Genomic DNA, 61524 nt, shown 5'->3' with positions numbered 1-61524 from the left:
GGTGAGGGTGCACAAATTTATTGCAATTTAATGGAATTTCCTGCAAATTTCAGCATGTCTAACCATTTCTGTTTTATTTTACGCTTGTTTGTACATACAACAGAGCTGCAGTAATCATGTCTTTGTAACCTATGGAGACAATGAGCGTAAACAACTTCACGAAGAGACTGAATCTGGAGAAGAGTTTCAAGAACAATGTGAATATGAAGAATGGCTACAATCAAATGAATACCCACAGAAGCTATTCAAACCAGAAGTGTCTGCAAAACTAGTACCAGCCTTTGAATGTGTACCCACAAACACAGAGAGTATGTATGTGTGTATATAAGAGGTTAAGGCTGTTGCTGTTTCCTTGTTACTTTATCAGAGCTGATCATAAATTTCCAGTAGACATGACATTTTATTTAAACATAGAACTGCAACTATTAGCATTGTTAGTTCTGATTGTTAATTATTAGAAGAAGAGCATTGTGTTTTTGTTTAATTCTTTGTTTATTCTTTAGGCGTGGAGCTCTGCTGGTACTGCATTAAATCCCTTCCTTCAGAGGAGCTGAATATATCACAGGTAAAAATGCTTTTGGAGTATAGCTGACCTCATTATCTCAGATAACTGATATGTGTTGTCTGTCTATTTTGGAACTAGTTAATCATTCAGGATTGGACTTCAATGTCCTACTATGACATCAGTATCTCCTTTCAACCATTTCATCTGCCTGTAAATAATGTATCTAAGCTTGCAGTACAAAATACCAAGTGTTACTTCTGATATGCCCCCTAGATGGTGCTCTCTTCTTTATATTCTGTTGCAGCTCATGCTGGAGAATGAGGACTTAACAAAACTCTACAACAGCGAGCGCTTGAACTACCAGCAGGACCCCAGGCCTCACTTTGGAGTGGCACGCTCCTCTCACTCCATACCTTTCCCCTTATGGGACAGGGAGGGTCCCAAAGAGCTGAAGTGGGATGCAGATAAGGAGGATACAGAATGTGTTACCAGTTGCCCACACTGCCATTTGGCCCTTCCACGTGATACACTACGCTGGCATGAGGTAAATAACATATACACAGCTAATACATACAAAGCCCTGAGGAAAGGAAAGAGTAACTGTACTGATGTAGTCTACAATTACAAGTTAATGAGTCATTTCGTTAATGTATTATCCATTCACTACCATAGGCTTTTATCACTTAATGTGCTATCCTGATTTATTCATATGGGTGTTTGATTTTTCTTTTATCCCTCTTCTTTCTCAGGAAAAATGCCTGTTATTTGAAGGCATAAGAACGGATGCGTAAAATTAAATGTCAAGGGGAGAGAGGTCAGTTTTATTATTTGCTAAATGGTTAGATCAGAAGCAAGACTGTCAGAAGCTTGCAATTTGGGTAGACATTAGCAGGTAATTTATTTTACTGCTGTTTAAGAATTTTACATTCTGCATTGTACAGATTTGTACAGATATACAATGTATATTAATAGATTTGTAAAGGTGTACTGTGGCCTGGATTTGCCACATTTGATGCTATATATTATTCTTGGTGATCAAACTGCTTTTGAATAAAATCTTTGTGTGTGTGCATGTGTCTGTGAATCAGGGATGACATTTTTTCAATTTTAACCCATTGTATGTTTTAAGCAGTGTTGTAACATCTTATATTCAGTATGAGTAAATAATTTAAGTGTAATCCATAATGTGTCATAATGTTTTAATATACGTTTTCAGTTTCATAAATTATGTCATAATGATAACAGAAAGGGTGTACATATTAAATGAATTCTTCATTATCCTAATTACAGGTCTGTTCTTGATAGGAGTCACTGAGGACCAGGGAGCCTAAGCTCTGGGATTTATGGGGAGTACGTGTTAAAATTAAGTAATCTTAAACATTTAAAAACCCTGATCCTCAATGAGGAGACACAAAATCTAAACATTTACCATAACACAACAATCATACACACACACACACACACACACACTCACAAACACACACATGCACGCACAGGAAAATGTCCACCCTACCTGGGACCTTGAATCCAAGGGTAAAATCAAGCTCTAATTATAAGGTGCAAGCTACACACAAAAGCTACAAGACGAACCCATCTGACCTTATGAGATGGAGAACCCTGGCTCTGGTGTGGAGGGCATCTCTGAAGAGCACCTAATCAGTTGAACAGGGGACTGTTGAGACCATTGAGGTGGATTTGAAGAGGGATACAGAGAATAAGAACAATAAAAAATGAAACAAATGAGGAGAGAACTGCACTGGAGCAGACCAGATCTTAAGGACAGCTGTAGAGTTGGGCCTAACTTATTGACGTGTGTTTGAGGCAGTTGGGTGACAATTCTGTGATTGTCTGAACAGAATCACTGTCACGTCTCACTGAAGTGCCACAACAGTTACAGGGTGATGTGCTCAACAAGGTATCAGTACTTATTCTGCTTCTACGTTATTAAATACATTACAGAGGCATAGAGGCCTAAACAAGCAGGTGCTCTCAGTTATGTCCACTGTCTGGGCTCCTTGTAGTTTGGTGGTCTGCTGCATTCAAGTAACCCACAGAACCCCACTGGAGGAGCTGAGCTGGCAAAGACAGCCTTCATTATAAGTCACTTGAGATGATCCATAGCAATGAATGTGGCATTTGGGCACAGTGTGGAGACCTTTATTCCATTCCACTTGTTTATGAGGTCTCATATCTGTCTCTGTCTATTAGAGGAATTCAACAAAAGCTTTGCAAACATAGACCCTTTTTTCTAAAGCAGAGGTAAGACTAATAAATCAATGGAATAAGTGATGTGTTTACCTTAACAATTTTATCAGATACTCATAGGGTCCTGGAATCAAGATGCAACTTGGAAACTGGAAACTAGGTGCAAATTCATCAAAGCAGACATCAGCCATTTTGGGGCTTAGAGGGTGTGAGGCTCAGTTCCAGCTGAGTGATGGACTATTGGAAGGTCTATAATCATCCTCTGGGGCTGCAGCCTAGGCTAGGCAAAAAGCTGTTAGGGTTTGAGATTGGTATTAACATTCATTCATTTATTATCTGTTAACCGCTTATCCAGTTCAGGGTCGCGGTGGGTCCAGAGACTACCTGGAATCAATGGGCGCAAGGCTGGAATACACCCTGGAGGGGGTGCCAGTCCTTTACAGGGCAACACACACACATTCACTCACACCTACTGACATTTTTTAATCACCAATCCACCTACCAACATGTGTTTTTGGACTGTGGGAGGAAACCGGAGCACCCGGAGGAAACCCACGCGGACACAGGGAGAACACACCAACTCATCACAGACAGTCACCCGGAGCGGGACTCGAACCCACAACCTCCAGGTCCGTGGAACTGTATGACACTACCTGCTGCACCACCGTGCCACCCTGGTATTAACATGTCATGTTTATATTAAGTTAATGGTGTATTTCTAGATTAAAAATGGATAGTTGAACTTTGTAAAAACAAAATTCTGCTGGCTATTTGAAGATGTTAAACTCAACACTGAAATAAGAGTATTAATAAAATACTTGCTTAAATACAACAAACTCTAGAATTCTCGTCTGACACTTAGATACTTGGAAAAAGAGCTGTACAATCTGGTGATACAGGTAAATTGGTGAAATAGTAAAATTAAAATGGGTTAGGTTGTTTAGTATATGGGCGGCACGGTGGTGCAGCAGGTAGTGTCGCAGTCACACAGCTCCAGGGGCCTGGAGGTTGTGAGTTCGGTTTCCACTCCAGGTGACTGTTTGTGAGGAGTTTGGTGTGTTCTCCCTGTGTCCGTGTGGGTTTCCTCTGGGTGCTCCGGTTTCCTCCCACAGTCCAAAAACACACGTTGGTAGGTGGATTGGCGACTCAAAAAGTGTCCGTAGGTGTGAGTGTGTGAGTGAATGTGTGTGTGTGTGTGTCTGTGTTGCCCTGTGAAGGACTGGTGCCCCCTCCAGGGTGTATTCCCGCCTTGTGCCCAATGATTCCAGGAAGACTCTGGACCCACCGCGACCCTGAAATAGATAAGCGGTTACAGATAATGAATGAATGAATGAATGTTTAGTATATGAAGTACAGGTGGTGTCATTATCACACAGATCCAGCATCCTGTGCCTGTGGCTTCGAGTTTTGTGTGTTCTCCCTGTATCTGTGTGAGTTACCTCCCATGGTCCAAAAACACACATTGGTAGGTGGTTTGGCTACTCAAAACTGTTCTTAGGTGTGAGTGTGTGCGCATGTGTCGTCTTGCGTAGGGTTAGCGCCCTCTCACCTTATGCCCAGTGATTTTGGGGAGACTCCGGAACCTGAGCTGGATAAGTGGTTACAGAAGGTTACAATGAATGAATTTAAAAGTTCATTACAGTAGTCTGATTTAAAAGTAATGTCATAGACCTGTTTTCCTGTGGGCCAGATTTAAATCTACACCTATGACTTGGAAACATGAAGAGCAGGAGCAGAAGGAAGTACTCAAAATGTACAGAGACCTCACTGAGGCACATCTAAAGTGCTTTGTCCTCATTTATTCCATTCCATGACTCCATGACAACTGACAAGACTGACATCCAGACATAAGTCAATAAAGATGTCAAAATAAACGGTAAATCCATCTATCCTTTGTCAGTCAATCATCGCCTGTTATATTATTGCAGGGGTGCACAACACCAGTCCTGGAGGGCCGGTGTCCAGTAAAGTTTGGTGATTCCTCTGCTAAAACACAACCCTTAAACCTGTCAATTAACATGTACATTACAACAATTAACAGAGTTGAATCAGGTGTGTGTGAGCAAAGGAATCACCAAACTTTACTGGATACTGGCCCTCCAGGACTGGAGTTATGCAACCCTGTATTATTGTAATCCTTGAGAGCTTTTAGTTAAGAAATAAAAAAAAATAACATAACAATTGAAAAATAAATAAATATTTACAATTTGCAACACATTCCAAAAAATGTTGGGACAGGGAAACAAAGACTGGTTTTGATAACAGGATACTGACATGACTGGGTTTAAAAAAAGAGCATCTCAGAGAAGCTGAGTGTTTCAGATTTAAAGAGGGGAGGGACCACTCTGTAAAAATATTCAACAGTGACATTTTACAACTTAAAATAATAACATAATTGGTGATTTAATCACTTATGGTATGCAATATCCCTAAAAGATCCAGAAAATCAGGTGAAATTTCTATATGCAAGGCCCTCAGGTGTCACTGCTTTAAAAAGATATGAGTCTGTTGTGGAATTCACTGCATGCGCTCAGGATGGAAAAGGGAAGGCAAAACAAAATGTCGGGGGAGCCAAAGTTTCCAAAGCACAGGACTTAAGTCCATACCTTATCAGAACAGTTATAAAAAAAGGAACAGAGAACAACACACACAGAGGGTGTTCTTCATTCTCTGCATAAGACACTTTTACCTATCGTTACTTTGAATTGACCTGTTTGCTTTAATATGAATGTTTTAAATAGCAGGTATTGTACCGTAATTTGACATATTAAATAATTAATTATTTATTAGTTTGTTCATACTGCTCAATCAGTTTAGGTTTGAACTGTATGGAGAGAGACTAGTCTCAAAATACTTTAAAAAAGCCTGCTGGCCACGTTTGTGGATCAGGTTGCATTTGTATTTGGATCGGGTGAAATGCGAAAGGAGGAAATGAACAAATACACAAATGCAGATTCTACAATTTACAAATACATTTTAAATTCGAGACTTCGACTTTACAAATATATGCAATGTAAATGTAAACAAATGTTTTTATTTTCACATAAAATTATGATAGTTATGAAAACCAAAAACATTTATGAATGTAACTGTATTTATACAAATTGCAGACAGTGAGACACATGTATTATGTATTCATTTGTGAATAGTGAAACATATTTGTGACTTGTGTTTAATTTGTGGATTAACATTTACGCATTTGTAAACGAGTCCGTATCACTGGGTGCAAGACAGGAACAGGTCAGGGCGCCATTAGAGGGCACAGAAAATACATATTTCATGGACTGTGCAAAGATGACTTTGCAAAGATGGATTCATCTGCCCCAATCTCCCAATAAAGAAAATAAATAAACAGACAAAAACCCTCCAAACATTGATTATTTACGCAAGATTGGATGCAGGGATAAAACTACAAAACTGCACAAGTTGGAAAGTTCAAATAAGAACTACACTATATACGTTGCTGAACCTGTTCTGAAGTGTGCAAGAAATAATTACATTCCTTAGAATCTTCTCTAACTTTACTCTGTAACCCTGCTGTAACATTACTTGTTTCTTTCAGATATTAAGATTTTATTTCTTTCCGTCGCTGCTTGTTTACATTATCCCCCCCTGCTCTCGCGTGAGCGCGGATGCCCTACATTTTATTTACGCTCATTTAATTTTCCTTATATTGACCAATCATGTGTTTCCTAGCAAACATCGTGCCAGCTCGTGACCTGCAGCCATACTCTAAAGCCATTGGTGGAGAGGACCTCTTAATATTAAGCAGGTGGAATAGATGAATAAATAAACCAAATCACGCAGCTCGACCAATAGTGAGGCCGGTCGTATGAGACGTGATTAATATTCATGAGGATCACAGCACCACGCCACAGAGTGGCCTGCCAGTGATTGTGTTGTCTCTGCTTCATTGGACGGGCTCTGTATCGGCTGGTGAAAGCATTAGTGTTTACTTATTTGTTCGGTTGCGCTGAGAAACTGCTGGAAATGTCGTCTCTGTACCAACCGTTCTCTGTGTCGGACGGGCCCTGTAAAGATGCGGGTTTGAGGCAGGGATGCAGATCTCAGCAGCAGCAGCATCCTGCGGCGCTGACCCCCTTTCTGCAGCCGTCCAGCTTAAGGGGCAGCGTCTGTGGAGTCGCGGCGGACAGATTCACACCAATTCACCACATCTGTGCAGGACAGAGGAGTTTGGCGGCTGCGGCTGTGGGAGGGAGAAAAGTCACCCACCCGGGGAAGGCTATTCTCGCAGGTAAACGCTCAGTGTGGCGGTTTTAGCCGAACTACAGCTAACGTTAACGTTATTTCTGTGGATCACCGCACAACAACACTGGCGCATGTGAGGCGCAACACTGGGTCAAACGTCTGTTTTCACCCTGAACAACGGTGTTGAGGAAACCTATTCGAGCATCTTCTGTAACTCAACGTTTTTCTATCTTTTGTCTGTTTTGGCATTGACTAACGAGCTAACAACATTAGCGGCAGCCAGCCTTTACTCTTGATAGTGACCTCCCCCATTGCCCTAAAGCTAGCTACCGTTAGCCCACTGTCATCTTTAGAGCCATCATGGCGGGACAGTCCCCCTTTGGAGAGAGGACAATGACGCTGTAAAAAAACAAACCAACAATTTCAACAAAAGATATTACATTGCACACGCCAAAACTGAATAATTCAATTTCCCTTGGTTATGAACCTGAATGTTAACTGTACAATCCAGATTTGTCCAGTTGGTCTTAAACAGACTGGCTTCAAAATAAGACAGTAGTTACTTGTCTGCCAAGTTTTCTAGAATGTTCTTTAATTTTTTTACAGTAAGACTAGCTTAAGTCCTCACACAGCTTAATTATGGGTTTTGTTACATCTACTAGGACATACTTTTTACTGCCAATATATTTTTTTTGGCAAAATCCTACAGCCAGATCCCCATAATATTTTTACACATTCTAAGTAATTCATACACATATATTGACTTCTAAATAATACAGTGTATCTTCTGAAACATTTCCTAACAGTTTTAAATGGTCGGCACACATAATGTGCTGAAAAGTAAACCATAAAAGATCTTTTAAGCAAGTCTTTAGTTCTAAAACAAGCAGGTGGGATTTGTATTACTCATTGTGTTTGATTTTTAAACTGCCTTTTTGCTTAATCTTTGATAATTGATCTTTTATGTCATACAGGTGGTATTGCAGGTGCTATTGAGATCTGCATCACCTTCCCAACAGAGTATGTGAAGACCCAGCTGCAGCTGGATGAACGGGCCAACCCCCCTAGATACAGAGGGATAGGTGCGGAGAATCCCAACCCTGTGCATTTCTGCACCACACTTGCACAACTAATTTGAGTTTGTTTAAGCAGTCCTACTACTCACAGATATGCTGACATTGATTTAATTAAGACCCAGTATAAAATACAGCTCAGTAGGGATAGATGATTCTGGTCTTAAATGCTCAGTCTGTCAGACAGATGCTGAAAACATTGTGAATTGTAAATGTGTGCCTAGGGGATTGTGTGAAGCTGACTGTTCAGGATCATGGACTGAGAGGGCTGTACAGAGGCCTTAGCTCGCTGCTTTATGGCTCCATCCCCAAGTCTGCTGTTAGGTAAGAAAATCCATTTGAAATGTTTTAAAATACTGTGATTGTAAAACGGTTATTCCCATATTTGATTTATAAACATACAAACGTTGTTTAGAGATTAGAAAACTAGAACAAATATTTAGTTTTTCCCCATTTAATTCAATTTCAACATATAGAACTTCAGTTTGTCATTATGTGCACCAGCTTGTCAGAATAATAGTGTAATATTACAAATAACTGTACCCTCAAATATAGATTGGATGTCCACATTATTGTCATTTTTATATTAGTTTTAAAGGTACATTACATTTAATGCATATTTGTCTTTTAATAACTACAGGTTTTATTAAATCATAATTACATGACAGCAAAATACATTAGTAACAATTATCAGCAATATTCTTTGTCTTTATAGAATTCTGTACTGGTTAAAAATATACAACTTGTGGCATCTCCTATCCTCATTAAACATCATTACCTCCTTTACCCCCTTTTATGTGTCGGTGCTAGGTTTGGCACATTTGAGGTTCTGAGCAACCCAATGCGAGATGATAATGGTCGGCTTGATAACACGCGAAGCTTGCTGTGTGGGCTGGGCGCAGGCGTCACTGAAGCTGTAGTAGTGGTCTGTCCAATGGAAACGCTAAAGGTTAGACAATTTGCACATTGCACCAGTACATCAGCACTTTATCCAAATGTGCTTTGTTTAAATGTACTTAAAGTATACAAAAATAAGCCTTTTTTCCCCTCCCTGAATTTGCTTCAGGTGAAGTTAATCCATGACCAGTGCTCCCTTCAGCCACGGTACAGGGGCTTCTTCCATGGTGTACGCGAAATCATTCGTGATCAAGGTATAAAGAAGACACAGTGTACTGTCTTTTAATATAGGAATTGAATTTTAGAGTAAAGCTAACTTACCTGTGTGATATTTGTTTCACTTATTCAACACTTGTGTTTAGTTACATAATAAAACGTATTTTTTAAAACCGTGCTCAGAATGTTTCCAGTGGTAAGAGAGGTAGCAATTTGGAGTCACCAGAAACTACTGGACTAACACAGTTAGCTGGCAACTTTTTATTAACAAATATTTAAGATAATATTTAAAAAATTTAGAACTATGCCAGAAAAATAGCTTGTTTCATCTATCCACAAATATATGCTTGAGTTTTGCTAGATGCTGCCTGACTGGAACTAGGATTCCTTGGTTTGTGTTTACAGTTTCATTTATAGATTTTATAATTCATTGCTAGAAAAGTGAGGCTGCAGAAGAATCAAACCAAACTAATGTTTTTCAGTACATTTTCTAATCATCTCAGCTAAGGTTGCTGTTAAGTGTGGAACTGACAGGACATAAAAAATGAAAAAGCTTTCCTTCTTTTATATGTAGCATTACATTTCACATTCTTATATTTAAATAAATGTCATTGGCAGGAGTTCGTGGGACATATCAAGGGCTGACTGCTACTGTGCTGAAACAAGGAACCAATCAAGCTATACGCTTTTATGTCATGAACCTTCTTCGCAACTGGTACAAAGGTGAGAGACAGATGCAGCATAAAAAACGACCACCTTCTTGCCACAAAACACCAAATAGCGTTTCGCCCTTTGTGTAGCATTTGGTTAAACGTGTGTAGATATGAGCATGTGAGTAAGTTAAAAGCCGGTTCCATAATGTCTTTGGTGTCTAAAATAGCATGACTCTCTTGCTGTGTCTCTAGGTGATGACCCTAGTCGTGATATGCATCCACTAGTCACAGCCATTTTTGGTGCAACTGCGGGTGCAGCAAGCGTATTTGGTAACACTCCCCTGGATGTAGTGAAGACTAGGATGCAGGTACACCTCTATGCTGTTCAACATTTTCCTAACAGGCATTTTAATGTTCCATCAGTAAGTTGTTCATTTATTTTATCTTAGGGTTTGGAAGCCCATCGTTACAAGAACACCCTAGATTGTGCTTTTCAGATACTGAAGAATGAGGGCCCTCAAGCGTAAGAATTTGCTATGTACTCTTATGTCTAAATTTTCTCAACAGGTTTTCATTACCAATTCGTTTTCTAACTTATACTTGCTATAGGTTCTACAAAGGTACTGTCCCACGGCTAGGTCGGGTGTGTCTGGACGTAGCCATCGTCTTTGTCTTGTATGAGGAGGTTGTGAAGCTGCTGAACCAAGTTTGGAGGACAGACTGAAGTGGGTTAACAGCTGACACTGTAGAGAAGCATACGCAGTTGGCTGTGTCACTCAAGTGAAGAGCATGAGTCTTACACTGACCCCTGGCTCAGAGCAATGGATTTTGCAGCCATCTGTGTCTGCACGCTCTACAAAAGAGCGAGGGCATGAGGAAGAAAGACGTAAAAAAAAAAAAGCTATGTGGGTTTTGATTCACAGTATATTGCTGATGTTTCTGCCTAGCATACCGTATCATACAGTAGCACTTTCACTTAATGTAAAACCATGCAAGTGTCTTCACCACCATGCTCTTACTCATACTAACCCACTTATGTGGTAAAACCAAAAGATTAAAACAAGTCCCGCCCCTCCTCCCCAATGTACATGTACGCACACAGCTTACAATTTTATATCCGTTGCACTAAAATATATTTAAAACGTGGAAATGGTTTAAACGTGTATATGATGGTTTTGTATGATGTTACCTGTCATTTCTCAAGTTGGATTTGATGTGGACTTGTAATTTTTTTTAAATGCTTTTTATTCATGGTGAGCTAAACCTTTGTCCAATACACAATGGAATATTAAACAAATTCAATATATAATAAAGTGGAAATGACAGTACTTGTTGGAACTGGTAAGTAACCCCATGCTAAATTAGACAAGACAGCCTGTGTTCTAAAGTCTTCCACTAAAGACTTTAGAAAGCCTGTAAGGACAAATTGCAGACTCCCAGTCAAAGCACATGACGCCATGTAAGGACAGTGGAATAAATCGTTTTTCCTAGCTTCAGCTGAATTTACTTTTTGGCACATTATCTGATTATTGACAGTTTTATTGTGATAACATGAGACCAAAAAAAATGTATTTATTCAGATATTAACTATTGTTCTTAATTGGATTTGTAATGTTTGTTCTGTGGAGGACATCTGGTTAACAGTCAAAAATGGTGGGTCAAAGGAGTTTGTTCTTACAAAAGAAAATGCAGTCAAATCATGGCTGTCATTAAGTATGTTTGTCTCTATGAATGGAGTAATCTCTGAAGGGTAGAACAGATGCCGAAAGCCTTGTTTGGGATTAAACAATTACAAGCAGGGTGGGTGGGGATTACAGAGATTGAGTCATGTCTGCTGGGTGCTTATTTAAATGATTTAGCTCAGAACAATTTCATTCAGAAAAGTCAACATGTCTGAGCTCTTTCTTCTGTCAGCCATGGCATAAGATTGCCAGGTCCATAAGCATAGCGCGTGTCCTGTTCATTTTCACAGTGCATGTGAGGGCACTGGGTGATTAGGTTAAGGCTCCTCAAAATGATACAGCTCTCCATCTTCCTGATGGGTGGACCATTGGGTGATGAAGACGGGCAGTGAGTCACCTGATTGGCTGATAAACGCAAGACAGAAGGGGACACGCTCCACTACCTTCTCCATCTGTAGGAAGAAAACAACAGACGTACCAGGTGTTAAAAGCAGGAGGTGTAACATACTTGAGTGTATCCGTCCAAGTTTAAAACAACATGACAGCACTTACATGCGTAGACACTTGTCTTTCCCACCGCTGGCCACTCTCTGACCATCAGGACTCCAGTCTACTGCGAAAACCTGCCACCACACATATTTAACATGGCTTTGATAAAAGCAAGGCAAATATTTAATATAAAATTGAAAGATACGTCTAAACTCTGGTCATGAGCTCTGGGATAATCAATATACTTTAACAAATGGCTGCTATAATCCCCTGTAAACATCATCTGCCTGAATTGCAAGATTGTTAAATCCCCTAACACAAATAACACTAGAGGCAAGCAAACAGTGCTACACACTGAACTAATACGAGAACAGCAACCTCACCAAACAAACACACAAACCTTTTCCATATTGTATTGAAACACCTCCTCCAGTGAATTTGTAAAATCGTTAACATGTCTTGTTTATACACTAGTAGACGTATCACAAGTGAAAAAAAGCAGTAAAATGCTGTGTGCGCATTTTCACTTTCAAATGACAATGCTCCAAAATGGCCTCACACAGGCGACTTCAGGCAGCCAAGGTTTCTTACATCACAAACCTAAGGAATTAATCCCATAAGTTTGCTTGAGCCACTTCTAAATCATTGAGGTTTGTTTTTCCTTGGAAATAACTTCAAAATATGTAATACTGATGAAAGGTTTTAAGTGGTATAATCCATGTCCAGATGGGCAATTTAAGGTGCTTTCCCTTGATACATTACTGCTGACATTTTTAGTACAACTTCTTACATGTCATTTATGTGAACACAAGTGTTAGCTTGCTGTTAGTATGTACGTAACCTTATACGTATTTAGGCGAAACAACATTTTCATTTTGAAGGGACAATGTAGACACATATACAATAGATCTTCTCACATTCCCAGTTTGGGCATGTGCTGGCCACAGGCTGACTCATGACTATACAAGTAAACACGTATAAAATGGTGTGTGATGTTCCTCTACACTGATGATCAGTCCTCAATCCTCTCACCTCATCAGCATGGCCTGGCAGATCCACGTTCAGTTTGCCTGTCTTCACGTCCCAGACCTTCAGAGTGCTGTCACTGCTTCCACTCACAAGCAGGCGGCTGTCTGCTGACCAGGCCACTTGGTACACAGCCCCCACATGGCCCCGAAGTGATGTCAGATACCTGCAGGTAAAACGGCACTGATATTTTTTACTGCTGAACCATTTAAAGGCTAGACAGCATAATGGGAAATGCAGTATACATTAAAGAGAATTTTCTAGTTTCCATTGTTTCACAACAGGCCATACTGAAATTATGCTCCCAATGAATATTAATGGATCTTGAGCACCCTCTGCTGTACTCTACTGGTAATGCCTACACCTCTCTATATTTGTCAGTCAAGTTATAATTCTCCTGGTGCCCAATTCTGAGAATCACTACCAATAATATTTCCCTGCTTTTATTTAAAAAAGTGGTTATTACCCTAACCCTAACTTCTCTGTATCAGAGAAAAACAAAAATCTATAATGGTAGATTAATTGCAATAATAGTATATATAATCAATGTTATCAAAATAATTATAACAGTTAACAGGAGTTATTCACATTTCATCAAATATAACGTTCTAGAAGATAAACTATAAAAAATGCTTTTCTCATTTTCTGACCAGCTGTAACACAGTAATGCATCTCTGGATTTAGTTTCTTGTATTGGCTCGTGATAGAAAAAGCAATAGATGCATTTTCTTGGATAAAATGTATGCACATTTGCTTGTTTTTACTGTCCATCAACTGTAGCTTTCCACATTTTTATCATTATTAAGTGCCTTAAGTCTCGCCACTATTATTGACAAATCTGACATATTAACCATAGTTCATTCATTCATTCATTCATTCATTATCTGTAACCCTTATCCAGTTCAGGGTCACGGTGGGTCCAGAGCCTACCTGGAATCATTTGGCGCAAGGCGGGAATACACCCTGGAGGGGGCGCCAGTCCTTCACAGGGCAACACAGACACACACACGGACACTTTTGAGTCGCCAATCCACCTGCCAACGTATGTTTTTGGACTGTGGGAGGAAACCGGAGCACCCGGAGGAAACCCACGCAGACACAGGGAGAACACACCAACTCCTCACAGACAGTCACCCGGAGCAGGAATCGAACCCACAACCTCCAGGTCCCTGGAGCTGTGTGACTGCGACACTACCTGCTGCACCACCATGTGCACTTATTAACCATAGTGAACAACAAAAATATTGTGCAAATGGATCGACATATGGTTTTTGTCTACACTGAAGGATCTTCAGCATTGCTTTACCAGCATGGTGTCTTCCTACATTATAACATACAAAAGAAGCTGTAAAATATGCAATGTTTAACTATTCCAATGCTTTTTTAAAATATTTCAAACATTTATTTTTGAAATTCTTTGTGCAAAATATCTCTCAGAAGGAAATATGCCTTACTTTCCAGTTCTGCCATCCCAAATTTTGATAGATTTATCGAAAGAAGCACTAGCGAGTAGCCGTGTGTCAGGAGAGAAAAGCACTTCATTGACCAGCGCCTGGTGACCAGTCAAGCGGGCAACAGGCTTCTTCTCCTCTGCTGGGTTCCATAGAAACAATGTGAAGTCATCAGAACCAGACACCAACCGCTCAGTCCCCTCACCCTAAGGATCAGAAAGAACAGTCACTTAAATCAAAAAGTGAACTCCCAACACGTTATGAAATTTAAATCACTTCGTTCACTTACTCTAACTTTGTTATATCGCTTCAATGCCCTTTCCTTGATCTCTTCCACTGTGAAATATAAATAAAACCCCATTAATAAAACAAACATTTACACGAATCCAGTACTAATAGGAACCCTAAATGAAGGTGTTTTTGACTTCTTACATGAGCCAGCAATGTCCTGAGGGTTGATGGTGGCAGTTGCTGGCTCAAAGGCTCCTGTGCGAAGGACATAGTCAGTACTGAGGGCTAACGTATTCACCCAGTGAGCATGACCCTGCAAGGTCCGACACTGAACCCCCTGAAGAGAGAAGACATTCATTCAGAAAATGATGGTACTTTTACTTTTAAACCTTTTTTTTCTTTAGAAAAGACATTTTGAAAAAAACTGGTCACACTAAAGTTAAGTTCAGCATTATGGGTCATTTGGTGTCAAATATTTCACTGCAGTATATTCTGTTGGACCAGTCAAACTTTAAACTGACAGGGCTAAGTTAAGCAACAGCCTTAGTGGATGTAATACATAACAGTACATGGATCAATCAATTATAGGACCCACAAAACACCCACACAATATTAAGCTCTTTGTTCTTACATCTTTTGCCCTCCAGACTTTAATAGTCCTGTCTTGGGAAGAAGTGTACAAGAGGCTGTCCCCTCCCCATTTAACACAGGTGACTGAATGGGTGTGGCCTGTTAGGATCTTATCGCAGCGGCCCAGCACTGTGTCCCAAATGCGAATAGTGCAATCTTTTGAGGAACTGGCCAAATATCTGCATTCAGGGTTTCTATGACAGAAAAGAGTAAATGCGGCAAGTTATAATCCATGATATAAAAAAAAAAATATTTGACAGATGAATACATACATACACTATATGTCCATAAGTACATGCAAAAGTTCAAATGTACATGCACAGCTTGTATAATCTCCATAGGGATGCTGGTTCTAATCAATGCTCAATGCCATGTTTGGCCTAGAGGGGTATAAATACCTCATGCTTTGGCCAAGGACCAACAGAGCTTTGATCTCTGGAATGATGGGGCTACTTCTAATATCTTGATGATAAGTTGGAGAGGTACCTTCCAGCACTTATCCTCCAACAACAGTACTTTACCTTCCTATTCTATTTTTGAAACATTCCAACATCTCTGAAAATGTTTGAAGCTGCTACTGCTAAAATTCAGGGCAAACTACCTATAAATACTCTGTTTTAGAAGAACGTATCCACTGTGTTTAAGGAAAAATAGTGTATGTAATGCAGCACATTCTCTTGTGAAAATTAATACACTGAAGAGTATTAAACACTCAGAGAACAATATATATAAGCATTAATAGGCACAACTTACAAATGCAGCGGCTCCCAACAAAGCCATGTGATCCATTTAGTGTGTCCAGTCAGTGTCTTCCCCATCTGCTGACCAGTGACTGGGTCCCAGATGCAAATCTATACAGATGATATACAGAAATTTAACGATGACAGCAAATCAGCCCAGGAAGCTAAAAGTGTATTCATTACTACAAACCTGACTATTCTTGCACCCTGATGCTAACTTCTTGCCATCTGAAGACCAGGCTATAGACAAAACCCAGTGTGTGTGTCCTTAAAGACATAACAATTAGATACAATTAAACACAGCAATAGGTTAGTATCAAAGTTTAGAGTAATATAAATTATGCATTTGAAAGCAATGTGTTTTTCACAGTGATTCTGACCTCTAGCAGTGTGATGTGGAGTCTCTGTAGTTAGATCCCAGAATCTCACAGTTGTATCTCCAGACCCACTGGCCAAGAATCTAAGCCATAACATTCACACAGACAAAAGTTTATTTAAAAGAAGGATTTTTTTTTAAAAAAAAGCACACTTTCCTGTTCTGCAAAAAAAACCAATGAATAACTGTTTGCATTCCTAGTAAACATGGTGCGTTACAAAGTCAGATATAAGCTCATTTTGCTTTCGGATGCGCCCTCAAATATTCTCCTTACTAGTTGTTTAACCTGCCATACTGCCTGAAGATGTGTGGTTGACTTGCAGTGTGACACCACCTGTCATGACACTCCACCGCCAGATATTACCTACTGTTAAGCTACAAATGAACGTGTTTTTATATGCTTGTTTTTATGTATTTGTAAGCTAAACTAAAACTGGTACCCTTATTTAAACTAGGAAATATTATTGAGTGGCAATGTAGAAAGATGTTTAACCAACCCTGCAACAGCTGCTACCTAAGAATGCATTTCTCAAAACAGAATGGACAGGTTAATGAAGGCTGCTGTACTCACTTGCCCGTGGGACTAAATGCCACTGAGATAACAGCCTCCGTGTGTCCCTGCAGAGAGCTAGTGCAGCGAGCCACTGCCCTTACACGGAACACAGCTTGTGGCTGGTAGACCACAGGCAGCACCTGCTCTGTCTCCAAACCCAGAGCCTGCACACATACACCCAGAGACGAAACCACCTCTGCATCTCGCACAAAGAAAAGCAGTGGGACTTGCTCCTCCTGAATCATAAGACAGAAAGGGAACAAAGTGAGGAACCTCAAACAGTACAAATCAGAATTCCATTAAATCTGATCCCAAAAGGAAAACCTGAAAAAGGCCAACGTACATAGATATTACAAAAGATGAATGGCATAAACTACTCAGTAGAGTAGGGTGAAATTTGCAAGGTTCAATAATTAATAGTACTGATCTTTTTATTGTAATGACATTAGTATCTTTTATTTCTTTCTGACTGGAAGCAGTTTTCTCTATTTGACATGGTGCATTCTAAAATCCCATACTGTTTCAAGTAGTTCCCAGGCACAGATCTAGATTTCATTACCAAACAATACTGTTAACCTAACTGACACAAGCTACCCTAATGATAAATGTGAAGGCTGATTTTGTAGTTTAATTTCTTCAAGTTTACACACTACTATTCTGGTTGCTCTTGAACCATGACAAATTTTGAAATATGGGAGAGCCATATTTCAAATCACATTTTTTCTTTTGCTTCATATGGCCATATATTGTCACTGTCTGATTAAAAACACACATCTCCATTCTTAGCGGTTTTCATCCAATTCCTTTAACCAAAAATCACCCAGTTCCTTTAACCAGTATCTCCATTGGCTGCTAGACCTGTCCATCAAAACCGCGAATCTCCCCCGTTCTCCTGACGTTTAACGTTTACTCAGGTGAATCATTAGACCGGCGTGAGTATAATTAATCACGATAAGGATTACATATGTGGATTTCGGTCTAGTAATGATAGACTCTGCTTTTTCTAAAACATGGATTCATAGCAGCAGTGTTTTAGGAGAACATGCTGCAGGCTGTGCTTACACGGAGGTGAATGTGGCTCATTGGAATTCATTAAAATGAAATCTGTAATATTTGCTGTCTACAATACAGTCCATTTTACATATAAAACTTTTGGACATGCATCCCAATAGAGATATTTGTACATTTCTGAGCTGTAACAGGGCAGCACGGTGGAGCAGCAGGTAGTGTTGCAGTCACACAGCTTCAGGGACCTGGAGGTTGTGGGTTTGATTCCCGCTCCGGGTGACGGTCTGTGAGGAGTTGGTGGGTTCTCCCTGTGTCCGCATGGGTTTCCTCCGGGTGCTCCGGTTTCCTCCCACAGTCCAAAAAAATAACCCACCACATGTTGGTAGGTGGATTGGCGACTCAAAAGTGTCCGTAGGTGTGTGTTGCCCTGTGAAGAACTGGCGCCCCTTCCATGGTGTGTTGCGCCCAATGATTCCAGGTAGGCTGTGGACCCACTGTGACCCTGAACTAGATAAGCAGTTACAGATAATGAATGTATGAGCTGTAACAGGTAAAAATGGCATTATCTGTGGTTCATTTTTACTGTTATGTGTTAACAAGAATCATTCCGTTTTTCTGGTACTGGCATCAAATATGAAGATTCTTGTACCATTGCATCTGCACTTGAATGTGCGTTCAGTTTACCTTCTGAAGTAATGCGTTGCAAACCAGCTGCAATTTATCTGGTGTTATGTCCAAGGGAACGTCAAAGGGGGATCCAAGAGCCTCTCCCCCTTCATCCTGAAACTGGATCAACAAGCGCTCAGTGCCCTCACTCATTTCCTACAGAAACACACAGGAAACGAATTATACACAACCTTTAAAACAAACATAAAATAAAATGAAGAGGGAAAATCATTTTCAACAAACATTTCTATGTTGCCAGCTACTGTTGTGGGTTGACCACTGCTTTGATTATTATTAAAATATTTAGTAAAATGAAGCCTGCCTCTATCAATCACTAGTTTATATTAGTATAATAAAAGTACTCTTCTAGTAATCCATTAGACCTAAAACCTGAACATTTAGAGGATAATGCCAAGATAAGAAAATCAACCAAAACCTAAAAACTGGTCCTCTGACTGCCCCATCAAAGAGTTCTATTTATATAATACACAATATAATGAATACTTTCTGATTTACTTTATTACTGTATAAAATATTGGGCTGTTTCATTATGATGACAAGCATTTTTATTCAAGTTAAACAATGTTTCTAGGTCAAGACCTTATGATTACACTATAGTTTAACATCATCATCATCATAAATTTGTAATCTATATGCAGTATTTTTTTTTAAATGGTAGATAAATGTAATGTAAATGAAAGCTGCTCTGCTAAACACTAGATTTAGTTACAGACAGCATATCTTTGCTGTTAATTACTGTATTATCGCCGTCCTCCAGTAAATATTTTAAGCAAATCCTGCCCCAATACATTGGGAAAAGGCCTGTCAAAAGACTCGGATAAAAGTTTATAGTTTCAGGTCACAGGTAAACACAATTAAATTGTAAACATGATCGTTGAATTAGGATAGTTTTGTGAATGTATCTCTTTGTGATTGTGTTTGGAACAACACTGTCTTTGCCGTTTCAATGTAGAAATGCTCAGCCATTTTGCTGACTTCTTCTTATTTCGTGCTCGGTAGCTCTTAGCAAATAATAACAATAATAATGATAGTAAAAAACACGACAGAGAACTGTTAATTTGGTTGAAAACTTGATTTTCACTGGAGACAGTCATAAACTTAGAAAGCTCAGGGCGTTTTTCAAGGAAGAGTTTTTTAAGCGCTTTAAGAAACGCTTTCCACCTTTTAGACGAATCTGAAGTTAAATGCTTTTTTAATTTACTGTTCCACATTAAATGAACCGGTTACAGCACAAAACATGTATCCTCAGTACAGAATGTAACTGTAATTAAACATGAAATCTATAACAAGTGAATTAAGTCTACATTGCATTTAACAAGCCTGAAATGTACTTCAAACATCATTACCTTATTAACAGCTTTAGTTTACCTTCCACACGTGCAGAAGTCAGCTCCGTCGGCGCACAAAAATGACGCGACTTTTAGTAACGTGTCGTTAGTGAACGAATCGATTCTTATACAGATTCTTTAAGGTGAACTTCGTGAGCCGACAACATTTAAGAGTTGATTCATCGTTTGTGGATTTGGCTGTTCATTTTCTGTCCGCTCAGACATTTTGCCCATTTTACCATTTGCATGTACATATTGTTGTCCCTGAAATCTCACCAAGTCTATGACTTTATTGGCTCCTGCTTCCCTGTAATACAAATGTCTTCTCCATTACCAGATCTTAGTACACTGACAGTCACAGCAAAACGTTAAGGTTCCTTCCAGTGAGATACACATATCTGAATTTGTTGACTTGTCTGTGATGTTGTTCATATGCTATAAGTGTATCAGCTCAAGGGCTGAGCTTTTCTGCTTCGAAAATTTAGAATGTTCATTAGAAGGTAGACTCAGGGGCTGTGAGAAATTAAATATCCGACAACATTGCTTCCTATAGCATTTTGGTGAAATAAACTAGAAAATCATTTGAGAGCCAAAAGGGCCGACTCTTACTGGTGAACTGAGTCCGAAAAAGCTCACACTTACGGGTAATATGATCCGACTTACAGAAAAGAGCCGACTCAAATAGGTGAACTGAGTCATATGATCCGACTCACCGAAAATAACCTACTCTTATAGGTTAACGGAGTCACACGATACGACTCACAGAAAAGAGCCGAAGTGCCAGAGTGTCTTTACGTCATGTGTGTACATCACTCAGGGGCGACTGTGTAAAGTGCAGTGTGTTAAAGTCGGCTGATGTTGTTCTTTACGGACAAACAGCCAAATAAAATAACATGGGGGGCAAAAATAAACAGAGGACCAAAGGCAATGTCAGGGTAAGACAACCTCAGCATGTTTATTCCTCTCTCGGGTCTCAGGAGTTGAATGTAGTTGTGTATCTGTTTGTCTTATGGTTGTGGTTAGATCTCGTCACACTGTGTTAATATTACCAGGTTAATACGGCATTTGAGCATTTATATAGTGATGATATAGTCTAACGAATGTTAAAAATGTAACAAATATAATTAAAGTTAAATAAATACAAAAGGCGATGTAAACATATTGTTTTGGCTCCAAGAATTTTGAAGAAACAAGTCCAGGGGACGTCACGCCACTAGCAGCAGTTATTAGAGCCCAGTAGATAATCGTCTACCTTTGTGTCAGCGTTTCTTTATCCTATAAGGATTGTATTAGTTGAGAAAGGGTTATTGATTTCTAAATTATTTCTCTAACTACACACCGTTTAAGGGGATTTGTTAATGTAACTTTTTAAAGATTTCGGAGACATAAACGTTGTTTATTATTGATTATGTGGATAACGTAAACTATGCAGATGTTATTTACATAAGACGCGCTTATTCATTGGTGGAAAAATATTTGGATCTAAGTGAAAATTCAAGGGTCATTTCTCAGGTACTGAATTTCAGTAATATGTAACCATGTAAAGGAAAAGTAAATATGATCAAGATGGTTTTAAATCTATCTTTATTCCCGAATGAAGAAAAAGATTTTCTTTATAATAATCCATTAATTGTATGTTTTACCCACTCTGCTTTCTCTTTTTAGCCATCTAGCAGTGGCAGAGCAGCTGAATTACTGGCCAGAGAGAGTGGAGTTGTTCCTGGGTTTGTTGGATTTGGGAATTCAGCTTCCCAAGAGCCTGGATATGTGCCAGCTGTCCATGGAGCAGAGGAAATAGACAATCTAGTAGATGCAGATTTTCGCTTGGTTTTGAGAAAGTTGTCCAAGAGAGATGCTGTCACTAAATTGAAGGTAATATTTTTTTTCTGTTTGCTCTTTGCCAATATTTTTAAAATAATGAAATTTATCTTTATGTAGATGTAGATATACTTTCAAACAAGACTACCTTTTTGGCTAGAGCTGAATGATTTCTTTTACTCATATTTTGATTGCAGTTTAAACTGTAATTATATTCTAGTTAAGAACCAGAAAATCTCAATTATGAACACATTGTAGATGCAGTGTTTGGCTGTATCTGATTGGTCTACTTATCTTATTATATGCTAAATGTCCTCATGTTAAGATATTGTTCGTGAGGTTTTAGGTGGGGGTTTCTTATGGGTGCTCCGGTTTCCTCTGAGAGTCCACAAACCCATGTGGGTAGGTCAATTGGCTGTGTAAAACTGTCTGTAGTTGTGAGTGTGAGTGCATGAGTATGTGGTGCCCTGTCCAGGATGTGTTCCAGACTTGCGCCTGATGATTCCAGGTGGACCCTGGGCCCACCATGAAACACCCAGGATGAAGTGGTTACAGACAATGAATGAATGAATGAATGAATGAATGAATGAATAAAAACTGAAATGCATATGTATATATTTGCTCTCTGTCTTGTTATGGAAATACTGAGAACACTGAGTTTCTCAAAAGCATCTTAGAACAAAGAAGATTCTTAAATGATCGAGTGAGCATCACACTGGACACTCTCTCTCTTAAGATAAGTTTAATAAGATGTTTTTGGGAAACTGGGGTGTGTTTGACCAATCTCCAGCTTGTATATGCATGTAAAAGATAACCTCTCATTGACAAAGGTCCCACTCAGATACTATGTGAAGGTTTTATAGAGAGCTGCAAAATGTACATAAAAATACCCTTAGGGGTATCAACAGTGTTTATGTACAGTAGTTATGCCTGATTAATTACAAATAATTAGCATTAGCCATGGGGTGGTCCTGTATTTCCTTTTTTGTTTTTTCTCACACTGAGTAAAATGGACTAATTTGACCTGTATTCATATCTGCATTCAATAGGAGACCTGTGCAGGTTCTAAACAGGTCAAACTTGATGAAATGTTCTTGTTATGTTCTTGCAGGCTGTACAGGAATTTGGAGCTAAGTGCCAAGAGTGTGATTCAGATGTAGTAAAAGGTGTTCTTCCCTATTGGCCACGGATATACTGCAAAATATCAGTGGTAAGACTTGGACCTTTGAGTGGGTGTCTATGCTTTTGTCCTCAAAATATTTTTCATAGGACACGAAAGCGTTTGTCCATATGTTTGTTCCACATATTGCACGGTTATAACATGAGGCTGTTACATTCATTTTGTATTAGGATCATGACCGCCGAGTTCGAGAGGCCACACAGCAAGCTTTTGAGCAGCTGATTCTGAAAGTCAAGCGAAATCTTGCCCCCTACCTGAAAGGTATAATGGGTCACTGGCTCATAGCTCAGAGTGACACATATCCCCCTGCTGCCTCTGCTGCTAGCGTTGCATTCCAGGCTGCTTTCCCCCTCAACAAACAGCCAGAGGCTCTCAGCTTCTGCAAAGATGAAATAATGAATGTAGGTCTACAAGTCTGTTTGTTTATGATTTTTCAACACTTTGCTTCAGCTAAGAGGTATTTAGTTAACATTCTGACAGAGAAGGCCCTCTCAGTAAGTTCCACACTGTTTTTTCAGGTGCTCCAAGACAGTCTACTGAAGGAAACACCTGACACACTAAGCGACCCACAGTAAGTGTCTTTTGAAAGTGTTGTGATGCTGTTCTGTCCAGTTCCCTGTCTTGCAATTCATTATAACATTGTTGTAGTACTTGTAATGTCTGTGCAAGTTGTGTCCGGGTTAACTTGTTTATGTTGCAAACACACAGGAGTGTTCCAGAGGAAGAGCGAGAGGCAAAATATGTTCGTCTGCTGACCAGCTCCTTGCTGGCACTGAAGAGACTGTTGACTTTGTTACCTCAGACAGACCGTGAAGCTCTACATGAACGGCTTGCTCAAGTTATCAACCAGGGAAAATTCTGGAAATACAGCAAGCATAAATCTCCACAGGTAAGCTAGGTGTAAGAATTAAATAAAGAAATTATTGTTAATGGCTACATTGCAAAAGACAGATTTAGGAAAGATGTACATAGTTTAACATTTACAAACATTTTACAGTTGATCACATAAGACATGTTCTTATCCAAACTAAGAAAGTTTCCAGCAGTGTGTGGGTTTGTTACTTCATAGTATGAGATTGTTTTGCTCACAGTAAGTTTATTGTTCCTTTTAAGACAATAATTTTGTGACAATGATCCAAACGAATGCTAAAACTGATGAAGATAAATTGAAAAATAACAAACCATTCATCCTGTTGGAAGTAAATGTTTTAGAAACTGCTGTCACATACGTTGCTTTCCTTGCAAACAGAGAGAGCAGTAGAAGAATGTAGCATAATTCAAATTGACACTTCATTGCTGATCTTTCAGAAATGTAATCAGTTTAATCAAGCAGTTGCCAGTTGCATTGTCTAGCCATTAACCATTTAATTCAGGAAATTAAACACACAATGAAAGAGACTGTTTTGAGATGTAATTACAGAACTGTAAGTTTGTGCTTCACTCCAGGTCAGAGGGGCGTTCTATGAGGTGATTGCTGCTCTTTGTGAGTTCGCTCCTCAGCTGGTTCAGGCAGAAGCAGCACGAGCTTGTTCTGCTGTTCTACTCAGTATTGACGACTCTGACCCTGTGGTCCTGGTGCCACTGTGGGAGGCTGTGTTGCACATTCTTTCCAGCATTGAGGTCAGACTTTATATTAATTACTCTGTGTGGCTAAGATTTCACCATTTACTATCTGAAGTAGCATGAGCAACTCTAATGTCTCTAATGTATTTATGAACGTTCAACATTAGTTTTATTTAATGTATTGCAGGACTGCTGGACTCATGTAAATGCCAGGAAGGGTGTGTTACCCAAGCTATGGATGCTGCTAAAGGAGGGAGGCCGTGGGATGGCCACAGCGCTGCACCCTAACATGCTCCCCTTCATCAGCAAACTTCCAGCAGAGGTCACCAACCCTAAGCTTGACTTCTGTAGAACATTCTTCTCTTCCATCATACAAGGGTAATGCACCTCTGAGGGTATTTTGTAAATGCTAATGCATTTAATATATTATATATTCATAAATAATGTTGCATATGTCAGCTCAAATATAAAAAATCACATAGATTTTGTACAGCGTATGATTTTCTGTGGTGTAAATTTAATATGCTCCTAAACATGTTCTTACTAACTTACATTGGATACAGGCTGTCCAGTGAGCGTGCAGTAGCCAGTCCTTCAGAGTGTGCTGCCATCGTTTTTGCGACCATGGAGTGTCTACGTTTCCTTCTACTTCAAAATGCAGGAGAGGAGCTAGAGCAGCGTGCCTTGCAGACCTCACTATTAACTGAACAGGTGTGTGGCTATATGTCTGTGTACAGCAGTAGTGCTCACCTGAGACTGCTTACCTTTCATAATCTACTCTGTGCAGTGTTTAGACTGGTTTACGCTCTTTGGTGACAAGTTAGTGACAAGTTTGCATTTGTAGACTACATTGCAAATGATAAAAGGAATTTGATGGTTGATCGTTAAGATTGGTGGACTAGTAATATCAAGGGCAGATGGTTAAATGAAATATTGGGTGAGACTAAAAATTGTATGGGAATGTAGAATACTGTGATATTTAGATGATAATAATGATTTAATATTTTATTTATTTGTATATGTGCTCTTTACAAAGCAGCTTTTTTTTGGTTCCTGAACCCTCACCATCCCTGCAGTGTAATTTATTTTTAAAGCACACTAAATATATCTCTATTATCACAGCTCCTGCCTTTGATAGACAAAGCTCTTGGAAAACCTGATTTGCAGAGTGGACCTCTATATCCACAAATCACTGAAATGTTGATTTCATGGGAGAAGCGAACCACCGGAAATGAATCCAAGACCTTTCAGAGGCTGCTGGACGATTTCTGGGAGGGTCTGGGCAACCTGTGTGTGCACTATGTTGACTGTGAGGAGGCTGAGCAGGTGGCTCTGGAGGGAGTGGCCTCTCTGCTGCAGATCATGCAGAACCCTAGTAAACAGAGCAAGCGGAAGAAGGCAGTGAAGATCTGCTTTACAGAGCCGGAGGTAAAAGGACAAAGGGAAGGTCCTTCAAGCGGAACTTCAGTGACAGAACCCTCTGAAAGTAAGGGGAAGCAAGACTGTCCCCTGAGGAGCAGCCACCTGCTGGATTTGGTTTGCCAGCTGGCTGAATTGAACATGGTGTATGTGTGCGAGCGCAACTCTGAAAGGCACCTGCGTTTTCTGGCTCTTCTGCTGCATGCCTTCCCGAAGCCACAGGTGTTCCAGGTCTTGCTAAAGTCAGAGGATGGGAAGCCTGAGGTGGGACTGGAGGCGGAACTGGGCTTGCTGTTTGAGAACCCGGCAGTGCGCTTCCTCCTCCAGAGGGTGGTGGTGTGGCTTCAGCAGGATGAAATAAAAGATACAGACTTCCTGGTGGACATGGTGTTCAGTGCTCTGAACTGCTGTGCTTCCAAAGAAGAGCAGACTCTCATCCTCAACCACATCACTGTAAGTCTTTCACTTACACAACCATCTCACTTCCTGTAGGAATAAACATTATGACCTAAAATCACAATCTTTTATTGGAAAATTCAGTATTAATTATTATGATAGAAGGACTGGCGCCCCCTCCAGGGTGTGTTCCTGTCTTGCGCCCAGTGATTCCGGGTAGGCTCCGGACCCATCGCGACCCTGAACTGGATAAGCGCTTACAGACAGTGAATGAATGAATTATTAATATAAATAACACCAATAAATTGCATTTTATTCTTCAGAAATTCAACACTGAATATTGCTTATTTTATTATATAAACTACTATAAATTATAGTCTTCAATATCCATCTGGTTTATCCTGTTAAATGTCCATGGCTAGGTTTCTCCCACATTGTCTATCATTGCATCAATCTAGTACATTTAAAAGGCAATTTTTTTTCTGGTCTTTGCTGCATTCTGAAATGTGTTGAATCAAATTAACATGCCACAATAATGTTTTCCTTATCAGACTTCCCAGTGTCTCTCTGTTATAATTGTTATATTTTTTAATTTAATTAAAACATTTTTTCTTATTAGATGGACTTGAAATGGGGTGTTATTCTCCAAATCTTCCAAAAGGTAAGTTGGGAGTGACAAGATTACACTTAGTACATTGTGTTTAAGAAATGTGAAAAAGGTTCAGTTATGTTTCCACACTCTTTCTTTGCCTTATTCTGTTTGTTAGGTGTGTGCTGATACGGTCAGATTGGAGGCTTGTGGAGGTTGGTTAAGAGGCTCAGTGCTAGGTGAGCGCTTAGTGGGGCTGGCTCATGAGCTGTGTGACTTGGGGCTAAAAGGATCACCCTCTCCCACCTCCCCACTACTGAGCCTACACAATCACAGCTGGACACTCATAAGCCTAGCCCTCTCTCAGCAGCACAGTAATGGTAAACAAAAACAACACCTACACAAATATAGAAACTAAGCAGTGACTTTTTATTATTATTTTTTTTTAAATAATTGTTTGATTAAATGTTATAATTGTTTCAAGCAACATTGAATTTTTTTTATATATATTTTTTATATTCTATTGACTACAAGCTTGCTTTGCAGTTCAAACAAAACATTATAGTTGGATATGAAATCGAGTCCCACTGGATCTAATGGTTTGGCTGTTGGCGTTGATTTGCCACAGACAAATGAAGTGTCCCGTTTGACTGTATACGTAAATTACTGTAATGTAATAAAATGTGTGGTAAATCTGCCATGTAACCCAGACTTACATCAAGAGTTCACTTTCTGGAACAACACAGAATTACAGCTCATGAAGCCTCTTAATTTATTGTCCAATCTGTTCTGCTTCAGAGTCTCTGATTGGTAAGGTGTACGTGGAGCAGATCATAGAGAGGCTGCACGCTACACTGTCAGAAGCAAAGGGAATGTCTGATGCTGGAAACATGGAGCCTCTTGTCTCCTTTATCTCCGATGTGGCCTCCAACTTTTTCTCATCTGTAAAAGGCTGTTTACTGCTGGCAGCAGTTGAAGAGCTACTCCTTACCATCTTCCAGCTGTGTGCTCAGGACCAGACTATCACACATCTTTCAGGTATATTTGCTAGAGGATGGGCAGTATGTGAAAATGCAAACGGATGCAGTCATCTTATTGGCACAGTTTTAATGTATGGATAATGGTAATGCTGTAATACTTATGTATGTGTATATTGTCAGATGCTCTGTTTCAGAAGCTGAATCTTGCGTACACTGCTGGAGTGCATTCATTAGTCACCCAATTGGGGGCTGGGGTCACAAAGGGAACCTTTCTTCACAGTGTTGCAGAATGGGTTAAAAATCAATTTCTCATGTCTCCTCTCAACATGAAAAGGTATTAAACATGAAAATATTTTTTGTCTTAAACGACTGCTGTGTGCAGTACCAGTTCACACATACATGCAATTTTTTAAACCGTTAATTTGCTAACTAAAAATTCTTGTTTTTACTTTCATAATTTTGATCTTGGTTTAGAGATTATGGGCTATTTCCTCACTGTAAATTACTGATTAACAAACAATAAAAATACAAACACAACTGCCAGGTCACAAAGCTGAGAAAAGAAAACAAGATATGAAAACAAAGACACATACTATAGTAGTGGGTGGAACATGATATTGTCAGCTGTTTAGAGAGCTGTTTAAAAATCTTTTTCAATCATACAGCACCTTTTTATCATTTCATAAATAATATTTTTGGTTTATTAAGTAGGATCAGCCTCAGTGCATACTTTTAAAGAGAAGGTTTATTTATTTATATTAAATAGTACATTTTTATATGTACATATATATTTTTAACAGATATAGAAAAATTGTTATTCATTCCCCTCAACTGGGGAATAAACAGGCTTGGTTGCTTCTGCTTTGTAGTGCTGAATGTTAGCTATGAAGTTAATTGGTTTCTTGTTCATTGCTGGTGTATTGGGGTTTGAAGTCTTTGTGCTATGTACAGTCTACAGTTTCTGGTACAGGCAGTCCAGAACTTGGCAGAAACTCTGGCTTCAGCCCAGCAGAGTGACTGCCTGCTGTCACAGTTCATCTGCTGCTTGACCCCCACACACGAGGAGTGGAACTGCCTCAGAAATGCGCTGCCTCCTCAGGTACCCATTATACGCTTTTCTAACAGGTTTTGTAGTCAACGTTTGCTGTTGCCTAGGCTTCATTTTGTAATAATTGGCTTAAACATAGTCTTTGTCCAGCCAGGGAACAAACCCTAGAAGCATTAAAATGCCACAAGTTTTAGAAATGTTTATTAGGGTATTTATCGAAATAATGAACCAAGATGTTTTCTCACTGCTTTGAGCACATGCTTGTCTCAGTTCTCTTGGTAAGCTCAGATTTACACAATTATATGCCTCATATTTTATGCCTTCTGGGCATTTCAATGCTCCCACAGCTTAAATAGCTCTTAATAAATGTTTTATGCTGGAATGTTCTATTAAATGCAGTGGATAAAGCAGCCCTTGCTGTGTGGACGACTAAAAACCACAGGGAAGTATCTGGGCATGGATGAGTGGAAGGTGAAGGGCTCAAGCAGACTCCCTGCACATCTGTGTGCCTGTGCTGTTCTGGGAAAAATCATCTTCCTTGCAGTACCAGACAATGAGCAGCAGAAGGAGACAGACACCTCAGAGCTCCCTGATCTCAGACACATGGGTGAGGCACACTGCATGGGTACATTGCATGCTCAATGTAGAATAACTCCTGTTATTTATTTCTTAATGAATAAACTAATGAATTAGACAGGTTTAATGAATTAGGAGATGCAGATGAATGAGCATTTGCTAATGAAACAGATACAAATGAAAATTAAAACTGTTTGTGTTTAATACCCAGAGCAGACACATTCCCTAGAGGGTCTGACTCTTTTCTGTACATGCTGATGTGCTGGTTGTATTTGAACAACAACAACAAAAGCCTGTCTGATTATTCATGATATATTACAAATAGTTTACGAACATCCTGAATATTACATTTGAACATGTTTGTGTTATGTGCAGTTGCAGAAATTCTCTACGCTCTGCAGTGGTGTGAAGAAATGGAGCATTGCCCTGCCATGGTCTCTGAATATCATGAAATGCTCCAAGACTGGAATGTAGCTGAGAAAAGCCATAGCAACAGTTCAGCTAAAGCTGGCATTCTGGAAACACTGTTCACAAGGTGAACCCATTCATCTATGCCCAAATTCTAATCTGTTCCAATTCCACAGCATTGATTGTTTTCTAATTAGTTTGTCCTTAATTACTAATATCCATGTTTAGATGCATGTATGCATGACCTCGCTTGATTGCAAATGTCTTAAATTTGTTTTTAATGAGCGTAATTAATTTGAGATCTCGGTTTCATTTAAATCTCAGGTCGAGGGAAGAGGGTGCACTCTGGTCACTGACTTTGGCAAACTACATCCAGAATAGCAAACCAGCTGCCAGTGACATTAAGATTCTCTGTGGTAACATGGAGAGGTAAGAGCGGTATTAAGTTTTGAACAAATGCAATTCCATTCCTCAGTTAATGAATGTCTTCTTTTTTTATGCTTTCTGGAGAGTACTAACCAAAGTTGGGGCCTTATTTAAATGAAATGGACCAGTATGTTTTGCATGTTGTGGGTTTGTGTATGTGTGTTTTTAATGTAGCTTCTTCTGAAATTTTTGCTTGTTAAAAAATAGTAAACTTTGCTAAGGATGTAAAAATGATAATCTCCTTTACAGCAATGTTGTCGTTAGGTTTTTAAGAGCCCATGGTAGCCGTCACAGTCATTCTGTTGCATAAAAGAGCCCTGCTGTACATGCAGAGGCCTGAATGTAGATGAGCTAGCTGTAGCTCAGCAGCAGTGCACTTGCTGAACTCTCAGGTGGAGCAGCTCATCAGCATCAGCAGCAGTAGCCAGATGTCTACCTCTCAGGATGTGCTAATGTTAAAGCCATTAACATGCCCCAGCAGTGCCTGCTCAAACAAACCACATGGTATGAACAATAACAGCCTGAAAACGCAGCGGTACCCTTAACGTTGTTCTTTATCTGCACTCTGTGTCTGTCTGTGCGTGTGGGTGTTTGTGTCTTTGTGTGTGTGTGTGCACTCATTTGCGTGTGTGTCTGTCTGTCTGTCTGTCTGTCAGTTTCTATCCTCTCTCAGAGCAAAGCGTGAACACTATTCAGATGCTGTGTCCCTTCCTGACCGAACCAGATAGAGAAGCACTCATCGCTTTGTCCATTGCTGAGCTACTCAACTGGCAGGAGAGAGAACAAGACTGTGCCCTCAGTAAGAACTTCAGTCTCTCTCATAAATATGCATATTGTTGCGGTCATCACAAATCCTTATTTCTCTAAAACAGAGCCAAAGCCATCACACTTTAGCACATGTTTAAAAACGCTTTTTTATGTTTTAATTCTAAAGAAATTATAGTGTGTGTGTGTATATATCTCACAAACTCATTCTGTGTGGTCATGTCATAGTTTGAGGAGCTGAATATATCATGTTCAGGCCGCAGCTCCACTGAATATTTGTAAGAGAGGATTATGTGTGTTTTGCAGGTGTGTGGGCATGTCTAGCCGTGCTGCACTCTTGTCTGAATGCTGAGACTCCTGTGGAAGAGGAGATTTTTTTGGCTGTCATAGCCACTATGCTGGAGTGGCGCAACAGCAAAGAAGAGTGGTTCTTTTTTAACAGGTGTGTGTGTGTGTGTGTTTGTTTTTTGTTTTGTTAGCCATTGTGGATTTAACTGATTGCACACTGGTTAAGAGTGAGACACTGGATTAGACTGCAGAGCAGGCTCATGGACCACCTGTGCTGTGTTGGGACATAAAATCCAAGAAGTATTTTAAAAAGCTAATTAAGAAAATTAAAAACAGGACATGGATGAAAATAATTAAAAGACAAAAAAGAAATAGATATCAAGCCTTAACCCTTGATGTCTACGATTGTGCGGAAACACAATTCTCCCTGGGTTTTTTTTTATGTGGATTGATATGTTTGAGAGAAAAAACAACTGTTGTTTGAACGTGGCTGAAATTTAACTTGTCTGTATGTTTTAGTCACTGGTTGATTACAATCGTGAATGTCGATTTTAAGGCTAAACGGTAAATGAGTAAAATGATTAAAAGCTAAAGAGAAGAGAGGATTTTTTTTCTAATTTTAGAAATTCTAAATCGTTTAGTGCTCCTAGATATTCTGGAAGTTTATTCCAGAGATTGGGGCATAGTAAGAAAATGCTGCCTGTTCACTTGTCAACCATGGTTCCATAAGTTTAAACTGCTAAATGCAAGTTGAGCTTATGGTCAAACTCATTTGCTTTGAGCAAGAAGAACCATTTAGTAATGATGTGTAGTGAAGTCATGGTTGGTGTTTCGGAATAGTATTGCTGTTACCGACAGAATGGTGATAGTTATACCTCATATTAATAAGATACCTTCTCATAATTATGACATAAGATCTCGTAATAACAACAGATTGAAGATTTACTTTTTTTTTCATTTTTTTCACTTGCCTGTAAAGTAGATATGATTTGCTTGCTTAAGTTACATATTTTGTTAATTATATAAATTTAAAACGTGCCCATTCTTTATATAAAACAAACATTTGCATACATTAATGCAGGTTGATCTTTATCTTTTTAATTGACCATATTGAGGGGGGGGGTGTTATGCTTGATTTTAGTTTATCAATATGTTTAAGAAATTGTTTACTGAAATTAGCAGAAAAATACCATATATAAAGAATGTATTTGTAGAAGATGGTTTAACGTTTTATTCATCTAGACAATCATTAACATCCCTACACTACTAAAATCACTACAGGTGTACAAATATTTGCATACAACTGTAAACAAAGAAAGTTATATGGCAATGCCTTTGTTTGTTGTCTGTCTGTCTGTCCTTAGCGACCTGGGAAAGGCATCTGCTGCAGAGCTGGTGCTACCAGTGGAGATGATGCGTTTCCTGTGCTGGCTAGTGGACCATTCTCCAACTGTCCTTGGCAGCACTCACTGGGACTTCCTCCTCTGTTCTATGCTGGCCTGGTTGGAGGTGAACTGTTTATTTATTTATTTATTTTTCTTGTTAGTGATAAGACTTGTTGTGATGATGTTTTGGCAGTTCTCAAAAAGTGGTTTAAGAAAACTGAAGCAGCTCTTATTGTAACCTAAAACCACACTTACTAATGTTTATGCTTATATTTGCTGGGTTTGTCTGAATATATGTGCTCTTTCTGTCTATAGACTGCCAGTGAATGCCTGGGAGCATATTGGAATCCCTGGGTACAACAGTTTGTATGTGCTAATTGTGAGCTAATTGTGAAACTCACGGAGTTCTTCACAGCGCTACCTGCTGGTGTGGCAGAACAAATGCCTCCTGAGCTTAGCTCAGAATGGCAGGAATTTTTTGTGGAAGGAATCTACAATCTGCTGCTGCCTCTTCTAGTCAGGATTCCTGGTGAGTACTGCATTCCTAACACCTGCTTTTACTGCTTTGCAATGTGGTCTCAAGATCATCAAATTTCATTGCCTGGCTTAGAGCTAAAACTACAAAAAAATCTTTTATTTTTCTATCACAGAGATGTTAATTCTTACAAAGTTTGAAGTGGTTGCGAAGCCGCACATCTCTAATTTTTGTGAATGCCTGGAGTGCTGAAAAAATACAGCTGTGCCTGATGTGTTTTAGTGCTGAGCTCCAGATATGCCAATGCTATTTAAGAATTAGAGCTACTTCAAATTTGTGGCCCATAAAAATAAGGTGCCGTCTGTTACAAGAAATATTTGCATAAATGATTCACTTATGAGGGAATCTGTGTGGGTTTTTTTTTCTTTCTTTCTGTAATACAAATGTAAATGAGTTATGACTGTGGTGATATGAACCCAGAGGCTCTGATGTCTGCAATGTAAATATAAAACATATGTTTTGGTAATGGTAAAATAGGTCAGAATCTGAAGATATTAGATAGTATTGGGGCAAGTATTTTCCTAAATATGTATTAAAGTCTTAGGCATTGGGTATTTATTTATTTAATTATTTATTTAGATTACATTGCATTAAACACTTTAAGTAGATTTTAGACATTAAAATCTTCAGACTTGTTCGTATCGTCCCTGCTACGAGAGCAGTGTGTTAATGAATTGTTTTCTGCAGTGGAGTTCACCGAGCCAGACGAGCCGCTGTTTCCACTGGCCGTGGTGGTGGCAGTGGGCAAGGCTCTTGCTTACATCCCTGTCCAGCTGCTCACACACAACAAACTCCCAGCCCGGTTTGTGGTTGACCAGAAAAGCAGCCTGCCTGATGCCATTCAGACTCTGCTCAACACACTTGCTCCTCTGCTGCTGTTCAAGGCCAGACCATTGCAGCTTGCTGTCTACCACATACTGCACAAGTAAGACTGGTGGGAGTTTAGAGCCAGAACAATAACTTTAACAATAACAACAATGTCAGTAGTAGTACTTTATCTTATTCGTAGTTGCTGTTGTAATGAAAAAAACAAAAACAAACTATACATCTATATATATATATTTTAGGGTCATACCTCTGCTGCCAAAAAGTGATTATGAAAGTGCAACTGCCAGATCTGAAGATGAAGATGAGGAGGAGCCTTGCCTGTAAGAGTATTTGTATTTTGTTGTCTGTGTTAGGGATTTAACAAAAGTAGGTTCTCAGTATGTGGTTATTTTGACCACAGTTATGCTGTTGTTAAGTTAATTTTGCGTTATTGTTGAGCATCCATGGCGTGTGACTTTTGTAATTTATCATACATATAAACTCTTCCAAGATGCAAAGAAATATTAATGAGTGTGTTTTGAATATTTATACCACTGTAAAACAACATTAATGACGATGCATGATGCAAGAAGAAACTGAACAAAAGCAATAAGAAAGTATAAATTTGAAAGTAAAATTTGTGTTCTGCGGAAGGTCCCCTCCAGCGGCGATAATGAGTATTCTCACAGCCACAGAAGAGCTACTGGAGAATATTCTGGGTGGTGTGCAGGTTGGTGAGTTTGCTGTGGTGCAGCCCCTCAGTATGGAGCACTGTTGTATCCTAGGATATCTACTGGCCTGGAAACTACTCCTAACCTTCTTTCAGGCAGCACCTTCTCAGGTATGTCACCTGCCAGGCGTGATGCAGATATTGTTTAAACTAAACTCTACATTCTTTAAATGTATGCCAGTCCAAATGTGCTACACTTATTGTTACAATCCCAGTAGCTCAGTTTTGCACCTGAGAGAAATGGGTATTGGACACTAGTTCTCCTGCGCTTCATTGCTATACATAGATTTAGCTCTGCAGCCCATTTACACAAGTGCTGCACAAAATTCACTGCATTTGTGAATCAGTTCGGTACCCACATTTCTCAGTCACATTTTTGTCTAAAAATATGCAAACTGTATGTTGATGTTACACTGTACATATGGGAACTAACATGATTGATATAAATCAGTTTCGATGATGTTTTAAGAATTTTTTTTTCTTTTTTCTGAAATTATATTATTATATATACATATATATACACGATATATTATATTATTATTTCACTTTGCATTGATATACAATTTTCTATCTTGTTAATCTTGAGAAGTAAACCAGTGTACTGCTACCCATTCAGGAATGTATATGTACTTACTTCGGTTACTGATGTTATTTTTTTGCAGCTGCGTGTCCAGTACTCCTTGTATTTAAGAAAGAACCATTCTCTGCATAAGCTGCTGCTGCATCTCTTTCGGCTCATGCCAGAGAACCCAACACTGCCTGGGCAGCCCACAGATATGGCCAGCAAAGAGACCAAAACATTCTTCACTGAAAGCCTGTCCCTCTCCATGTGTCGTGAGTACAAACATTATTTTTGATACAAAAGTTATCATACTGTCTTATACATTACAGTAACTTAAAGGATCTTACCTAGGTAGTTTTATGTAGATTTCTATTCATATGATAAATTCAAAAGCCTATTTATAGACATAAATTTATATAGACACATCTAAAAGCTTACTCCAACCAGTATCCGTTATCTTAACCCATCGTAGAGTGAAACTGGATAAAGCAGTCTTTAATACAACTGATGCTTGTCGAAATGTGTGACTGTGTGATAGAAGTATGTGTTGATTTATGCCAGGTGTTTTAAGACTACCGTTGATGTCATGTTGCTTCATGAACAATTACTATAGTAAAGGGTTACAGACATTTAAGTAACTGAAGGCACATATATATAAATAATGTGTGTGTATCCTTGTTTGTTTGTATAACAGAAAAGGAAGGTTCGCAGTACGAGGTTCCCCACCTGGCCTGCTCTGTGTACTATGGAGCTTTAAAGCATCTGCCTGCCATGGTGCGCTTGTGGTGGAACAGTCAGGAGAAGCGTGTGTTCAGCACTGTGGATAAATTCACCACTAAATATGTGAGCAGTGTGCTGTCTTCCCAGGAAATTGCCTCAGTGCAGTCCAGCACACAGACCTTTGAGAGTATGACGGTGAGTTGCCACAGACAACATCTTCATACCGTGTGACACACATAGTCAGGCAGCTTGTGTTACACTCATGATAATAATGCTGAGGCTTGTTCAGAATTCACCCACCATGTTCACGATGTGTTCAAAGCAGTCAGTTGATTGTAAAACAAGGATCACAGCAATTACCCAAAACGCACATTATGATTTTATCAACACAGGTTGAGAAATGCAACCTTTCACATATGTCTAGGCTGGATTGATTGTTGACAGCTTTAAGATTTGAAACAACATGGATGGACATGCAGTCATGTGCAAAAGTTTTAGGTAACGGAGATTATGAGATTTATAAAGCTATTTATCTAAGCAGTGAGCAGTACAAACGAACAACAAATAACGCCCAACATTAGAATAAAACCCAATAGCATTGTAAGTGTGATGTTCTGTGTGTGAATGTGTTGGTTTAACTTTTTCCAAATCTCTCCTCATGGCAGTCCATGTTATTTGAGGTTATCATGCAATACCTAGTTTTACTGGTTAATAAATAATGATTTTAAATAATTTGTGCAGTTGATTTAACATATTCATGCAGTCAAGGAGAATCTGAACAAAACATTGTTCTTCAAACTCACTCACACCTACTACTTTGTAGAAAATATTTGTTTTATATATATATATTTTGTAAATACTGTGATTATATATAACATTATACAAGCACCACGTTTACTGGGAAGTCAATTATTGAATTTCAGTTTACTTCAAACATTAAGTTTTCCATTAAACGTTGAGGAGGGTTTTTCTTTCTTCTGTAAAGTTTCTATTTTAGAGATGCTTGCTTTTCTACAGACAGCAACAATATTTATTGTATATATTGAATTTACAAGCATGCTTAAGAACCAAAAACTTCAGCTGTTGCTTCTCACTATGATTTTTCAATATTTTATTTTTAACCCAGTCAAGCTATGTAATAAAATTCCATTAATTTCATTTCATGAAAACAGTCATATTTTTCACAGTGTAATTATTTTGGTTGAAGATTTTTATCATTAAAAGCATTTGACCTACTTCCCTCTTCTTTGGCCTTTGATCAGCCAGCCATGGGTGTGTCAATGTCATCGATGAAAAACATAACATTTTCGTTGAAAGCTGAAGCCATGCTTTTGAATGCCACTTTCTTTTAAAAACACTTTCATTAAAGAATGATCTTTTGTTGCCTGCCTGTCTAGAAAACTGACTGCATGCTCAATAGAGCATCACATCCTTTTCAAATCATACTCCAGCTGCACAATTTCTTTCATTCACTTGATTCTGTGCCTCCGAAACAGTTTGTTCTCAAAGTCATCATCCTTACCTGATCCTTCATACTATCAGCACTGCCACTGACAGTAAAGACATATTTTAATAACCTGATCATCACAGCATGCTACAAACAAATCCTTAGAGTTTTAGAGCTGAGTGGTGGGTTGCTGTCTTGATGACAATAGTGGTGATAAATTTACAGTTATTTGCAGGTAAGAATTCTGTGAAAAACTGATTCATTGCACTTAAAAATTCACACAAAAAAACCACAGGCAGTGACTAAGGCCAAAAGTTCTGCTGTAAAAATGGACAGAATGTGAAATGTCTGGAATTATTCCAATAGCCAGCGTTGACCCCTGATAATAGTGTTACTTTTGCTCAAAACCATAGTCTATGATTACTTTATATATGATTATTTAATTATTTATTCTTTTTACTGTGTAGGACTAACATGTATGTTTTTATTTTCAGGTAAAAGCACGCTCTGCCGCACGAGAGGTGATAGCAACATACTCTGTGGATGATATCTTCATTGAGCTGGTCATCCAGCTGCCTCAAAACTACCCTTTGGGATCTATCTCTGTGGAGAGTGGCCGAAGAGTTGGGGTGGCTGTGCAGCAGTGGCGCAACTGGATGCTTCAGCTCAGCACCTACCTTACACATCAGGTAGGACCACATTAAGCTATATTTTGAAATTATTTATGCACCAAATACTGTGAAATTACAGTGTTAGTGTACTTAACAGAATCTTATGCTCCATTAGCTTTAGTGAGCATACCACAAATGTAGTAAACTACTAATGAACATATCTTTTTCACCTCATGTATTACAGATATAGTATACAAATGGCAGATGTTTGAACACACTGTATGCCTAGGGTGGTCTATAAATGAGCCTCAGCAGAGATTTTTTATTGAAAGAGTAATTTATCTTCAGCTTTACCCTCAGCTCCAACCTTCAGGCTGAGGCACTGCCAGGAATCCAAAGTACTAACTGTTCTAAATTACAGTCCTCTGCCCTTATACAGAATGGAGAACAAACCAAATATGCTACATCCTGTTAATATATTAGAGATACTTTTACTGCTTTGTTGTTTTCCTCAAACAGTCAAACATGTCAAACAGTGTCACACATACTTTTACATTTGTCATCAAGGCTAGAAGGCATCATTATCTGTTAACATTATGTCATGTTCTGAACCTGTGATAATGTTTCAGAGTATGGTCATCACATTTGTCCTTTTATGTCAATACAATGTCATTTCATGTTCAACTAATTTTAAACTATTAGTTAATATTAAATTATGTATTTATAGTTTTTTCAGTGCATATGTTGGGAAATGTTACCAACTTTTCAGTAAATGTAGACAGGTTTACATGATTTGTAAGCTATATGATAGGTTTTAATATTTGTGCATAGAATGGCAGTATTATGGAGGGCCTGTCTTTGTGGAAGAACAATGTGGACAAGCGTTTTGAAGGTGTGGAAGACTGCATGATCTGCTTTTCTGTCATACATGGATCCAACTATTCACTGCCTAAGAAAGCCTGTCGCACTTGTAAGAAGAAGTTCCACTCTGCTTGTCTAGTGAGTATCCGCTCTTTTATTAAATCTCTTGTTTCTTGTGCGTTCTTCATTATTCTGGCTGCATTTTTGCAAAGTTCAGTTCAATGAACTCCCTGTGGTGCGTTGTTTACATTAATTCTTTATCCTACCTGCTTTTTTTTCTTCTAGTACAAATGGTTCACATCAAGTAACAAGTCCACATGCCCCCTGTGCAGAGAGACCTTTTTCTAAACAACACCAGCACGAGCAGATGACAAAGTTATCGAATCTGCTGAGATCCACGAGGAAAATGTTTGTAAGTTTGTACATAGAATTTTGAAGACCTGTCAGTCACTAAAGCCCCCACTTCGGTCTGACCATAGACAAAGATTTTGCCCCACTGTTTTATCAAATATGCGTTGATGGCCACTTTCAGCCATCGACTCACCTCACAGAGGACCGACGCATAAAGAGCCTGTAGAAGACAACTGTAAAGCTGTTTTTAATTTTTGATTAATGGACTATGATGCTGCCTTCATTGCCTTGATTGTAAATTATACGATTCTCTTGAAAATCACATCTGTTTGAACAATGACTGATCTTCAGATTTTATGACTTGTTTGTCTTTATAACATGCTCACGGTTAACTTTGCAGAATGATTTTTGTTAATGCAGGACGCTTCTTTGTTAAGCATAGATATGATCACAGAGGGAGAATGGTTGTCGATTACAGCATTCACTCCGCTCTACTCTGCTATATTATCATTCATAAAGTGAACATTTTTATGGTTGAGTTGCTTCTGTTTTGACTGAAAAAATCCTGTATATCAGAATACATCTACATATATTTGCTTTGGGACCACAAACTCTTCTGCAGAAGTTAGATGCCTCGTGTTGTTTCTAATTTCAGTATCTAATTACACATTGTTTAATCAAGTGTGCAGTTACATCTAGTACTGTGCAAAAGAAACGTTCTGTGTAAATTCAAAAATTAGCCTTCATTTATTTAATTTTCTAGTGAGATGGTCATTAAGTATAAGAAAAATTAACTCTCCACCACACCTCAACATTAAATGAATGTTGTGGTGTTAAAAAGTAAATGTCTTGTACTTAATGGACATTTAGACTGAATATGAAATAAATGAAGAATAATCTCTGACAAAATGTTCATGATGCAATCAAAGATGCAAATAATTTCTGAGCTTGAAATACAGCAGGTTATTTTCTATTCTTTTGATATTTTGGGTTACTTTGTACCAAATACACTCCCATTCGTTCTCACGTATGCTCACTGAAACCCTTACGTTTGTGAAATTTTTGTGAATTTGAATGTGGTATTGTTTACATCTCTCTTATTACCATATTTAATTTTCTGAAGGTGTGTGTTTATGGTTCCAAAGCAGGTTCCTCACTCATGCTTGGCACCAAGGGAGTCACACCAGAGAACAGTGAAAGAAGAGAAGCATGTCTGATCTGAAGTGCAGCTAAACAACTAAAATGATGCTCAATGGGAAATATTTGATAAAGCATGTTTATAAGGGGCTGTGTGCTAGGAGAGTTCACATACTGAACAGAAACATTTATGAACAACAATATGCTGCTGTTTTCTATATATATTGTTCTAATGTTGTGAACAGCTATCGTTTAAACAGACCACACCTGAGGCTTTTGATGTTGTGCAGGAGCCTTCAGGTGCATAATTACATAAGATTAGGTGCTTATTGCATTATATTCACAGTGCTGTAGCATTTTGATTATGTTGTTGTAATAATGTAATTGGTGATTAAACACCTCTTTGCCCGTTAGCTTAAGGCATTGTCACAGACAGAATAGATGAGTTTATGTAGGGCAGCTGCTTCTTGGCTGCTTGTAATTGTATAATTACTGTGATCATACATAGCTAAGCAGCCACATTGACCGCTTTATCAAGAACAAATCTCTACAAGAAAAAGACTGGCTCATTACTATTTGATTCCCTCGCGATGCCTCTTACTCTGGCAGATTCTAGGCCTCTGATGGACAGCAAGGGTCCCTCAGAGCACGAGTGGTGGTTATTTACTGTAGCATAAAGCGGAGAGTTAATACAGCAGCACTGAGAGTAGAGAGATTTAAAGCTCACTGAGAGATTTTGCCTTCTTATCTATGATCAAAATCAATAGCGGTAAAGACTACAGTGAACCTTGAGGAAACTGGATTGTCAGAAGCCTTGGATGTATTACATAGAGGAAATGTATTCATCCACCCTCTACCACAGCTATGCCATTGACATCACAGTTAATGGTGTGTCGAAAGGAAGTCAGCAGAAAGAAAAGAGGATGAATAGACAGTTATGGGGGAGAGAGTAAGAAGACGATGCACTGTCTGGCATTTTTTGAGAAAGTTTTGAGTTCACCAAGACGGCGCTCTGTCATAACAAACTTTATTTCCTCCTGAGGCCTTTTATCAAGTTTAATCTGCCTGGAATGCCAATAGCAATTTCCAGCTTACAGGAAAAGACTAACCCAGTTGGCATTGGTTCTTGGAAATCTCCCAATTAAACAAGTTCTTCTGGCGCCTAGGTCTCTCTCATTGCTATTTCAGTCATTCTTTTGTAGGATGGGTCCATGTTTTTATTTAGTGCTTGTTATTGATACTTGAACATGACAGATTCAGCAGTGTGGCTGAGCGGAAATGATGAGCTGTGATGACAAAACCTCTACTTAAAACAGAGGTCAGGCTGATATTGTTCAAGCATTGTATTTGTCATTTACCTCCTGCATCCTGTCTCTTTTATGGCTTTTACACTTGGGTGAAGACAGGGTATGTTGCTAAGTGATAAAACAGTCAAAAAAGTTGAAATATTGAAATGTAAACCCTAGATGGCAGCATTTCATTGTGTCTCACTGCTCTGCTGAGTCTGGATTATGCTATAGAGGACGATTTGTGCATCCACTATGTGGTTCAGTAGTGTTTTATTGGTTTTAGACAATGCTGAATGATTGAAAAGGCCTCCTCATTTGTACTCTATTGTTTTAATGTTCTTTGTGATGGCCTGACTTTCTCTGTGAAGTTCTCCACTGGTAAAAGGCTGTCTTATATTATGCTGTATCAGGGGCTTTTGTGTTTTGGTTGAAGCTTGACCCCATGCAGTGCTCGGTGGGTAATATTGCCCTCCATTACATTATAGAATAACTCACTTAAAATGAGAAGCCACAAAGGTCTGGCCTAAGTCATTCCATCCCTCCCCCTCTCTGTCTCTGAAAATTGTTCTAATCTTAATGCAATCAGTATTCTCTCAACCGACGAGGTGTGTGTGTGTGTACGTGTGAGCAGGGCAGGGGCTGCATGTTCAATTTGCTGCCGAGAGGACTGTGCGTGGGCCTAGTTAATATTCAGTCCATCCTGACCCATTTGAGACGTGCTGCTCTTCGTTGTGTAGTCACGCTCCAGCTCTGTGCTGTAGGCTACTGTTCTGCTCTCTAAATAGCAGCATGTCAGAGCTATTCCACCAGTACAATGAAAACCAGGCCAGCTGTTCTTCCTCTTCCCAGCCTCTCTCTCTTTCTCTGCTTCTCATTATCGCCATTAAAGTAGCCAATTTGCATGAGCACCGGTTCGGCTGACCCCTAGTGGCGCCACAGTTCGGCTGTGTTGTTGCTTTCATCTTCCGCAATCTCACCTCCTGGCTATGTGTGGAAATGTCCTTGTTTGATGAGGAGGTCACCACTCCTCTCCCTCGCAGTCTTCCTCATTGTTCGCCCCGGTTGATGGGATGAGATTAGAATTTATCCAATCTCATCTGGAAGGCTGTTATTAGGCCTCAGACTGTGCTGGCTTGGTAATCAAGGCAGTACGAACTTGACTCAGTTCTATACATGCATGACTTTCCCCTCATCATCAGCATTTTGCCTGAGCTGTTCTGCTGCGCATTGTTTCCCAGCACTCCATAACCCATTCTTTTTGAGACTGTCTAAAAGAATCCATCTAACCAATGAAGAGAATGTTCGATGCCGCAAAAGGGCTTTCAGCGAATTCTCGTTGCTATCAATATTAAACCTCGAATCTAATCAAAGGAATCTTTTCCTTCTTCCCGTTACATGGAGAACTTTTCTGGCCATCGTGCCAGGGCTGCTGTGCCCAAACTGAGACTTGAATGATGATGAGCATCATTATTATTACCACCGCTTCTTCTCTATTCAAAATGTGCTTAAAAAAATGCACTATCGATCGCAATCCTCTGCCGCTCACCGTGTATTCAATTTTAGCCATCACTGCATTCTGCTGAACAGACCGTCTCATCTTTCATTGCATAAATCTCATCTGCTATCTTTAGCAGCACATGGTGCTGGTCTCCTCGGGCAGGGCCGATTGGTTTTGCTGGAATTCCGGAACAGCAAGAGCATGGGGATGGAAGGCAGGGAGTGATGGGTTACAATCTCACCATGCTCTTTAGGCGGACTTCTTAGCCACGTTCCTTAATGTCCCATAGCCGTGAAGCCGGGATGTCTAAATTAAAAAGGAGAGGGCAAAGGAGAGCCCATTCTCCTTGCTTCATGTTGTTTACTTGCTGTGACTAGGCTAGTGGGACACAGACAAAGTACAAATGGAGAGGCCCAGGGAGAGGCTTAGGCCAGTCATTCGTCTCAGCTTCTAAAGAGGGGGCCATTAATAGCAGGCCTTTAGCTCCCGTTTGAACACTCATTTGTGTCAGAGGAATATTATCAAATGGAGAGACTGCCACAGGCTACAGAAAAAAAGGGTTTTAGAGTGGAAGTGGTTCAACTCAGGCAACAATGCTGCATCTTCTTTACACTCTGTTATCACTGCCTACAGTTGGAAAGCTTCCTGTAGGACTGAGTGGGCTGAGTTTGAATAAGCTTGGGTTTGCCAACACCTTTAGACAGGTCTTTCATAAATTATAAACTATGATGTTAATTTACTAGTAACATTACAAATCTTTGCTGCCCAAAGAAAAAAAATGTATCTATTTTTGTCAATTTTTAGATTACTACATCATTTAAACGGCAGCTGTAGTAAAAATGACTTTAATTCTAATAAACATAGTCTGTACGTCAAATAGAGTCCATGAGTTTCACTGCACTGCGTTATTAAACCAAGCCACTCTGAATGACTCAAAAGCAATAAGTAGTTACTCTTTAAATACAACAGTTTTATATTGTGACCTAAGAATTAAATATCCCCTCAGGAAATCAAGATTTTCCAGCTCCTGATCAAAACTATCCTTTGAGTAAATCTGCTGTGGCCAGTTAGGGTCAGTACTAAGCCTTAAATTAAGGTGGATATCCAGATTGGTTTATGAACACTGCTCTTAACGGTATAAACAACCCAGAATAATCAGAGTTTACAATGTTAGTCTTCAGCTGCTGACATATAATCAAACTTCATCAAATGTGTTTGAGTCGGGGAATAAATTCAGACCGGCTTGGCAGCTTTCCAGTTGTGCTCAGGGATCGACCAGCTTGAGTTTGAGGTCGGAAAGTTGCCCAAGAGCACTGATCTCGGACTAACCTTTTCTAATTCTGACCACAGTCGTTACTGAAGCAAACATTCCTCTGGTCAGGAATGAGCAGCCAAGGGCGAATTCTGCCAGTGCCACGCATTGTTCATTCAGAGCAGACGCATTATTTTGTATGGAAAGTGACGCCTGTTTACCCCAGTATGCTAATGGGGTCATAGCCGGCAGGTCTAGAGATCAGAGCAGCTCAGTAAGGAGCCTGAGCCTGGGGCCAGTGCCTCATGGGGGACAGAGGGGCGAAAAATGTCTTACATGACAGTAATGGCTGGCGACTGCTCTTGTAAGGTCCTATTTATGACATGTTGTCTGGCAGAAAGCTATTTGCTGTAGAGATTGCTGCATTGTGAGTCAAATGTTGGGCTGAGCTGAGCCAGAGTATTGTCCGTTCCTTTGCTTCTCTCTTTTCTTTTTTATTTTTTTAAGGCTTTGCACAAAATTAAGAATTGTGACTGCAATCTTGGTGATTAGTTACTGTTTTATACCATTAAGCAAATCCTAATTGCCAATTACTGTGGTATTTAATCCAAAATACTTTCCGAGAGTTCATTTAGTCGTTCCTTGGAGCATGGAGATTGGTCTTAAAATATATGAAGTACAAATATCTGGGTGTCGTTGGAGCCAGAATAGTGGAGCGTCTATCAGGGCCTCACTCTGTGCTTTGAAAAGCTAAAAGAGTAGGACTTTAACTATAGGACTGTTGCTACAGTGCCATTGGCACCTTAAAAGAAAACAAAAAACAAGCCAGCCACAGGAAAGAAAGGTGTTTATGAGCTGCCAAGCACCTCTGTAATGATTGGCTCTGGGTTTGTTGATTTATCTTTTTCATATATACGTCTATCTTCAAGGGTAAAACTGGCCAAAAAAACCCTCCCAAAAAAACCTAATAAGGCTTCACAGCTTTACGACTTAAAAGTGGATGTCTCACTTTCACATTCAAACAAGGTCACAGCTGTCAGTGCGTGGCGAGGCCGTGTAGTGATATACTGTGGCCCAGAGAAAGCGCCATTTCTCATCAGCCCATTGCGATGCCGGGCGTGTGAGCAGGGAGGAGGATCAACATGCCCACTGCAGAGTTAATATCCAGGCAGCTTCGAGCTCTGTCAGAGGCCCACTCCTTTCACTGATAAATGTCTGCCCCAAAACAGCCTTCAAGCTGTGGGATATCCGTCTTTCTAAAAATGTAACCTCCTCTCTACTCCCCTTTTTTGGCTTTTTCCCCTGCCTTTGCCTTTACAGTTCTGTAAAGCAGACATTTCTAACAGTAGAACCGTCTTTCTTACCTCATGTTTACAAATTAGCTTTTAGAAATCAGCACGTCAGAATTCTGCTCTCTGTGGTATATGGCATCTGCTCTATGCTGATGCATGCTTCTATCTCTTTTTTCATTTCAGGTACAATATTAAATGTATCTGGAATGGGTTTTCTTTTTCTTATTTGGATTCCTTTCACAATAAATAAAGGGAAAATGGACACTGTGGAGTTACACTATGATCCAAAATGATGGAAGCAAACACTGGTGCCCGTTTAATTGGCCCTAATGCAAATCAAGGCTTACACATTCAAAACTACTTTACATTATTAATAATAAATATATATATTATTAGAAGCTGTAACTTTGTGACTCTTTGTTGTATGATAGTGTCTATATGAAAGGTTAAAAAAAACTTTGTTTTGGGCAGGACCTCCCCATTTTTATCCTGGTAAAGCCTTCATGGTCCTTCTTCATAACTATCCCTTACACTAAGCAGGCTTACATATAGATGACCTCATCGAATACAGGGTCCTGGGGATTTGGCTTTGAGTCCTGCTCCTGGTGAATGTCTTTGAGGAGTTTGGTGTGTTCTCCTTGTGTCGGCGTGGCTTTTCTTTGGATGCTCCGGTTTCCTCCGGTTTCCTCCTTGATACATGAATCGGCAGCTCAAGCATTGGCCATTGTTATGAATGTTTGAGTGGTTGTGCCACACCCTCCAGTGTTCCTGCCATATGCCCACTGATTCGGGTAGGCTCTGGACCCACCGCGAGCCTGATAAGCGGCTACAGACAATGAATGAATGACCTTATGGATTTCACAGTAGGTTATTTTCTAGGTGTGCACTATTAGCATGTTAGCTTTAGTAGGTTTAAGTATATCCCTGTGATCTCACAGAACAAACTGTATGCAGTGTGCTGTAAATCTAAAACTTTAACAAAGAACAAAGAAAACTTTCTGCTTTAGCACAGTTTTACTTTTATTCCCTTGTTTCAGACTCCAGAGCGGGTTTGTTAGTCTACTTAACAGCGTACATGGTTCTTGTAAAATGAAAACTATTATACAATGAAATGTGCAGATAACACATGGCACTACATCAATTCTCTTGAGGTAGTAATTATATTAAGTGTTGGTTTTGTTCTATTTTGCCCTGTGCACTTTTGTAACTAGGCAGCAATAACCAGTGGGTTTGAAATCGATGTTCATTAACATGGCTTTATAGGATCATGGCCCATAACAAACCACCTGTCCTTGCTTCCAGAGCTGCTCTCATACTCCGCTGGGCTGATTAGGACAAGGTACTTTTGGCGTGCACCTGAATGCAAAGTCTTGACAGTTGTTTCCTTGCCCTGGTACGCCTCTCTCCCTAGGCACTAATTACTTTTAACCGAGAGCCATTATGTCATGGCAGAATGGACTCACCTGCAGGTGGCAGGAATCAAAGTCTTTTTCAGGAAAATAGTAATTAAAAGCCTTGGTAGTTGGCCTCAGGCGAGGGGAAGAGGGGAGAGGGAAGATGGGCCGAGGAGAAAGTGGAAAGGCATAGAAGTTCTAAAGTTAGCTGGAAGAGTGCTGAGAACACAAGCGTTTGAAGAGAAAATTGTCCATAAAAGTCCTTTTTATTGCTGAAGTCAAGATATTACCTGTCCGAGTAATTTCGCCTGGCTCCGTCTCAAATGGCCTGCTTTCTGAAGGGACGGGACCTGAATGGAGATGAAGTGGAAACTCTGAGATTGATGGAGACGGGACAAGCACAAGCCCACGCTGAATGAGAATATGTCACTCACTGTGTTTATTGGGGGGTAGTTATTGAAAAAGGGTGTCAAGCTCCCTGCTGGATTTACAGTCGATAGCGCCACATCCATCTCAGCGCCGGAGGATTTTAGCGGAGCATCAGCTCTCCTGTGTGAACTCAGTGTCTCACCCATTATTCTCAGCTTTTACTCAGCACCCTGGCAAAGCCTAAGCCATCTGATCATGCCATCTACAATGTGCCACCTTCAAATCGCAGAGGCAAGACGCCATTTTCTGAAATCTCTTGCTGTCATGCGTCTCAGATGCACTCTCGTAACTCACAGCCCATATGCTTCGCAAAAAGGAAATAATGTGCTCTGTGGAGTGAAGAATAGTTGCTGGATCATTCTGTGTTTCTGGTGCTAAAGGATCACCATGGGCTAATACCACATTCCTCTGAAGAATTTTACAGTTAACTGTAACAGCTTAGTGCTAATTCATTGTCTGTAAAGCAATGCTACAGAATAGTCAAAACATTATTTCTTGATACAAGCACATTAAAGAAAAAATAATTATAGACCTATACACTATGTAACACTTTGATGGAGTGGTGCCCTGTAGTGATGTGTGGATCGATTAATGAAATATGGATACCTCCGATACCGGATCTATATGCTCTAAAATCAGTTCACAAATCAAAATATCGATACTTTTGATACTTCAGTCTTCTGAGGTAATATGTATCATTAAGAGGAACACAGTGGAAAGTAAATAAACTATTGAGATCTTGTCTAAATTATACGCAGTGGGTGGGAACTACTTTTTCTTCCGCCTATGTAATGCAAGTCACTCAGTCTGAAAACATACACAATGGCAGAGCATAAATGGAGTCATGTGTGTCTCTTCAGTCTCTGGTGGAGACCTTTGGTGCTGTAGGCAGGCATTATCCAGGTACAGAGGGAGAAAATGTGGAGCTTTAAGCAGTGCTAAGCACTGAGTTGCTTGAATTAATAAATGCGGTTATGAAATAAGTAACAAAATAAATACATGCTTCAGCAAATAGATGAATGAGTTTAGCTTGGAGTAATACTGTGTCACTGAGATAATCTCATAGGCAAAAAAGCCTAGATTTATTCAAGTAAAGTTTCCTAAACAATTGATAATTTAATGTGAATTACGTAGATAGTGTGTCTAATGAGGCTGCTACCTCAATATACTTCAGAGTTTTAAATAAATAAATAAATAAATTACTATGATGTTTTGTATTTTTTATGAAGCTGTGATTTTTTTTTTAGCTACTTGTGGAGCTATTTTTTTTTTTTTTAAGATTTACCCAACACCCCTAATAACAAGCACACACAGTTCTCTTCTTGAGTCCTACCTCCCTGTAGCACATATGACCAGTGTGACTGGCTGTGCCTTTCCCTGTTCTCACGTGAGAGTTTGTAGTTACGTTTAATTGTGAGCAGCACCAAATCTGGAAGGAAAACTTTACAGTCATATACATGACCTACTGTACAATACTGAGGTGCAACGTGGGTGATACATGGGTGTCAAAAGCGAGTGAGGATGGCAGCATAAAAGAAGGTGGACATAAGGCGGTATTTTTCAAAGAAACATGTAAGTCACTTAAAGTCAAGTTTGCTAATGAAATTAGTCCATCATAATAACGTTAATCGAAATGCTAGGTTTTGGCGCACAACATACAGCAGGCTAAAACCATCTGTAGCTAACATGGTTTGGAAATGAACTGCACAACAAAACGGCCAACTCTTACAGTCTAGTTTTATCAGGGACCAAACAGAAAACAACAACAACAAAATATAGGGGGGTGGGGTGGTGTTCATAGGTCCCCACCAATATCAAGAGGAAATCTGCACCATTGCTCTGGACTCACTGTGAACTAAACATCATGGGCTGGGAACAGAAGATGAATGAAAACATTACATCAGCAATGTACCACACCCATTTAGATTTAGTTTACTTAAGACTAGACCTTAAGTAACTTAGAACTTGGTCGCTAAGCTGGAAGCATTTCATTGATGTTCCCCAGAGCTACAGGTATTGTGGCTATGTAGGCAAACAAAAATGCCATGTTTTTAATTTTTTTTTTCTATGTAAAATTTTTCTGAAGCCTTCTCAGTCCATACTTGTCCAAAGCGAAATAACTCAAGAAGCAAGTTGTCACTGTCCAAAAGAAAACATATATCCATTCATTTGAACACAGAAGCTGTCCTTCACGTTTTATGATAATTTCATGATGAATAGATTAATAGAAATGCTCCAAAATTAATTGGAATATATATACATTTGTTTACGTTGACATGCTTTGAAAATTAAGAAGGCTTTTTTTTTATTATTTTGAAGATATGTGTTTTTATTTAGACAGTAACATTATTTTACACCAAATATCACTAAAACTGATTTATTGGCATGTTTCACAACAATTAAACCACTAATTAAATTTTTTGCCTGTTATGTTTAACATTTAAAATTATCATTGGCTCGAAGCAAATGGACCACAAGTCTGCAAGCGCTGTTGGCAGCAATTACAGCGTCAGATCTTTTTGGACAGGCCTCTACCAAGACACCCCTCCCTTCCTCTTGACAAATGTGCTCAAAGTCTCCTGCTTTCCTTGGACAATTTACAGGCAGCAGTTTAACACTTGGTACAGATTTTCAGTCAAATGTAGATTAGGACTTTGTTTCTGCCACTCAGGAATATCCATGTCTTTTCTTCTCAATCCATCTTGGGGAAGGCTCATTTTTCGAGACTCATTTTCAAATTTCAAAAATCTGAACACTTGCAGACAAGTTTTTGTCTTACCATGCTTAGATCACATCCATGGGACAACAGTAAGACTTGACTGTTTCTAAAGTCTGTGGCTATGTGTTGTATCACTCAAAGTATCTGAGAGCTCCTCGGCACATCCCTCACTGCTTAGATGCTTGTGCTGCTGGGCAATTTATAGCAGCTGCTTCCGAAGATGGGGGATTAAGTGCAGAAACACATTCAGCTGCTGGTCACAGATAGCACCCACTTCTGTGTTTATGGAACATATTTAACTACAGGCTCAGGGGCATTCTGAGCCCCTCTCACCCATCCACCAGTGAAACAAATACCATACTGGGGGGTTGGGGGGTCATTGTCATGCCCTGCTAATGTGTATATACAAGGATCTTAAAAGATGTTAAAATAATAGCAGTCCAATATGACTAAGCAGATAATCACTGTTTTTGGTATAAATTATATTACCACATGACGAACAATGTAACAGTTGGTGCAGTAGTGATTGGAGAGGGTAAAACTTATAAAGACGTGCAGACAATAATAGTCTGTTCAGCCAAAATGATCTCCAATGCTTTAAAATGGAGAGGAAAATCAGAGAGACGTGGACGAAAATGGAAGACTACCATTCGAATGGATTGAGGAATAACCAGAATGGCAAAGACTCAGCCAATGATCAGCTCCAGGATGATCAAAGACAGTCTCAAGTTACCTGTGAGTACTGTGACAGTTAGAAGACGCCTGTGTGAAGCTAATCTATTAGCAAGAAGTCCCCCGCAAAGTCCCACTGTTAAAAAAAAGACATGTCCTGAAGTGGATACAATTTGCCAAAGAACACACCAACTGGCCTAAAGAGAAATGGAGAAACTTATTGTGGACTGATGAAAGCAAAATTGTTCTTTTTGGGTCCAAGGACCTCAGACAGTTCGTCAGACAACCCCCAAACTCTGAATTCAAGCCACAGTACACTCTGAAGACAGTGAAGCATGGTGGTGCAAGCATCATGATATGGGCATGTTTCTCTTACTATGGTGCTGGGCCTATTTACCACATACCAGGGATCATGGACCAGTTTGCATATATCAGAATACTTGAACAAGTCATGTTGCCTTACGCTGAAGAGGAAATGCCCTTGAAATGGATGTTTCAACAAGACAACGACCCTAAACACACTAGTAAACGAGCAAAATCTTGGTTCCAGTCCAACAAAACTGAGGTTATGGAGTGGCCAGCCCAATCCCCCAACCTTAATCCGATAGAAAACTTGTGGGGTGACATCAAAGATGCAGTTTCTGAGGCAAAACCAAGAAATGCAAATGAATTGTGGGATGTAGTCAAAGCATTCTGGGCTGGAATAGCAGGTGACAGATGCCAGAAGTTGGTTGACTCTATGCAACACAGATGTGAAGCAGTTCTAAAAAACTGTGGTTATTCAACTAAATATTAGGTTAGTGATTCACAGGAATGATAAATCCTAAAAAAGAGTACATATTTTGAGTTAGTAAAGACAAATGCAGATGCTGCTATTTTTTTTGGTTGTGGGAGGAAAATGTAGCTCCTGGAATGAACCTATTCAGACACAGGGAGAACACACCAAAATCCTAGCAGTCAGTGAAGCATCTTTGATACTATAATCACATATGTTAAATAGAAGTGGAGAATATATCTATCTATCTATCTATCTATCTATCTATCTATCTATCTATCTATCTATCTAAATCACAGATTCAAACTGGAGACAAATTGAACAGAACATAAAAAAATAATTACACATGTCTCTGTGTGATTACATGTGTAATCATGTCATTTAAGGTACTTATTATTCTAAATCGGTGCTTCTATACATCAGCTTCTGAGAGTAAAAAACAATGTTTGTGTTAAGTTGCTTAAACCCCGACTGTATATTCAAACATGACTAGACAATCTCAAGTGTTTGGGTCTACTGGCACAGTGATTAAATAATTGGGGCCTGTATAATAATGAGAAGAAGATGTTGATTGTCAGATATTGACTGGACTCTATATCTTTCTATCCAGAATGTTCCACCTGCCAGATGGCATTCAAGCTGGTATCGGAAACATTTGCACTAATTCGGCCCATGATTTGGAGGAGATAATGATGAGGTCCTGGTAGGATACTGACATGTGCGAACGAGAGAGTGCACCTGCTCTGATTGCCACTGTGGTCTTTGCTCTGCAAACATGCAAATGTGATTAACTCGATTAACTCCAAATCCATTCCAAATAAGGCATCTAAACATTATCCGCCCATCTCTTGAGCTGGAGGATGTAAGTTTGTAACAGAGCAGCTACAACAAGACGAATTTAGACTTCAAAGTGAAAGCTTCTAAATAGAACTTGACATAATATTTAGGAAAACCTACAAAGAATCTACACCAATAGCCAAAGTTTCTGTGAACACTTCCTCGTCCAAAGCTAATTAAGGAATATTCATGGGTTTTTTATCCCACTTTGCTGCAGTAACAGCACATTTCATGGATTGTTTTAGACTAGATGCTGTAACATTTCTAAAAGCATTTGATAGCACTAAGCCACAGTTATTGAGGTTGGGTTCTGATGTTGGACGATAAGCCCCACTCATCTTAAATGTTTGGATTTGAGATCTGTTCTGGCAGAAAATGCAGATCCACTGCACCTGAAGGTTTTTATTTTTATTTTTATTTTTGGGGGAAATATATGATATATGATATGATATGAGGAAATTATTTGAATATCCGTGTAAAAGTGAAAAACCACTGAATGGCTCTTTAGGGAAACAAAATGACATCTTCTGTGGCATCTTTCTAAAAAAAAAGATACTAAAAAGAGAGTAAAGTAAGGAACATTTATTACGAAATCTTAAGTCCTTAGTCATTTTTATTATTCTCCTCTGTGCAAGCTGATATGCACATGCACATAGAAAATATTGAAAGAGCCTTTGTAGCAGCATGTGTCTTTAGAAAGGAGAAAAAAAGCAAAAGCCCACGAGGGCTCCTGTTTTACAAAGTGTTTGGGAGAGTAAAAGAGAAATGAAGGAATAAGCAGAACACAGAGGGATTTAATAGCGGGAGAGAGGGAGCAAAAAAAAAAAAAAAGAAAAATGTCCAGTTTTTAGTAGTGCTGTCACGAGGGCTGTCACACAGTATGCGAATGCGGACCCCCCTCAGACCGAGACCCTTTTTGGCTACCTGAGCCTTTTGCACCTGGACCCACTCAGACCAGGGGGGCTGCCGTGGAAAAATGCACATTTTAATTGAGTCCCCACTGAGTCACGAGGAAAGGGTTCTCACCGTCTCTTGCTTTTAACAGATGGCTCACTATTTTTACCCTCACCTGCTGTCACGCTCGGCAGGGCTGGGAGAGCGGCTGCAGTTTAATGGCCTCCCCTGGGCCTCAGTTCCCCGACACACACTCACACAGACATGCACACTCCAGGCTGGAGCCCACCTGGAGGGAGACACTTTCTTTCTCACAGAGGTGTGTTCAGAGGCCGAAAAACAAAAATAAAAACCCCCACAAAAACACAAAAATAAAAATGAATAACAAAGTCCGCTCTAATTGTGAAAGGGAAACAATCAGCAGGCAACAAGAACGATGATTATTGTGCCTGAAGCAAATCATGCTGTGGTTAAGACCTACTTGTGTTTTTAAGCCTGTGTGGCTCTCCCTGGAGGGGGATTCTGAACACAGGAGGCGTGTTCACATCCAGAGTCTAAGACTCTTAATCGCTGCCAAAAAATACTACTCTACATTTTCAGAAGAATGGATGTGACCTGAGGTGGTACCCCTCATGAAGCTAGGGTGGTACCCTCAAGGACAACCTCCAGGGTCCTTAGTTAAGGAATCTACTTTTTGCCATATTTCAAAGGAATTACATGTTTTTGCATGGGTTTCATGCACCCTTTGTTTTTTGTTTTGAAACATTGTCGTGAATTGAGGTACAAAAAGACCCCTTTGACCTTTGTATGGCTTTTCCAAAGATCTAGCTTTAGTTCCCTCAGCGCCCTTGATAACTCAGATGTTTGCTCCCACTTTATAGTCCTGACATGCTCCTCAGTGAACTCCACTGATCAATGAGTAACTCTTCTTTAAAGAATCGTAAAAGATATTTGCATATATGAAGAAGTAAATTGGTGCTACTTTGTAAATGAGCAGAAACAAATTACAGCTAATCAGAAGAGATATCATTTACATGCTGCACAACATGAAAAGCAGCCTTGTTTAAAGGTTAATAAGGTATAATATAATATTACATAATATAAAATGTAATAGTTCTTAAAAAAAGAACTTGAAGAGGAAACAGTAAAACAAATAATGAAGAACTATTTCGGAAGGTTCATTAATAATTAAAACGCTCTTAACAAAATATGGATTAATTTGAATCAATAAATGATGACAAGTGTATTGCAGGAATGTAAAAGGACCAAGTAAAAGCTGTAGGGTTTGATCTATATTGGTTTATATTTCAGTAAACTGACTGAATAGAAGAAAAAAAAGCACAAAGCAATAAGCCCTTGCTGAGAGCTTATAATGCCTGTTCGTACATGTGCTTTTAAAGTTATTTTTCTCTCCTTTCTCTGCCTGAGAATTCCATTAAGTGGAATAAATGAGATGAAAGTGGTACAGTTTCTTGCAGCATTTAATCTTTCCCATGCAGAACTGACATAAAATGAAGAACAAGAAGTATGAGGCAAAATGAGCCTTTTAATAAAACGTACCTATGATGACATTACCTTTGTGCCTACATGTGTCTTTATATCACTTTTTAATATATGCTTATTGGCTAGTCCTTGATCTTTCAGTCATGATCTAAATCTATTGTTTCTGAAGAAGTTCTGTACTTTAATGAACTTGTCTCACTTTATCCATAATATGGTTTTCTTGATAATTAATATAATTATTATAATTAGCTCCATCCATTAGTGAGTTTCCCCATATCATAAACAGTGCCACCAATCTTGGGAAAGTGGGGATGTGCATGTGCTTTCTCAGAGATTCATGAGGCCATCCTACTACTTCTTTTGGACTGCTGCTAATGCAACACCACTGAACAGTTAAATTCACCAGAAGAGAACATAAACTGTCTAGATCTATCACATCAGCTGTGTGATGCCTGTGCTAGCTAACACCATGAGCAATGATGTGAAGAGGGGCACATCATTGCTCACCCAGAGATCAAGGCCCATGGGACTCTCAACCCCTAACCTTGAATGACTGAGTCATCACTTGCAAACTGATGATAGGCCCAAGTCTTAGACCACTTAGGCCAGACTCAGGAGGTGACTGAGGCCATCTTTATATGTGATGTAGACAAACCTGCAACCCACAGTATGAAGGGTATTATCAGCTGTGTATAAGTGGATTACTTTTCTCAGTCACACAAGACCACCTCACAGCTCATTTTCCCCTTTGACTGTTAGTCAATAATAAGGATTGAAAAGGGTATACATTGGATCGCAGGCAAATGGCAATGTACATCACAGTGCAAGAAAGGTAAATCCAGAAGAAGTATAGCAATGTTTGCTATTGTACATGAACTCCTGATAGATGTGTAATATATGGAAACACATAATGGATTAAACACATAATATAACATCTGTATTAAAAATGAAATCACCTAAAAGGTTTCTTTACAGCATTTCAAGTAAGAAACAAATAAGAAAGTGTTCCTAAATAACCTTGCATTGTATGTTGCTGGGGTCGGCACGGTGGCCCAGCAGGTAGTGTCGCAGCCACACAGCTCCAGGGACCTGGAGGTTGGGGGTTCATGTCCTATTCCAGGTGTCCGTCTGTGAGGAGTTTGATATGTTTTTCCTCTGTCCGTGTAGATTTCCTCCCACGGTCCAAAAACACACATTGGCAGGTGGATTGGTGACTTCAAAGTGTTCGTAGGTGTGAGTGTGCGAGTGAATGTGTGAATGTGTGTCACCCTGTGAAGGACTGGTGCCCCCTCCAGGGTGTGTTCTGGGTAGGCTCCGGACCCACCACGACCCTGAATTGGTTAAGTATTTACAGACAATGAATGAACTAATGAATGAATGAATGAATGAATGACTATTGCTCCACAGTTTCTTGGTAAAAAATATAGTGTCTTCACAAGTGTTATCATCTTGCATTCATTCATTGTCTGAAACCGCTTATCCAATTCAGGGTCGCAGCCAGAGCCTACCCATAATCACTGGGTGCAAGGCGGGAACACACCCTGGAGGGGGCGCCAGTCTTTCACACCTCCTGCTGCGCCACCGTGCCGCCCTGATATCATCTTAAACCTTGTAAATACATTGCTCAGTGCAAAATCTTTTACCTCTGTTTCTGACTTCTACTGTCTATCATGTTTCACCGGCAGATCATTTTGCCCATTTCAACCAACTGTATGGATAGATTTGGTAGATTCAGATGTCAGTGACATGATGATAAGAAGGTGATATTACTGCTGCACAGCTCCCAGGCCTGCAGTTTTAGGGTTCAGCCCACACATTTGCCACTGTCTGTGTTGAGTTTACTGTGTCCTCCTGTTGTCCACTGCCCAGATGCTGGGGCCTGTTATGGTCAGTGCACTTCTAGTTCTGGTCTCACATCCAGGTAGAATAGGAGGGTTGTGTCAGAGAGGGGATATTCCTGACCAAGTTGTTCCAAATTGACTGTAGGGATAGGTTGATGCATTGAGGCAACTCCATGCAGGAGCAGCCAACATTGGACTTGGAACAACAACAATACATTAATTAATTAATTCATTCATTGTCTGTAACTGTTTATTCAGTTCAGGGTCACTGTGGGTCCAGAGCCTACCTGGAATCATTGGGCGCAAGGCAGGAATACACCCTGGAGGGGGCGCCAGTCCTTCACAGGGCAACAGTCACTCACACACTCAGACACATTTGAGTTGCCAATCCACCTACCAAGAGGTATTTTTGGACTGTGGGAGGAAACCGAAGCACCCAGAGGAAACCCATGCTAATTTAATTTAAATTAGAAATATTTTAGTTCTCAACAACACACTATTTCAGATAAACTCACCCTGAATGACTCATAAGTTACTCATTATGTACATTAAAATAATATACCTGATCAGGACTGCAGTGGGTCTGGAGCCTACCCAGTATCATTATGTACAAGACAAAAGTCAGAGTTGACTGTGTGCCACTCTTTTAAAATAATTTAGAATATAGACATAGAACACACTACAGTTTCTATCACTCTGAAGTATACTTTTATAACATAGAAAGTCCTGTATGCATGCTAGTCTTTAATGTGTTTGTGGTTCTATGCAGAGCCACTGTCATCACTGAAAGACCCTTGGAGAACCGTCTTTATTTTTTTTTAAAGACAAACAGCAGAACTAAGGCTGAAACCAGCAATTAAAGGCAGTTAGACTTGAGAGCGATCCACCGCACTAATGTCAGCTATCTGTGCAAATACATCACTAAAGGAATGAGCCTCACTGAAAACTTTTATGGCTGCATAGCAGATTGGGTCTGACAGCCATGCAAACAGCATGATTCTGAGAGATGTGTTCAGATGCAGCAGTGTTAATATCTGTAGATGTGTCCAGAGTGAAGAGACACACCATGTACTTCACTGCCATGTTATTTGTTTTTTTTTTGTTAGCATCTGGTCATCTGTAAAACGACAGCTCCCAATTCTTGCTGAATGCTCCCTGTAGACAGCCCTGGGATGCCTGTCCATCACAGAAAAACAAAGCTACAAATCACCTTTATTATTTTATTTGCCAGATGTGTCATACTGTTTCTGAAGTGTACATAAGACAACCTGTACATAGCCAAAGTGTTAAACAAAAGGATGAAATGTACAATCAAGCCAATAATCTTGTAGGAACCTTCATTTGAATAAGTGAAAATGGCCCCAACACTGCTACAGCTGAATATTCAGTCTGTCACAGTGATAAAGGAAAACACAGAATTCTTGCAGATTCAGAAGGAGCTGCCTCTAGAGTAGATTTGCTCAGTTTAAAACAGCTTCTGATTTCTCCCAAGTGAACCTGACCTGCCTGCCTTTTCATTTGAAAGTGTATTACTGAAGTTAAACAAGAAGCTGTTTGCTGATTGTCTGGCTGTGGGTCCCCAATGCAAGATCTTAATAGCACATCTTTAATACATATTTACAAGGGGCACCAGGAGACTATTAAACAAACACTGCCGCCATGTGACCTGCATGCCCTCTTTAAATCCACTGTGATGAGTGTCCGAGTGGTCAGATTGGGGCTGGAGTGGTTGGGGGTGAAGGGAAGGGGGTGTGTGGGTGAGTGGTGGGATTGAACACTGATCTGATTCACAAGTGCAGACTGCTGTGGAACAGTATTCAGAGAGAGGATGTGATTGATGAGGGCTGCCAGGTGTTGTTGTGTGCGTGTGTGTGTGTTTTGAATGAGTCTCTCCCTGAGTGCCTCTGCTGGTGCATAAAACCCCCAATCACAAGTCGCCGCAGCTGGCAGGCCACTTTTCATTACGCCAACAAAAATGTCCCCCCACAAAAATGGCCAATATCTACATCCTCTGTGTTCTCTGTTGTTAAACTCTGCTGTGCTAATCCTGCCAACGACGGTGCTATCGCATGGGCATTAGGGCTTTACAGGAGTATCTCTATTGCTTTGTTACTTTGTTTTAAAACACTTTGGATTCAGCTTTTTACTGAGACCTGTGTGAATGCACAACAAACGTCCACTGCTTCAGGCGTTTCCCATTCTTCACAGAGATGATCGAAAAGAGTAGACGATTGAACTTCTAATGTAATAACAAGAAACACATCCTTCTTAACGAATGTATAATGTAGCGCACTTCAGCGACTAAGTTGGGCTCGATATTGAAGAAATTTCTTTTATTCTCTCTCTCTCTCTCTCTCTCTCTCTCTCTCTCTCTCTCTCTCTTGTCTCTCTCTCTCTCTCTCTCTCTCTCTCTCTCTCTCTCTCTCTGTGTCTCTCTCTCTCTCTCTCTCTCTGTCTCTCTCTGTCTCTCTCTCTCTCTCTGTCTCTCTCTCTCTCTCTCTCTCTCTCTCTCTCTCCTCCACTACTTTGTCACCCGTCTTCTTGCTGGACGAATCATATAGTCATTAATCAGCCCATATCAATGGAAGCTCGGAGAAGTTTGCTGAAGCTAAATTTAGGCCATCCATCACCCTGTTCGGATGTTTCATAATAAAAAGCTACATACATTTTTCTTCTGCCGGCCTTGTCAGAGCCTGATCGGATCTCTTTGTAGAGTTTGGTCCACCCCTAACTGATTAGCCTGCTGAGCGGTGCTGACAGAATAATCGGCTGCTTGCTGTAGATGCTATCGGATTTTGATAGATATCCCCGCTTCTTCAATTAGGCGCACAGAGACGGAAAGTACAAAATGGAGCTGTGTTTCAATCATCATCCATTCACTCTAATTTGTGAAACTGTAGCAGATACTCCACGAGAAATACATAGACAACCACATCTTTAATGGATTCTTCAAACAAGGTCAACAGCGTCACCACGTAGAGGAAAGTAGAAGTTATGGAGCATCATATGTGGTTAAGGTTGTTATTGTTCCATTTGGATTCTGGCCCAGTCCACTCATCTCTTCTCATCCTGTTGCTGGACACACCTCCTGTGCGTCTCTGCATGCTAGGAACACAGATAAAACTGTGAGAGAGTCACTGTCAGGAGATGATCTGATACAGCTCTCTCTAGGTGCCATTAATCTCTCTCCCTCTTGACTCAGGACTCTCATTGCAAGTCCACTCACACTTCCCACTCGGAAATGATTTGATTTAACCTTTATTTTGCCACTAAGTAACTCTGAGGTGAAGAGGTCATTGTCACAAAGGAGAACTGGGAGATAAACGAGGCTTTGGTTAACAGGCATGGCGCTGCCGGGTGCTGGGCTGATCAAGGGGTGGGATTTTATTATTATTTCAGTATTATTTGCAGTTGGAATTTTGAACATTCTGGGAAGTTAGGAAGGAAAGTACTACCTTTAAATTGGAATCAGCTTATGGATCACAGACCTGCTAATAATACAAATAACTTCAGGATCCCAGATTAAAGCTGTTAAAATTAACTTAATTAAGTCAAAATCTGTTAAAGAAAGCAGGCTGTTTAACCCCCTCTGTAGATCAAATACTTGTACGAGTGAACACACTTATCTTTCAAGATCATGACTGCAGCAGTGCACAAAATGAAATAAACAACTACATTTTCCCCCTGTGTATTATCACCCATAGAAGCAAAAGATCAATGAAGAATGCTTTTCTATCCATAGGGGGCAGTAATTTGCCATGAGTCTGCAGGGAGCAGGGGGAAAAAAGGAGACTTACCATTCCCTAATGGCTCATGCAAAAGAAGGCTTGTTCAAATTAGTCGCCTATTTCTTCTGAGATAGCAGCCCCAACCTACCATTCCACACACTAAAAACCTCAAAGAAGCATCATTCAGTGGTACAAGCAGTATAATTGTGCATGGAGGAAGGAGGGAGTGCTTTCTACATGCAAATGGCTGGCTTCACACTGCATTTGATGAGGAGTTTCTCCACATATCTACCATATCCATATGCATGATTGTTCACACTAAATTGCCTTTGTCTATAACTTCAAAAAGGGAACGAAAATGCAATGGTACTTAGAAAGACAATATTTATCCCAGTAAATTCAACTCAAACCAGAGACGAAGAGTGCAACACTGACAACCTTATAGTACCCTTCTCAGGTTATTTTGAAGATTAAATTCCTCTCCTTCTCAGTAAGCCGTCACGGCCTGCCAAAGAGAACCTTTACATGGAAACATTTGTTAGCAATGAACAATGTGTGGGTGCCTGATGAATCAGTTGAGAGTTTGAGAATAGTTTAAATATAGAGGAGAAAAGATAGGAATTCTTCATCTTGTAGACAACACCAAAAAGAAATGGAGTCTGAAGAGCAGAGATTGATCATGCTTCATCTTGGTAATTCCTGCAGCTCTGTCATGAGCCAGTGTCACTGGGGTGATTACTGACATTATGGAAACCAGAGGATAAATGAACCAGGAGAGACAGGCTCCAAGATTGGCTAGTATCTATATTTGGCAATGCCAGACCCCTGCCCCAGAGTAAC

General features: G+C 39.7%; 3 protein-coding genes across 4 annotated transcripts; 2 read left to right on the top strand and 1 right to left on the bottom strand.

Annotated features, from left to right (window-relative positions):
• The first annotated feature begins 6546 nt into the window (after positions 1-6546).
• slc25a1a (solute carrier family 25 member 1a) lies at positions 6547-11047 on the top strand. Its single transcript, XM_066651323.1, has 9 exons — positions 6547-6965; positions 7894-8001; positions 8217-8316; positions 8803-8941; positions 9059-9143; positions 9724-9828; positions 10011-10126; positions 10208-10281; positions 10368-11047. The coding sequence occupies exons 1-9, from the start codon at positions 6701-6703 to the stop codon at positions 10480-10482; spliced, it is 1107 nt and encodes a 368-aa protein (XP_066507420.1). The 5' UTR covers positions 6547-6700; the 3' UTR covers positions 10483-11047.
• A 16-nt stretch (positions 11048-11063) lies between these two features.
• Positions 11064-20134, bottom strand: nle1 (notchless homolog 1 (Drosophila)). Of its 2 annotated transcripts, none has more exons than XM_066651322.1 (13): positions 20000-20077; positions 18629-18766; positions 16955-17172; positions 16388-16467; positions 16198-16274; positions 16021-16118; positions 15269-15461; positions 14839-14974; positions 14696-14742; positions 14410-14612; positions 12962-13121; positions 11993-12063; positions 11064-11892 (listed from the first exon to the last, which is right to left on the bottom strand). In XM_066651322.1, exons 2-13 carry the CDS (start codon positions 18761-18763, stop codon positions 11880-11882), a joined length of 1431 nt encoding a protein of 476 aa, XP_066507419.1. In that variant the 5' UTR covers positions 18764-18766; positions 20000-20077; the 3' UTR covers positions 11064-11879. The 2 variants fall into 2 exon arrangements, with proteins under 2 accessions (XP_066507419.1, XP_066507418.1); XM_066651321.1 differs by having other exon boundaries at positions 11065-11892; positions 19978-20134.
• A 632-nt stretch (positions 20135-20766) lies between these two features.
• Positions 20767-44082, top strand: ltn1 (listerin E3 ubiquitin protein ligase 1). Its single transcript, XM_066651133.1, has 30 exons — positions 20767-20894; positions 21625-21831; positions 22889-22987; positions 23128-23358; positions 23476-23528; positions 23666-23846; positions 24404-24577; positions 24708-24898; positions 25084-25231; positions 25643-26392; positions 26955-26996; positions 27103-27304; positions 27723-27962; positions 28085-28238; positions 28856-29003; positions 29352-29559; positions 29904-30063; positions 30261-30365; positions 31019-31161; positions 31434-31569; positions 32780-32924; positions 33116-33329; positions 34023-34260; positions 34403-34483; positions 34797-34983; positions 35535-35706; positions 36129-36349; positions 38096-38290; positions 39044-39211; positions 39359-44082. The coding sequence occupies exons 1-30, from the start codon at positions 20853-20855 to the stop codon at positions 39419-39421; spliced, it is 5298 nt and encodes a 1765-aa protein (XP_066507230.1). The 5' UTR covers positions 20767-20852; the 3' UTR covers positions 39422-44082.
• The last annotated feature ends 17442 nt before the right edge of the window (positions 44083-61524 follow it).

Source organism: Hoplias malabaricus, chromosome 18 (assembly GCF_029633855.1).
Source record: "Hoplias malabaricus isolate fHopMal1 chromosome 18, fHopMal1.hap1, whole genome shotgun sequence".
In the NCBI taxonomy this organism is placed as follows: domain Eukaryota; kingdom Metazoa; phylum Chordata; class Actinopteri; order Characiformes; family Erythrinidae; genus Hoplias; species Hoplias malabaricus.
The sequence above is the reverse complement of the archived record's forward strand: the minus strand, read 5'-3'. Positions and strand labels throughout refer to the sequence as shown.

Excerpts from the sequence above, each read along its gene's own strand:
- slc25a1a (XM_066651323.1), top strand. The coding sequence starts at position 6,701 with ATGTCGTCTCTGTACCAACCGTTCTCTGTGTCGGACGGGCCCTGTAAA. Across the intron at positions 9,829-10,010 it reads TCTTCGCAACTGGTACAAAG|GTGATGACCCTAGTCGTGAT; the intron begins GTGAGAGACAGA and ends CTGTGTCTCTAG. Across the intron at positions 10,127-10,207 it reads TAGTGAAGACTAGGATGCAG|GGTTTGGAAGCCCATCGTTA; the intron begins GTACACCTCTAT and ends ATTTTATCTTAG.
- nle1 (XM_066651321.1), bottom strand. The coding sequence starts at position 18,763 with ATGAGTGAGGGCACTGAGCGCTTGTTGATCCAGTTTCAGGATGAAGGG. Across the intron at positions 17,173-18,628 it reads GCAACGCATTACTTCAGAAG|GAGGAGCAAGTCCCACTGCT; the intron begins GTAAACTGAACG and ends CTTATGATTCAG. Across the intron at positions 12,064-12,961 it reads TGCCAGGCCATGCTGATGAG|GTTTTCGCAGTAGACTGGAG; the intron begins GTGAGAGGATTG and ends GTGTGGTGGCAG.
- ltn1 (XM_066651133.1), top strand. The coding sequence starts at position 20,853 with ATGGGGGGCAAAAATAAACAGAGGACCAAAGGCAATGTCAGG. Across the intron at positions 30,366-31,018 it reads CTCTGTGGTAACATGGAGAG|TTTCTATCCTCTCTCAGAGC; the intron begins GTAAGAGCGGTA and ends TCTGTCTGTCAG. Across the intron at positions 31,570-32,779 it reads GAGTGGTTCTTTTTTAACAG|CGACCTGGGAAAGGCATCTG; the intron begins GTGTGTGTGTGT and ends GTCTGTCCTTAG.